The sequence below is a fragment of the Manis javanica genome, chromosome 3, assembly GCF_040802235.1.
Source record: "Manis javanica isolate MJ-LG chromosome 3, MJ_LKY, whole genome shotgun sequence".
Taxonomy (NCBI): domain Eukaryota; kingdom Metazoa; phylum Chordata; class Mammalia; order Pholidota; family Manidae; genus Manis; species Manis javanica.
Window position 1 is genome coordinate 69,752,460 of NC_133158.1, and position 72,089 is coordinate 69,824,548.

The window sequence follows — 72,089 nt, forward strand, 5'->3', positions numbered from 1 at the left end:
AAACTAGAATTCCTTATTGGTAGCCATGCATTCTAAGGGATGCAATTGATTCTTAGGATAAAAGAGCCTCTATCGAATATATTTTAGCATAAGCAGGATATTATGATCCACATTCCTCAGGGCAGATGAAACCCGAGGAGGCACAGATTTAGATGTACAACTCAATGCTGTGTTGATGGTTCCCTGGATTATGCATAGAAAATGAAATGCAAATAAACACAGCATTTAAGACTGCCTCTACAGAGGCAGGTGTGGGAAGACAGCCCAGTTTTTCTTAACTCGAGTTTTCTGCTTTGCTACAGTTAGCCAGCTGAATGTACTTGGATAAGCATCATGGATCTGGTGAGCTTGGATTTAACCACAGAGAACAACTTAACATGTAGACCCTGCAGGCTCTCTGACAGGTCTTTTGCAACAATCTCTGAGACGATGCGGTATCTTTAATTGTGAGCAAGTAAACATTAGTCTGGATTGTGTGATCAATTCAACAGATGAAATGAGACAGAAGTTTTCTCTGCAGGTGGGTTAACAGCTGCTGCCAAATACCTCTCTATCATCACATCTTGAAGCCAGCCTTATAGCAGATAGGTTGAATCATTTTCTCTGTCATGAAGTCTCAAGAGACGAAAGTTCTGTTTCTCATGAAAAATGTGATTTATGCCAAAGGCTATGCCCTTTGATTTTCTAAGAGACAAAGCTTTTGAGCCCTTGAAACAATACCATTTCACTTTACAAGATGTACTTAAGCTATCTCTTATTTTATTTTTTCTGAAGTTGAAATCATTGGAAAGATTAGACCTCTAAATTTAATTGCCTATAATTTTGCTATCAAGACAGCCCATCAAAGTGCTCTACAAACAGAGGAGTGATTGAAAATGAGAGACAAGTGTCTAGCTATCTGCAAAACTAATTTGAGCACTAAATTAGAATCACCCTGTTTTGCTTTGCCTGGATCTTCTTCATTTGCATCTTGTGTATATACCACCCACAAAATGCACATCTTTCTTTCCCACATCTCGCTAACATTATGTTAAATGATAATGCCAGAATGCATCTCCAGGGCTGAGCTGGCAATCAGATTGATTTTCAAGACTCAAATTCCAACTGTAGGAAATGAACAAAATTCAGGGATGTTGTTGATTTAAAGATCTATAAATATGTATTTGAGGGGAAGAGGAAAAAGAATAGTGAAAATAAAGTAACCTACAATTAATATCGGTCATTTAAGAACATTTTTCTGACTTTTCAGAGTCCAATAAAGTGGATAAATTATTCTCCAATTTCTCCTATCTCATCCATAATTAGTTTCACACCACCTTTTAGTATAATCACTTGCTCAATTTTTACCTCATTTTAAAAAGCAATGATCTTCCTGTTTCAATATGTGTAACTTCAAATAATGATGCCAGTTTATAAAGACATTTCAACATAGATGGGATGAGAAGTGACATGTTACGGTGTTGAGGTAGAGCATGGACATGGGACAAACATCATGATTAATTTTTCCTGCCTATGATGAAAAATGCCAATATAAATAATTGGTATTGTAACTACAGGGGGGACTCCATCTTAAGGCTAAGATTCCTTTTAAAAACCAGGGAGTTAGGAAGTAAGATTCCTAATTTATGGTGATTAGCCACAACCAACCCTATCTTAACACAGAACAAGCAATTCTAAATTATAGGTTTCCCTGCTTGAGGGTAACCACTGTCTCGGAGAACAGGATTAATAAATCTCTCTGTTAAATTGATCTTACAGATTAGCTAGAGGACTGACTATGGATAATGACATAATGTCCCTCATAGACATAGACATCATGAGACCACATGTCAAGCCTACACTCCTTTGGCCTTTTACCCCATTCTTGAAATCCTCAAAAAACACAAACCCTAAGCTTTTAAGAGCTCCTCCTCTCTGAGGCTGTTACACTCCCCTTTGTTCAAGCACGTACTTTGCCCTAAATAAAGCCTTCTTGCTGCTCAGCTTATTTCATTTGTCTCCATGCTCTTCCAAGCCTCTAGGGAGGTTAATAAGAGACCTCTCTCCTAGTGGTGATTGTTTTGTTACTTCTCTACTTTCATTCAATTTTCTAGACTTAAGCACTGGTCTGCACTCTCTCTGTTCTACTTCTGACAAGTAGGTCAAGGCTAGTGAGATCTCTGATTTGGGCTTGTCAGTTCCCATCACCAGGGTGACCCAGACAGGACTGCAGCTGTACTATCACATTCCTTAGTAGCCTGCCCAAAAATCTCCTTTCTTTGCTATGGGGAAGTTCTCAGAACATAATCTCAATCTATCCAGTGCTCTGCAGCTCCTCCAAATCTTAGGAAGGTAGAGGCTTAGTTCCCACACTATGCAGATCAAGCAGACACTGGATGCCAGGGGACCCTGGCTTCAGGAGTTGGCAGGGGATTTGCCCCAAGCAGAGCAGGAGTTTAATGAATGTTCCTTTCCTCACTTTGTTCTTCTTTGCTCTCTGCTGTCTGCATGGTTGCTGCCATTCACTACTACTCTCTGTTTAATGAATTCCTTACCTGCACTTGTCTGACCTGTTCATGGATTCTTTCTCAATTAGAGTCAAGAATCCAGGAGGACCTAGCGCACAGGGAGAGGCCTACCCACACACAGCTGCCTGGCAGTAGCATGTTATCCTGTGATCCTCTTCTACTCAGGAGTTTTATGTCTACACTGGCCAAGGTTGGACTAGGACCGCCACACTAGATGTGATGACTTCCTAGTGATGTGTTTTTACTAAAATGAATGATGAGACACAAAATAAAGGTGGACACACTGTAGTAGTTTTCCAAGTAGGGAAATTCTTCAAGGTTATGGTTTTATGAAGTTATTTAGCTTAGCTGATTATGAGTGTGTGTGTCTAGCTGGGCAACTTAATTCAATTTAAATCTTTGCATTGCAGGAGTCTGCTTTTTTTATGAACCACTTGAGAATGAAATCTGATGGGGGAATGATGGTGTTCTATTGGGATGTTACATCAAAAACAGAAGTGTTGCATTCTTTTCCATTTACTCAAATTTCCCTTGAATGTGAAAGTAGTATGGATGATACAAAACAGTAGATGATTCACAGGGATTTTCCTAGGATTTTCCTTGCTGTATAAAATAGAAACATGCACACACACCCAATCTCACATGAAAAGGAAACATTTTAAATGCAGATAAACAACACATGTCTGTATATGTGTATATTACTTCAGTACATAAAAGTAAAAACAATCAACAAAAAAATATAAATAATGTAGGGAGCTGGGGGGTCATTTTCAGCAGAAGATGATGGTGCCCCAAATAGCCATGTCATTTTGTATTCATGCTCTGCTTGCACTGCTTGCCCCTGATTGATCTGAATGCACTTGTAGTTTGGGTTCTCTGAGAAGCAGACTCTAAAATGCAATTCGCATGCAGGATTCTCATTAGGGAGTGCGCTTGGTCTCAAAGTCTGTGGCAGGGAGGTCTGGGCACATGGAGGGATTAGTTTGTGCTTCAGTCCCAGCTCTACAGGAAGTTTTTCAGTTGGAATGGATCTTCAGCATTGTCCTGAGTTAAGAGTGAGAGGTCTAGGCTTTAACATGTTGATCAGTCATCAGCTAGAAGGGGTCATGCCTAGAACAAGGTTTGACATTAGGTGAGACAATTTGTTTTTGGTTTTTGTTTGTGTTTTTAGTTGGAGGATGCCCCAAAAGGGCTGCCAGCCGAGAGCCATCTCTCAGAACTCTCAGCAGTGGGAGAACAAGTCTTACCTTATTCAAGGGGATACCAGGAGAGGGAATGATTCACAGCATTCACCAAGCACTTTGTCCTGTTTTCTATAATATGAATTCCTACAGATTTGCTGTTTCTCATATAAAATATTATCGTATCTATGAAGACTTTCCAGATTTCTCCCATAAAATTGACCATGCCCTTTATGTAACTACTGAATCTTGTACAGACATATGCCATGAGCCTTTGTAATTTTTATTAACATATTCCTTGGAATGCTGATCTTTCCTACTACACTCTAAGCTGTTTGAAGACAGGGCCATGCCTTTTTCATCTTTGTGTTTTTACCACCTAGCATGGGACCAAACACACAGAATGTGCCCAATGTAAGGAAGGATGAATGGACAAACTGCAACAAAGGATTTTGAATCTGCTAATCCTTACTGAAAAACAATTAAGCTGGAACATTATGATACCAGAGAAATAATAAAGATGGAAAATATACCTTTTTAAAAATGGTGTTAATTGAAGACAACCAACAGGCTATGTGAGTGACTTTCTAGTGGCTGTCAGTGTCCTGTAAAGTAAAATAGTAATCCATTTGATTGAATTGAGCAAAGAGTTGATGAATAACTTGTATATGCTATGTAGTACAGTAATCAATGTAGAAGAATAAATATTTTTAAAAGTAGCAATAACAGTGTCTTAAAAATCACAAAAATAAACGGAAAAATTAATGTAAAAGAACATGGGTTTTATAAAACTCTTGTAAAATATAAAGTTTTCTTGGTGGAGGGAGTTCAGGGAGTAAGATGTTATATACAGAAGGGTAAGAGGAGTGCTCGTGAAGGTAGCAGGACATGAGGTCGGCCTTGATTTTTCATAAATGATCATTTTGGAGTACATACTAGTTCAGGTACTATGGGAAGTGATGCCAAGGGGACATAAAATGAGGGAGAGATTTATTGGGCAAAATACCTGTGAAGAACTGACAGAAAGGTAGCAGATGTATGTAGAGGGACCCTTCAGAAAATGGTACAGAGCAGACACCTGGGAAGGGAGAGGGTAGGTTGGAGTGTGGAGTAGGAAGAGGCTCAAATTGCAGAGAGGCCCTGAGGAAGTTTCACTCAGGCGATGGAGCAGCCTCAGAGCAAAGATTGTTCGCTACCAGGACAGACACAGTCATGGGCTGGAGCAGCCCAGGAGAGCATGGCCTCCGTGAGACTATTATGCTAGTTCCCAAAGGGTTGATGACAGGAGGAAACCTCAAGTCCCCTCTTCGAGAGAGCTCTGAGCAGTGCATTCCCAGAGTTGTCACAGGTGGAGACAGAGAGCACTGCAGGGGAAGGAACAACATGGCTCAGGACACATAGCTGCAAGTATCGTCACGGCCTGTGAGGCTCCCTGACCTCTATGCTGAGCAGAAGTGGCAAGCAATTTTCTACATTCCATTGCTGTTTTCTTTCTTTTTTGTGTGTGAATTTGTTTTTACTTTTGGGGTTTTTTCCTCTTGTTTTTGGTTTTTGTTCGTGTTTTTAGCACAGCCATGTGTCCAGCAGCCATCATGACTTTCTAGCCATGGTTGAAGAAAAGACAAGTGAAAGGCCAAGGACTTTTTTGCTCTCACAAGCGGCCCTCAGTGCATAGTCTCTTGTCATTTTCTTATCCCGATAACTCATCACACTGTGCCCTCTCACCAAGAGTGGGACTCTTAGCCCATGTCGCTGCATGCTCTTTTCCAACATGAAGCATTTTTTAGCACTGAAAAGCATAATTCCTGAATAGTTCACACATGGGGATGTTGGTAAAATATTTGTTGCTGCATCTGTGCTCCAGTATTTACCAACTTTCTACAGAAAACCACGTTCCAGTTGGTGGTTTAATGTGTTTAATTGGAAATAGCTGTTTTCCCTGAAAGACAATGAGAAGCACATAGAAGGATATTTTAAATACTCTCTGTAAAAATGTCTTGGCAATGATTTATTTGCACAGGTTTGAAGAAGCACTGGTGATACACAGACTGTAGCCACCTGTCCAAGAGCACACACTGGGCCTCAATTTTATTATTTTTTTGGCTTCTGCTGAGAATGTGCTCTATACTCTTAGAGCTGTGAAAAATCCCTTTAAAATATCCCAGATTCAAAAGGACATATGCGCCCCTATGTTTATCACAGCACTATTTACAATAGCCAAAATATGGAAGTAACCTAAGTGTCCATCAGTAGATGAATGGATAGAGAAGATGTGGTGCATATACACAATGGAATATTATTCAGCCATAAGAAGAAAACAAATCCTACCATTAACAACAACATGGATGGAGCCGGAGGACATTATGCTCAGTGAGATAAGCCAGGCAGAGAAAGACAAGTACCAAATGATTTCCCTCATCTGTGGAGTATAACAATGAAGCAAAACTGAAGGAACAAAACAGCAGCAGACTCACAGACTCCAGGAAGGGACTAACGGTAACCAAAGGGGAGGGGTAGGGAAGGGAGGGAGAAGGGGATTAAAGGGTATTATGATTAGCACACATAATGTAGGGGGTCAAGGGGAAGGCAGTATAACACAGAGAAGACAAGTCGTGACTCTATAGCATCTTACTACGGTGATGGACGGTGACAGCAGTGGGGTTGGTGGGGGACTTGATAATATGGGTGAATGTAGTAACACAGTGTTGTTCATGTGAAACTTTCATAAGACTGTATATCAATGATACCTTAATAAAAAAAGTGCTATGATTACAATTATGTTGATGGAATGGGAGCTTTTGCTCCAATAATAGCCACCTACATTTTAAAAACTAACTTTTGGGTTTCGGACTCCTGAATGATTACCTGCCACGCTAGAAGGACAGACACACATTCCCATAGCATTTTTACTTAATGAATCAGAGATGACTATACTTCACATCTCTGAAACAGAATCAGCAGAAAGCCTGAGCAAAGCCCATCATTCTGATGTTGCATCTTATGTTACCAGGTGATGGGCCAGAGCCTGGGAAAGGGGAAAGGGAAAGACAGGTCATAAATTTCCTCAGAGGAAAAACAAGTTCTGAAAGAGAGAGGTCTGCGTGGCTGTGTGTGATCTGTAACCACCAGGTTTGAGATCTAGGTCCTCACTGAGCATTCCAAAAATGTCTTCTATGCTTTCCCAGGTGGCAAGTCAGGCAGAAGTGGACTTAGGGTAGACTGGAGATGAAAGAGCAAAAAGGTGTGTATGAAAGCCAACCAAGGTGGCTACCTGCATAAAAACATTCTATCCCTACAGGTGTCTCAGAAATACAAAACAGTTCATACGTTAACCAGTGTACAGGGTAGCAGGAGGAAATGAAAGGAGGAGATGGCCCCTTGAACAAAGTCCATAGAGGGTATGTTTTTAATTTGTGCAAAGAAATTTTGTCTCTCCTTACTTTTTTGTTTTGAATTTTGTTTATAGACATTCTTTTTTGTTGTTCTTTATAATTTTTATAATAGTTGTTAAATCCAGTACCATTTACTAAAATTATATTCGATAATGGAAAAAAATAAAAAATATTTAAATATTGCTCCTCACAGTTAGAAACTGTGAATTCTGCTCTTTTCCAGGAACACTTTCCAATATCTGGGAGGAAACAGATTTCCCTCTGCAGGGATTTGAACTAAAAACCTTCACATCCCTAGGCAGATGCTCCTTCACAGGACCTCAAAACAGTGTACTTGGAATAAATGAATCCCTGATTAATCTAATTTATATTAAAAATAGCACAGATGTGTCCTGAATTTCTGGGAGAAGGATAAATCAGCATACATTGTCCATCATAAAGCCTGCATTTTTTAGGCCTTCCAACTCAGAGCAAGACCTTTGCTCACTGGGGATAAAGTCCTGCTAATCACGTGGCATCCTCCTGAATACAGGTCAAAATAAACTGTCTATTTTCCTGAGTTTTTAAAGAGAAATAATGATCTTGTTTTCCATGCTTCTTCATCCTGCCTTGTCCTGACCCACAAAAATAACTTTGACAGAACAAAGAACTAAAACTAAATAAATTAAAGTTTGTGAGAATGCCTATGAAATAGTCATATATTTCTACTTTTTTTAATTTTTCCACTTAAGATTTGTATGTATTATTGTTTTACCTTTCTATTCTAACATCTGCTTTTCTGAGTGGCCTCTGCCTTTAAGAATATCAATATATTGACTCTAAAAAGTAAACTCCTATACCTCAAAAGATTCACCTATGATATATTTTAAATATACAGTGCTTATTAATCACACACTAGTCCATGAATATAGTTACTCTCTCTGTTGACTGACCTATTATCCTGCACTGACATGTCACCATTACCACCACCTCCCAGAAACTAGTATCACCTTCTCCTTTGTATACCTGGTCCTTTATATAATTTTTATCTGAACTCTTGAGGCTCTTGTACCAAGCTGACAAACTCACTTTCATTGAAAATCAAATACGTATTCCTGATTTTTGCAATTCTGTTTCTGGCTTTATATGCACAGCTCTAAAATCAGTTCTAGAATGAAATTTTGAATATCAAAACAATCCTCACAGTCAAATGTTTTTATCTCTGATTCTGCTGTATAACAGGTTAGGTTTCAAGGAAGGGGTAAATTTCTTCTGAAGTAGTGGTCCTTTTTAATGTTGAACGAGAAAGGAAAGTAGAGGAAATAGCAATGGGCTCAGTCAGCAGCTCGAAAGAGGAACCAAGTGCCAGGAGGGCTCACGTGAAGGGGAGGTCCGAAAACCTTCCTGAAGGAGCTGCATTTTGGTTTTGTCATGGATGAATGGGTAGGGCTCAAGTGTAGGATATACAATCGCTCCAAGTTTCTCAAAGCTGCTGCAAGAATGATTTGGAAACAAAAGGGCACAAGAGTGAAAAGAGGGAACCCAGCATGAAGGTGAGCAGTGTTAACTAACAGTCCTACTCAGAATGCATGGACAAATAAATGAATCTTGGTTCCTATCATCTACAGGTGACTTTCTGAGACTGCAGGCAGATGTTGTCTTAATTTAGGCCTAAAATAGAATTAAATGATCTTAGAAACTCCTTTCTTTCTTTTAGGGCTTCTTCCTCTTTCCCTTTTAAAAGGTGTTTTAGAATACCATTCATTATTCTAAATCTTGACAAATATTATAATGTAATGCCATTCATTCATTCATTTGCCATGTATATATTGAGTACCAAATGTGTTTTTGATACATTTCAGTAGAGATATAGTTAAAGAAATAATTGAAAATAAGTTTAAGTAATTTGTACAAATGTACTTCAGACTATTCTTTACAAAATAAAATAATAGTTCTATATTCCTTATTTGACAAAACACATACATATGTTGTCTCTGAAACGTTTCTGTTATAAAGTTGAAAATACTGTCTTTGGTATTTGATAAATCCGGTTCATGTTTCCCCATAAACCTGGAAGAATTCAGATTGTTTCATATTTCTCTTCTTTTTATCAAAGAATATTCCTTTCTTTTCTTTTTTTTTCTACTGGGGAAGGATGAAATAAAAGAAGATGGGATACAATTCAAATAATTAGCAATGAAAAGGAAAAATTAAAAATGTGAATTACATCTCAATAAAGTTAGTATAAAAATATCAGTATATAACATTACAAAAGTATATTAGAACATTAGGAATAAAACTATATTTTTTAGAATAAGAAGAAAATTATAGACACTTTCTAAAACTGGTCAGTGTGACCTTAATTTTTGAGAGAAATTCTTGACTTTTCCTGTATAAAAACACTTGGGGATTTCTTCTCATATAACTATGGAAAGATGGTACTTTGGGATATTAGAAAACAGTGTTTATATCCATCCAAGAAGGAATCAACCATATTCTATTTGTAAAATACATTTTGACAATTGGTTGTGGCACCACATAAATGAAATGAAAGCACTTACATTGTTCCTGTTTTCAGAGCCAACAGCTTGTTTATTCCAGCAAGACTGATCTCAGCAGCCATACCTTAACCTTGTATTAGTTGCAAATCATTGGACTCCTGTGTCTAGTATTTACTACCTGAGATAATTGGAGAAAAAGTACCTATTTCTTAGGATTGTTGTGAAGATATAAAAATTAATATCTCAACAAGATGGTAGATGTAATAAAATTGATTCAGTCTTCACCTATCCAGTCATCACCTGTAACTCAAGGACTCTTACACATTTGGCCAATATGAAAAGGCGTGACTGAACCAAAGGAATAAGTACATTTAAAAATCATGAGGGGTTCTCACTGATCCATCAAAAATCCACCATAAGAGACAAAGAAAAGCTGTGGAAACATTTAGAGCATTAAAGACTAAAGAGACATGACAACTAAATACAATACCAGTCACTAGACCAACTCTCATACTAAAGGAAAAAAAATTACTATAAATGATATCATTGTGAATCAGTCGGCAAAATTGAAAATGAATGATAGATTAGCTTAAAGTAGTGTATTATTAATGTATCAGAGTTGATAACTGTGCTGTTTTTTTTTTTAAGAATGTAACTATTCTTAGGAAATACACATTGAAGTGTTCAGGATTAAATAACCATAGGTATATAACATAATGTATATAATCTCAAATCAGTCAGGAAAAAAATTGTGTCTATGAGTGGGTGTGTATGTGAGTAGCAGAGAGAGAGTAAAGGATAAAGCAAATAAAGAAGGAAAGAATAAATAATAATAGGTAAATCTGGATAAAGGAAAGAAGGATATTTTTACCTTCCTTATTCCTACAACTTTTCTATAATTTTGAAATTTTTACAAATTAAAAAAAATTAAAATAAAAACAAATTAATTTCCAGTAGATATTCACTAAAAAAATACTAAAATAATTATTTCAAAAGAATTATGCTAGATGAAACCACAGAAGAAACTTTTTCTAGATGAAACTACAGAAATGCAGGAAAGAATGAAGGGCAGCAGAGAGTTTAAATGTATGGGTAAATATAAATGACTGTGAATTCTATCAAGCAAAAAATATTGCCCAGATTATTTCAAAGAATATGTGGAATTTAAACATATGAGAATAACAAGACAAAAGGTGGAAAGAACTAAAGGTAAGTAAAGCTTTCTAAGATTCTCTCACTTTGATACATGATGTGGTAAAGTTAATAACATATATAGAAGCTATTATGTCAAGAATCTATGTTGCACTTCATAGTTACCTACAAAAGAAGAGTAAAATAATATATATGTATATACATATATATATGTAACTAACAAGTTAATAGGAGAGGTAAAAAGGAAGATAAAACTACTTGCTTTATCTGAAATAGGTGTCTCCAAATTTCTGCTACTTGTAACAAAAAAGTCACAGTGGATTAGGAACTCATCTAAATCCAATATGAATTCCTCCTAACTTAATTATATCTGCAATGACCCTATTTTCAAATAAAGTCCCATTCTGAGGCACTGAGGGTTAGGACTTTAACATACAAATTTGGTGGGGGCTGCAGAGGGACACAATTTACCCATAACACTACCATTAAAGCTCTAGGATCCTCAAGTCTTATTTGCTTGGGTAGGTCTTTATAGTCTCCAAATAGGTATTTTGCATTTTAGTCAACTTTTCTAATCCTTGGCAGAATGATTGAACTGATACCAGCTAGTCAATAATGTTCATAAATAGATGTCTCAGGCTTAATGTAAAAATCAGTAATTAGTCATATAAATATCGCACCTTCAAGCACTTCTAACTTTTCCTCATTGAAGGTATGCACAGAATCAAGAACATCTGTCCCAATGGCTCATTTGTTTCTATTTTGCTTTATAATTATGCAATACTTTTTGAATCTTACTTACCTGAGTTAGTTTGAGGGCCACATAGGAGGGTTTTGTGATGGTCACAGAGAAAGAAGATGACCAAAATGGCACCCGAGAGGGTCTCCATGTACGGCTCATCCTTCAATCTGTGTGGTTGCAGAAAAAAGTTACATTTTCTAGTTATAAATGAAGTCTAAATATTAAGGCTACAGAGTGAGTGACAGTTGGAAAGCTTTCCAAAATTCACCTGGACAGTGATGTGGCTAAAGATTTTGAAATTATTTACAATTAGCATGATAGTAATAAACACTAAGCAATGTCGAAGTTGAAGCAGATGCAATAAAGAGAACAAAGAATTTCCACCGCACAGCAAAACACTCCACTTTACAATCTAAAACAGCATTGCCAGTGGCTGTCACATATCAGTGACAGAACCACTGGATCCACCTGTTTCCTTATTTTTCATATTTCATTTGTTTGTATCAGCACAATCCTTCTTAATTTGCTGTATTCAAAGGAAATCATCGTAATACTGCTATATTTGAATTCCTCATAACAAATTATTCTCTTCTTGTGTGAATGATCCAGATGTTTGTCAAGAAGGTAGTGCAACTATTATAATATTGGTGCTTGACATATGTTACTTCCTTTCCCATTTTCCTTTTTCTCACTTAGGTAAATTCACTTTTCTTAAGACTCCATATTTACTTGATTTACTGTTGCTTTACACTGAATGAAGCAATATATAAAAGTGTTATGAAGCTAGTTTTTGATCAGATAACACTGGCTTTAAACCTTACTATAACATTTAATGGTGGGTGAAATCATGGGTCAGATTCTCCCCACTCCATTTTTCAATATATAGGAATAATACATACCTCATACTTGTTACAAAGATTAAAGCAGATAATGTAAGCAAAATTCTTGGTAGAGTGCCTCCCACATACTAAATGACCAAATAATGAGAATTATTATTATTAATTGATAGCTATAGCTCAAACCACATTACCTACTACACTACAGGATGAATCCTCTATTCCAGATACACAAACTTGCCAACTATCCAAATACACACACCTACACGCACATATAAACTTATTCACATATATATGTATATGTGTACATAACAATGCATATGTACATTGAACATCAGTAAATTTAATTGAGTTGGGGAAAAATCAAAGGTCATTTGCTTTGGCTAAAATGTTTAAGATTTTTAGACTGTCTAAAACAGAATTGTTAAAGCTTTAGGGATTGTTAATCCCCACAGAAGGAATATGAGAGGAATCAGGGTTAGGAATGTCATGTTAAGAGAATATTGTAGAATAAAGTCTTCAGTTCTACTGACTTTATTGTGTGATTCATTTTTTACAAAAGCATAGATTTTTTTAGTGTTTTATTATTGCTAATATTTGGCATACAATCAATAATGTATTATCTAAAGGTTATTCTTGTTTTACTCAGCATTATTTTAGGAGATTTGCTCAATCCTGAAATATTTACTGCTAGCTTCCTTTATTCCAAAAAAAAAAAATGGATGAGAGTCAGGAATCCTTTAATGCAATGAAATAGAGTGGACTAAGCTTCAACTGATATATCTCCCAGGAACCTGTTTTGAAATGAAAGCCATTCAGTATATAGAAGAATGGATTTAAGTGAGGGCAATGAGTGAGACTGCCTGTGATGGTATCTTGCCTGTACTGATTATTTTACAAAGATATTATTGAAGAACAGTTTTGAGTACAGTTATATACTCATTCATTGCTGACATATTTTAGATTCTTATGGATCTATGATTTAAAATATTGGTTTCAAACACCTTTAATATGGTATTCTCAATTATTTGGAGAGGGAAAAATAAGGCATAGTGCAGCAAATTTATCAGCTAAAGATTTTTCATTGACCAGTGATCAAGCCCAATTTAGCTTCCCAGCTCCCACTCCAGGAAGCCTTTGACTAAGGCTATTAACATTTCTGTTTCAATATTGCCTAATAATAATATTAGTAATTGTAATGACAACTGTTCTAGGGAAAGTTTAAAATGTGTTTAAATGTGCTTCCTAGATTCCTTTAACTATGGATATATCAAAACACATGTACTTTGCTCTTGGGTTGATCAATTTATTCATTTCACTGGTCTCTGTGGCATCCACGATTTCTTTTCCTTCATGTATTAGTGAGCATTAGTGTGATTCTCAAGTGAGACACAAAACGTACCACTTGTATTTTCTCTTTTTTCCTCTCCTAGCACTCATTCTACTTGTAAATTACCTCCCAACATTGAAGTCCTTTTTTATTATTGAAGTTAGTGCCAGAAATCTTCACTAATTATTAACTGGCTTATTATATATTATTCATTATTTATTATAGCTCCTTGACTAGATCTGGTAAACTACCATGTAGAGAGATTTGTTTGGAATTTGATGCATCATCAAAAGCAGGTACTACTTGACAAGACAGCCCATCACTGGTCCTAAAACCTATATTACCTGGGAGTATTGAAGAAAAGGAGCAGGTTCAGCTCAGGCTTGCTGGTGTCAACATGGAGAAAAGAGAAGGAAGTAGTTCCACAACTAGAGCAGGCACAGTGAACATGTTATTAGCAGAATTCAAATAAGATCTATCAATTTTGACCAGAGAAAATAGGTGATCGGCAGTAAAGATCTCCTATGATGTATCAGGTATTTTTTTTCTTTGACTTCCTATTATAGAAGATGGGCATTTAGCTCTCTTACATACTTCTTGCCCTCCACCATTATCTCTTTATGGTTTAAAACAGTAAGCAATGTATATATAGTATAAAACCAAGTAATATTTGGGATTACATTTCTTTACTTGTGTGCCTTCCTATTTTCTCTAAATTAATGATTGCTTAAATTTTAATTTGCTATATCCAAGTTTTTTTACAGTCATATAATTTTCCATACGAACAAACTATATTGAATATATTCATTCTGTTTGTCTTATGGAGACCTCCCACCTGGAGAATTGCCTTTTCATGAACCAACCAATTTCACTCTACCAACAGTTGTTATACTAGGGATTCTCTCCTCTTTTTTGTTGTGTTTAATGTCTTTTACCATAGATCCTATTTCTCTCTCTTTCTTGTTCTACATATTTTCTTTGGCAGAGCCCATTCCCTAGTAGCTCTCTCAGACAGTATGTAAGAGAAAGGAATTTTTTTCTGACCTTTCTTCTCTAAAATGTCATGATTATACTCTCCCATGTGTTGGTGGGGTGACTAGCTATCACATCTCTATTTAGAACACTCTCAAGGTATTGTTTCACTATCCTCTAGTACCTCACACTGTTGTTGAGAAGTCTGATTCCATTATGATTCCTATTTCCTTCCATGTGCTTCTTTATCTCCCTTGATGTTTTTAGGATTTTTGTTTCATCCTGTAGATCCTAAAATTTTACCACAGCATCTATTGCAAATGTTCATTCATTGTGCTCTCATTGAGGTTCTTCATATGGAAACATACATGTTACATTTCTCACTTTCTCATAATGCCTCTGGTTATGTTTCTCCTTACTGTTTTCTCTTCTCTCTCCCTGAAGTGCCTGTCTGTCAGATATTGGACCTACTGGACTGATCTATAATTTTCTTTTATTTTCTTTGTTCATCTCCTTATTTCCTATGATAGTTCTTTAATGGCATAACCCAATCCTTTTACTGACATTTTTTAGTTACCACATTTAATTTCCAGCAGCTTTCACTGTTCCATGATTGTTCCTTTATTTTAATATCATGTTTTCATTTCAAGGTTAAAATAGATTCTTTTGTCTCACTGAGAATATGAGTTATGCTCCCTATGTAGTTTTTTTCTCCCCTACATTGTCTCTGTTACTTTTAGATTTCCATTATAAGCTTATTGGCTTTTCTTTCTAACTTGCTTTTAGAGGTTTTCCATAAATGTCTGGTGATTCTTCGCTGTTTATTCTTAGGAGTGAGGCCATGAAAAGTTGTTTTGAAGGTCTTTTTGAACAGACATAGCTCGTCAACTGCTAGGGTTCACTGTAGAGTGATCTGTCTGGCAGTAAGATATATTTTGTACTTGGGGTGCTTCAAATTTTATTATGTTCTGCTCTGGGACAGTTCAGTTTCTCCAGAAATAAATATATATATATATATATATATATATATATATATATATATATATATATATATATATATATATATATATTACTCTCCTGCCTGAATGATTATAAGCTTGTTCTCTAGCTACTTGGATGATGGGAGGAAGATAAAGAAAAAAGAGTCTAATTATTATGCAGAGCTTTTCAAAATTCCCTGCTTAAGATCAGGTTTGACAACTGCTCATCCCTTTTCTTGCTGTCTCCAAGCCTGAATGTATTCTGGTTCAGCTACTGTCTATGTGAATTACCAGCCAGATAGTCACAGATTGGAATTGAAGAACTGGGGGCATGTAACTGTTTCTTGGGCAGATTTCCAACATACACACCTAATTTTAGTGCACTGTCTTCTCTGACATGGAAGTCTCCTATGACCACGCTTTTCCATGGTGTTACCACAAATGATTAATGTCTTTTTGATCTCTTCTTCATTATACACCTAGAATTTATTCTTTGTGATTTCTGCTAAATCAGGACCCATTCTTTCTTCTTTTTCCTTTCATGTATTGTTTGTTCTTCATGGTTAAGGGACCCTGAAGCTTTATTAAAGCTGGTGTTTGAGGTTTTGTTTGTTATTCTCCATGTATGTTTTGCGTCTGTGTATGTGTCTGCATGTGAGTGTGTGAGAAAGAGAGAGGAAATTGGTTTATGGGAGAGATTGACTTATTCTTTAGTTTGCCAACTTTAAAAGAGAATTTAGAGATAGATTTCTAATTAGCCTGGGGTCAGCCTCTTACTGAAATTCCCCATGAGTAGCAACAGGAAGCACAATGAGTGATGTGGTCTCTCACTGACGACTAAGAAGAGCGAAAAGGAAACCTAATCAGCTCTAATTTTCCTTAGAATCCAATGCTGCTTTGTGTGTTTTTGCGTTCTCTTTCATTTCCACCTATCTCTCTAGACATAACAACAGGATTTTTGCCATAACCATACGTGTCCAACTTCCAAGTAAGAAGCACTATGTTGGGATAGGAATACCTCATATTAGAATTAAACAGCTTGACCTCCCTGGAAGTACAGCAAAAGCATAGATTCAGCTTGAATTACAAGAAGTACATTTTAATCAAATTATGTCAAGTAAGTTTGCTCAGTTAGTGCTTATGAAATGTGACTTTTCTAAAATATGTTGAGATAATCCATCCTTTTGATATGAACTTTATAACATAGTGGCTAAGAGCATGAGTTGTAAAGCTAGATTCCTGGTTTTGCATTCCTGCACATTTACTTAATAACTAAAGCAAGTATTTATCTTCCCTGTGCTCTCAAGTTCATCTATAAAATTGGAATGCACTGAAAACATTTCTATGGAAACATTGTGAAAATATTTGATTCATTTAGACATATAAAACAGGACAATATGTAATAAATATTAAATATTAATCTGTACAGTAGAACCAATATTGTTTCATGTTAGGGCTTTGTCCATAAATTCTGCTACAATTAGTAAGAGCTACTGACTTTGTCTTCCCAGATTTATCTGAGTCAGTTATAATCTTATAAAAAGATCTTAAACTTTCAAATGAATATTTAGCATGATATTGTTATGAATAGCATATCTACCAGTGAAATGATAATTTATGATTTTGGTCAAGTAAGAATCAATGAAACAGTGTGCTCCTAAGATGGATATATGTACCTTGAATTATGGAAGAGGAGAGAGATGAAGGAAGAGAGAGGACAACAAGAGGCCTAGGATGTGAATTTGTTCTCGTCTGCCCTCAACTCAAGAAGGCTGCTTCAGGATGGAGAGGAAAATTTGCCAGCATAGCGGAGCAGGCAATGTTAAATTCATTACTGAGGAAGTGGGTGTATCAGGGTGGGAAAGGAGATGGTAGAGTGTTCACTCTCTTTTAAAAACATAATTTTACATTTAACTTTTTTCACCCTCTAAATTACTGACTTCCATGGCAAAGTCTCATTCCTACATAACTAATTGCTGCTCTGGCCATAGGCATTCTCTGAATTTTTGTATTTAATCAGTTGCCAGTCAATCCAATCATTAGTCTAATCAGATGTTACTCCTCAAAACCCAGGTCAGATGAAAACTTGCTTACATTTTAAACTGCTAAATTGACAAATAGAAAAGTGGTCACATTCCACTGAGGCCAATAGTAAATGTTTCATATGAACACATGGCACCTTGGATCATAACTTTCCTTCTTGGAAGCATTTTATATTTCTTATATAGAGGTAGTTAATGTTATTTTGTTTGAAAATAAAATTATTTTGTAGGTACCAGGATATCAATAAAATGCGTAGGAAGTAGTTATTGTTTCCTCTTTAAATTTTTTTTAACACATATAAATATATGTCAACCAAAACATTTTACTTTATGCTGTTTTTCTAATGAAAAAGATTCCCTAGGTTAAGGGAATAGGCAACATTTATTTTTGGAACAAAATGATGTATCTCCAAATGTAAGATTTTTATGGAAATTTTTTTTTTAACTTGAAAATTTTAGAAAATAAAATTTAGGGCCAATTCTACCGCCACAATGCTCAGACGTTAATTTCCCTATCTGAGAGTTTGAGAGAAAAAAAAAATGGGGCAAATTGTTACTCCCTCTCTAAAGGTAGGCTCTTTTTACTGTTTTAATCAAGAATTGCTAAAGAATACAGGAAAAGATAACAGTAATCAATATTATCAATCATTCATTAAACATAATCTAACATGCATTCCAAAGGCTTTTATCAACAAAAAACTACAAATGTTATTCAGTGAGGGTACAAAAATTATGATTTCCATAATCAATCATGTGCTGGTAAATATTTAAAAACTGGTTATCCTGGGAAGCAGAAACCCTAATTTGTAGTGTTTGACCAATGTCTGTGGTGTAAATACTGCCATCATGGCTCATTTTGAGTTACTAAAGTAATGCTCATTAGTTCACAAGATTCCTAAAAACTTTAACAATTGATTAACTCCATCATATTATACCCACTCTCTAGACTAAGAATGCAGTAAGAATTTCTGCTGTTGACTCCATTTTATGAGTTCTAGTTTCAATGTCTATCAGGAAATATTTGAAGGTACAAAACTTTAATATATAATAAAAGTGTACTTTGACAAGGTCTCTTATCTTTGTCCTCAAGAATTTACATTTTTATTTCCTTCATAATCTATTATAGATGTTCAATGTATGCTTTATTAAAAATTTCACAGTTCATTACCATCCCTTGAACTGAGTCATTATACCAGATGGTATAATTTTGCTAGTACTTCATTTGTTATGAGTGTGCTTCATTTTGGTACTTATTAATTATAAGCAAGACTGTGTATGCATGTGTGCAGAAAGCACTCTGGGTAATTTTGCTTTTCACAGGTGATTACAATAAAGGGTGGGATTAAATATAAGTTATGATTCCATCTATGTTTGCTCTTCCGAAAGTGCTTCAGATATCCATAAAATCACACTTAATTTCACAGCAATTCAAAAACATTCTGGAATTAAGAGCCAATTCAAAAGAAACTTACAATAATATTTAAACACACATTTTATTTAGTAGTTATTGGACTAGCTAACTAGCTACAACACTATATACCTTGGTCAAAAATGAATCAAAATGAGTCAAAAATGACTTAAAAATCACAAAATTACTGTATTTCTATTGCAAGTATATTTTCATTGCAAATATTTTCTTTCTCAAGAGTGTCTTTCTTGTTTAAACCCAAACTCATTTTTTCTCCTTCTTAGTCTATTTTCCTTCTTATTCTATACGGTGGGGCATCTTTCTTATTTATCTTCCAGTTGTCTTTATGTCTGTTAATTCTAATACTCCTCAAGATTATCTATTAAAGTATTCTTCATCATCTCATGCATTTTCCCTTTTAGGAGATCATAAGTCTAACCTTTGCAACAGTAATTTTCTAAAAATCATTATTCTATACACAGAACTACTGAAGTCCAAAATTCCCTTGTAATAGTTTTGAAATAAGGATGTTTTCCATTCCCTACCCATGTCTCAGTAATGTCTTAAATTTTGTATTGTAGTTAACCACTGTTCATTCTAAATACATCAGATGTTCTACGAAACTTCCCAAATCAAACTCTCAGCTTTATCAATCGGTGACAACTTTATTGTGATAGTTAAAGTCAGTTGACTTAAAACTGCACTTGGAGCTTTAGATATATTATCTCAGTCGGTTTTCTTTTATCTGATAAAGTGGGCATGTTATTTATAATTATGAATGAAGAAATTGAGACTTAGGAAAATCCAGAAACAATATAGCTACTAAGTGGAAAAGCTACAATTAAATCAAGTTCTGTCTGAATCAGAGCCTGTTTTCTTTCCAACACCACACTATTTTTCTTTAATTAATAATTTTGTGATTAAAGGTACCAGAATTATGCTGCCTTTGTATAAGAAGCAGTTCTTAAATCGAATATTAAAACCATCAGTAAATATACCCTTCTCTCCAAGACAAATTTTTAGGGGTTACAGAGTAGTAATTTTAAAGTAGAGATATGAGATTTTGATCGACCAATAATTGTACTAAATGGAATTTTTGACAGGTTGGATTTTTGGTTAACCAAGCCAAAGTCCTGCTGCTTCCTAGAGAGGGAAGAGGAATAAAATGGAAAAAGGGGAGCTTTTAAACTGGGTTATGGAAAAGCTGAGAATTACAGGCATGTGATAAGGCCTTGGAAGACACTAAGAAAAAGAAACAGCACAATTTCATCAATATTTAAATACTACTAGTGAGAAGCATGAGAAGACATTTTGATTAACTGCTGCTCATCCAAAGAAAGAAATGCGAGGGATTGTCTCAGACTGGAGACCAGGGGATGGCAAGGGTCAGCCTCCGTGTAGGGTACAGCCTGAAGTAAAATGATGGCTAAGATTGAAATAAATCAGAAAGAAAACAATTGCTTCCTGGTGACAGGGATATAAGGGAGAAAATACCAGGGGATACTTGGGCAGCTAGATTGGGACAAGGGACCCACTTCCAAGATGGCTCAGTTACAAGGCTTGGATGTTGTTGCTGACTGTCAGTTCCTCTCTGTGTGGGGCTTCCCACAGATAGCGCCAACTCCTGCCCAGCAGGTGGTTGAGTACCAAAAGCAAGTGTACCAGGAGACAGAAAGTAGAAGCTGCAAGCTTCTTAAGGGCAGGGCCCGAAAACTGTCAGAGCATCACATTCTCCATATTCTACTAATCAAGAAATCACAAAGCCCAGATTCAAGGGAAGAGCATGACCCACCAAATCAATAGATTTTGGGATCGTATTTTAAAAGCGCCAAAGTCATCCAGTCAATGACTTCCAGGAGTAATTCCAGTGTCCCATGTAAATCATTCACCCTCAATAACTGGTTGCAATCTGTGTTCTTGTGTCCTTGTCACTGCTTCACATTCTCTCTAATTCTACATGACATAGGACAAATTTCACCATGTAGTGGCCTTAAAACCATCTGAAAATAAATATCATGCCTCTGTTCTTATTCTGCCTACAACCCTACCTCTAATCTGAAGCATTCCTGGAGTGTACGCTTAAACGTCACTGGCTCCTGCAATCGTTCTTCACCTCCTTGGTCAAACGGCCCTAAGAACACCTGATGTGTGAATGGCCGCTCCACAGCACAGCTCTAGGAACTGCGTATAGCACTCCAGTTACAGTCTGAACAGCATAGAAATAGAGCAGGGATATCACCGTTCTTTCTTACCTAAACTTTAAATTTCCATAAATACAGATTCACTGTTGTGGCAACTTTGTTACCCTGTAAACTCTTACCATGTATGTTTTTAACTAATATATATAACTATTTTTCATTCACCCTCTTACTCTTGTATATGTCTATACAATATCTTAATTTGAAAACTATACCTTTTTCCCCTGGTAACTGTTTTTCCATTAAAACACCCCCATCATGTTTGCCTAGATCCACTTCTATTATTCTTAAATGATGTTTTATACAGCAAAAGATTATGTGAACAATATCATTTAATTTCAGGCTTTCTTGATTATTAAATAATGCATATAGTACACATTGCAATTTATAATAGCTATTGACTATCTCTTGTATTACTCATTCACTTTTTTTTTAATCTGGCCAGATGTTATAGAATAAGAGTTATATAAATATTCCACATTTGTATGGCCTGTACCTGTAAATAATTGTCAAGAAAACAAGTGTGATATCAGACCACATGTATCTTTAAGGTCCAGAGGCACAAAAAAATAACAGATTTAATAAATACAGAATAAAGTTTTTAACTTTAAATTAATGGATAACATAAGAAACTGGATAATCTCCATTTTTCACTTTTCAAGTTCCTGACATTTTTGTCCATGTTATTACCTCAAATGGGATAGATAAAAATAATCCCACTGGGGATATCTAGGCCAGTGCTTACCCAAATTTTGTGGATATCTGACTCTCCCTGGGTGTCTGTTTAAACAAGCATATCCTCTGAGGTCCTTCTACGCTGGCACTCTGATTCAGTCACAGTAGAGGGAAAGGGATGGAATTGGTATGCATGCTTCCCCCAAGTAAAGCTGATGAAGGTAATTTGTGGGTCATACCTTAGGAAGCACAACTCCAGCCACCGTCACTACCGCCCCAGTGTTTCCAGTCTGATGAGTATCTACACTGCCATCACTGGTGTGTGCAAGCTAAGCAGCGACCTGCCTGTAATGTACACTTTACCAACCTCCCCAATGCTTCTGCACTCTTCAACGTCAGGGTTTTAATTTCTTCCCACGTTCTGCTTTCTCCTTTACGACCAGGTTGTGTTGCTTTATTTTTCTAATAAGAACTCTACTTTCTTCACACCTTGTTCCTTGTTCCCTTCTTATACCTCTGGGAACATTACTTTCCAGCCTCCTCCTCTTCCCTGCTGTATACGTGTGTTTCAGTGATGGCCTTGTATCCTTCCCAGTAAGAAGGCAAAGTTTAGGACAAGACAGTCTGGCCAGAACTACTAGCACATATGACTGGGCTTTCTCCAAGCTAAACCTACATAGACGTGTTTTACTGACCTAATGGTATGATCTGATTCCTTATCAGAAATCTATTTTTTCATGAAAAGATAACAAATATTATCAAATATTTTTTCTGCAGTATTTAGATGGTATAGTTTTTATCTCTAGACGTTTTATGGGCTGAATTACCGTATAATATTTTAACATGTTTTTAATATGAAAAAATATTGTATTCCTAGAATAGGACAAAATTGTATTACTTTTTTATACATTGCTGCATTCAAGTTGTAATATATCTCTTCTCTGAAGGCATTTGTATGATTTTGAACTCTTATATGAATGTTCAATAGAACTTTCTATAAATCCATCAAGGCTTGTTCTTCCATTGTAAGTGTTCAACTACTGTTGACTATATAAAGAAAGATCAAGAAATTTCTCTATATATTTAGTTTTAGTATATTTTTCTAGAAAAATGACAATTCTTGTATTTACAAGATGACTGGCATAATGTTGTTCTTAATTTTTCTTATCTTTGTACTCATTTATGCTTATCCCATTTTTCACTCCTACCATTTATTTGTTCAGCTCTCTCTCTTTCTTTCTTTATTTTTTTTTAGCCTGATAGATTTTGTTAGAGCTTGGTTAATTTTATGATTTTTCAAAAGAACAAATCCTTATTGATCTTTCTAAAGTAGCGTTTGATTTTCTGATTTCATTAACATTAACTTATCTTTATTATTTGCTAACTATAATTTCATTTTTATTTTATTTTTCTGACTAGGTGGCAGACACCCATTTTTAGCCTTTCTTCCTTTCTAATATAAAATATTTAATGATACAGAATTGCCTTGAAGAAGGTAAATTTACACAGCAAATGTGATATAATCTTTTTGTGACCATTAAATATTAGCACTTAAAAACTTCCAACAAGAAATGACATAGCCAGATATGCTCTACCCAAGAAAGACAGAACACCCATGGCTACTCAGCAAATTAATCAGCAAGCTTCTTTTCACTGCATGTCTCTGACAAAGCACAGTGTATCATTGTTTCTAGCACCTTTTGTTTATGAGTCCCTTGTACATACTTCACTTCTGGTTCTCAAAATCACACCATTCGCAGGGGAGGGTATGGTGACCGACAGAGAGACATCATGGAACCCAGGAGTCAGGTATCAGGGCCTTTCTCCAAGGTGCAAGTCATTCTGACTAGGCTAGTCTATCCTACATCTCTCTCTCTTTCACTTCTTGAGTTTTTTACTTCTTTGAGTTTTAAGAATTTAATAAACTATGACTTGGTCTGTAATAAACTATGACTTTGTATTCTTTGACCTCTGGTGTAGTTTGTCTATTAATGTGTTCAGAGACTATCACTGAATTAGGTGAAAATAAAATAATTAGAGCATGTTTGATAATATTCTTTAAATAGTTATTTAAGCCCAATTATTAAGGAATTAAAAAATAAGGAGTGTAACATATGTTAGGATCAGAAATATCCAGCTGTACTTATTGTAACAAATCAATATTTATCTGTGTGACTTCTTTCTAACCTTGACCAGTACTATGTATTTTTAAGGATGAAAGGAAGAGAAAATCCTTCATAAAGCTGTTAATCAATCTCTGGATTATCTTGGGGGGCATTTCTGATACCATCTGGATATGGTCATATGTCCTAGAAAATGGGAACTTGTGGTCCCTATCATTTTAATCTCTATTTATGTAATTACAGATAGTTTGCTTTATATAAATCTGTAATCCCTTTCTAAAATAGTGTTCTGCCCCAAAGGATTCCATGTACTGATAGTATATCAAAAGTTACATTCCAGTGATGCCTGCGGTACTTCCCTAATTGCACTCTTGTCTGACTTGTATCCATGCTCCCATCTATTATATACTACGCTGTCAGATCAGTCTTGCTAAGGAGATGGTGTGAGTCACTTTCATGTTTAAAATGCTTCAGTGAATCCAAGTTTAGATTCAACAAAGTCCGCATTTTTTATTCTGGCATTCAAATATGTTAGAGAATCAGGCTCTACAACTGTTCTTTTTTATTACTGTAAATAAAAGCTATGGTTGCGGGACTTGAAGGCTTGGTCAACTCCCCAAATCCAACAAATCTTAAGGAAGTGTGGGATTTGGAATTGTAAGTGTATGTCTGTGTTCTGTTACAACCTATTCACTACTTAGTGTTTTCAGCAATAGCCTCATCATCTATAAAATGGAAAGATCATAATTGTAAGTATAATCATAGCCATAATTATACTATCTTCACAAAGTTGTTAGATTAAAGTAGATAATCTCTATTTCTTCTGATGTTTCAAAATACTTTTCTGTGGATTAGTCACGTCCACATTTTAAGAAGCCCCCTAAGGTCCTTAAAAATCATAAAGTGCCACTCCCTTCCTCACATCTAAAGAAACAGTAATTCTATATTCTCCTTAAAGTTTTTCCTGGCAACATCTTGACATCTTTTATTGATCTCACTTACTTCGATAGAGAAAAGCTGGGTTGAGTCCCTTTTCACTGTCATAATAGAATATGAACATTTATGGCTGAAATAAATGGTGAAGCAATGTATATAAGGTTGAGAACTAGGATTGTTGTTAATTAAAGAAGCAAAATGTATCCAGGAAGGAAAAAAACAGGTTGAATGGATCTATGTATAAATTAGGTAAAACATATATTTAACCATTTAAAGAATATTATCAAACATGCTCTAAAAAAACAAACAGAATCTTTATAGCCCAAGTTATGAAAACAGACCACAGTGTATAGTATTTCCCAGGTTTTGGATTGACAGAGTAGCACACAAGTGATGTACACCAAAATAGCTTGACAGAGGCTTTGGAACGAAATTACTCTTTGAATCATGTCTACAAAGTTAGAATGGGACATAAATTCTGAGACTAAACAGGTGTACTATCAACTAAAAAATAAAATGTAATTAACACAAAAGGTGCAGAACACAATCCAAAATTACTCATCATACCAAGAACCAGGAACATCTCAACTTCAAGGAGAAAAACAATCAATAGGCATTAACACTGAGATATTATGAATTATGAAATGATCTGGGAAGGAATTTAAAGAAGCTATCATATAATTATTCCAACAAGAAATTACAGACCCTCTTGAAACATATTAAAAAACCATAAAAATAGAAGATACAAATAGGAACCAAATTGAAATGTTCAAATGACCTAATTTGAACAAGGAGAACATAAACTTTTAAAAGTGAACAGAAACTCAAGAATTTTTGGAAAATCATAAAAGAGATAATATTGTATGATTGAATCCCAGAAGAGAAAGAACAGATGGCTGAAAAAAAAAATACTTGAATATATGGAGGCTGAAATCTTCCCAAATTTGAACAAGAAGAAAAATCTACACATTGGCAAGCCAAAATTAGATATTTTGTCTCTAAAAAAATCACAGAGAAAAACATCTTTAAAATAGGTAAACTATGTAATATGTTACCTCTAGGGTAATACCAATTTTAGTGACAGCAGATATACTTCATTAGAAACCATGAGGAACAGAAGGAAGTTAACCAGTATTTTTCAAGTGCCAAAGAAGAACTGACAGCCTCCAAGAAAACATTCTTTGGTAACATAAGGGAAAAAACAATCTCAGACCATAGAAAACTAAGAAATTTGTCACCAATGGACTTGCTATAAGCAAAATGCTAAAGAAAGTTCTATAGAAAGGATATAATAATAGAAGGCTACTTAAAGCATCAAAAATGAAGAAAAATAGCGCAATGAAAAGAGTAAATTTGAGGTCAAACATAAAAGACCACAATTCTCCCCTTGTTTTTTTTTCTTTTGGTTTTAATGTATATGGAGGTAATGTTAAAGACAACTATTTCATAAAAGGTGGAGGGTAGAATGACTTCAAATACACTAACATTTCTATATTCCAGTTATACTAATAAAATGTTGATAAAAACAATGTTAAGTTATATATGTATGTTGCAATTCCTAGGGAAACCACTAAATTAAAAAATATACATAAAAAAGAAAACTCAATAATATAAAGTTTATTTTAAGAAACTTAAGAGCAAATTAAAGTCAAAGCAAACAGAAGGAAGAAAACTTTAAAAAGTAGATATCAATGAAATTTAAAACAAAAACAAATGAAAATACTATAGATAATTTAAAATGAAGGTAACATGCATGAGTGAAGGAAATGGGAATGAAAGAAGTGAAATATAGAAGAATAAAGAGAAAAAAACTAAGTAGCAGATTTAAACCCTAACTTATCAAGAGTTATAATAAGCACAAATGGTCTAAATATACTAATTTAAAGGAGGACACTGGCAGAGTAGATTTTAAAAATTGACCTAATTATTTGAAATCTATAAAAAAAAAATCCTCACTTCAAATACAAGGTTGGTTAAAAGTAAAAGTAATGGAAAAAATATACTATTAAAACAATAATCAAGAGTGCTGAAATGGCTATATTATTTTTCTAACAAAGTAGATTTCAGAGCAAAGAAAATTGCTAAGAGAAAAATAGGGTTATTACATAATGATAAATGGGTCATTCATCAAGAAGAAATGATAATTCTAAGAGAGATTTCTTCAAATAATATGGTTTCTAAAAATATAAAAAGATATCTGACAGAAATGAAAGACTACAGAGACAAAACTACCATTATAGTTGTAGTCTTTAGTACCCTTCTCTCAGTAATTGACAGAAAGACTGGATAAAAAGTCAGCAAAGATAATAAAAAAATAGTGAATTGCAATCAACAATGGGTCTAATTAACACTTATAGAAAACTGCACCCAACACCAGCACTATACACATTCTTTTCTAGCACACAAAGCACAGACTTAAATCAGGGCCATAAAATCTTGAAGTATTTAAGTAATTGAAATCATACAAAGTATATGCTTTATCCATAACACATGGAGACTAGAAATCAACAATAAAATATACCTGGGAAATCTGAAAATACTTGGAAATTAAACAACACACTTCCATCTAATTCATGGGCATGATCAAGAATAAGTCTTAAGAGAAAATATTTTGAACAGAATGAAATGAAAATACAATAACATAAAAGTATGCTATGCAGCCAAAGCACTGCTTATTGGGAAATCTGTAGCATCACATATTTATTTTTTTACAAAGTTAAAATTCAAATCAATAATATAAAGTTTATTTTAAGAAACTTAAGAGCAAATTAAAGTCAAAGCAAACAGAAGGAGAAAACAATAAAAAGTAGATATCAATGAAATTTGAAATAAAAACAAATGACAAATCAATTTAACCAAAAACAAGTTATTTGAAGGAATTGATAAAAATTTTACCCAGACTAGCCAAGAATAAAATAAAGATTAAAAATTCAAATCATCAATACCATGAATGAAAAAGATGTCACTACAGACCTTATGGATGGTAAAAGGATGATAAAAACCCTTAGAACAAATATATGGCCATAAATTCAATCATTTATATAAAAGGGACAAATACTTTAAAGACAAAATGTCTAAGACTCACTCCAGAAGAAATAGATAGCTTGTATTATCATGTATCTATCAAAGAAATTGAAATAGAGCTAATATCCTCCTAACACGGAAAATATCAGGCCTAAGTGGTTTCCCAGGTGAATTCTGCCACATTAGAGAATGAATACCAATTCAATATAATCCGTTCTAGAACATAGAAGAGATAGAGAACACTTTCCAACTGAATATGTAAAGTCAGACTTACTCTGATACTAAAAAAGACAAACTTTATAAGAAACAAAAACTACATACCAATATCTCTCATAAAGATATATTCAATAAGATAAAAGTATATAAAACCCAGGTATGTATAAAAAAGATAATACATCATGAATAATTGGGGTTCATCCTGGTAATTCAAGAACAGTGTAACATTCAAACATCAACCAATGCAATTTAGCATCTTACCAAACTAAAGAAGAAAAACACAAGATCACATCAATAAAGAGAGAAAAATAAAAAGGACACTTCCTTAACAAAATGCAGGACATCTGAACATATCCAACAGATAACATCTTTTAAAGATGAAAGACTGAATATTTCTCCCTGGAATTGGAAAGGGATGTGGGCTCTCACCATTCCTATTCAACTTTGAAATGTAAGTTCTAACCAGGCAATAAGACAAGAGAAAAAAAGGAATATAAATAATTGGAAATCAAAAATTTTTAAGAAGTACCACTTATAACAGCATCAAAAGACAAAACACTCAGATATAAAACTAATAAATACAGTCATGCATATAGCTAAAAACTAAAAAACACAGAGATCTGATTTCAGTTCTGACATGAAAAGAGCTTGGGAGTCATCACTCCATTCTTTAAAATAAGAAAAGAGCTGAAAAAACTGAAAATAAACAACTTTTCTTGAACTCTTCAGAAAACTGAGGTTATAGGGCAAACTTCTAATCTGATATCTGGAGAGACTACGGACATGGAGAAATACAGCTGAGATATGCTTGGGGCAGATGCTACTAGAGCCATAAGTGATAGGAACACTTAAATAATACACATAAATTGCTGGAGACTGTGGAAAAGCTTGAGGGTGAAAACCTCTTGGTACCACAGTCTGAGGGTGATGCAACACTCTTGTGGATTTTATCTCCAGGAAACTCACCAGATTCTCAAAGTACAAAGCAAAATATATTCCATAATGGCTCTGGCAGAAGGAGGGGAAAACTAAACAATTTCCTTTCTTTTTTCCTATTTTTTTAAACCAATTTTTTTTGAGATATGATTGACATTTAAAAAGAGCTATACATATTTAATATATACAACTTGATGAGTTTGGAGACAAGCATACTCCCATGAAACCACCACTGTAATTTATGCCATACACACATCCAACACCTTTAAAAGTTCTTCTCACTCTCATTATTAATTATTATTATTATTATTATAAGACCACTTAAAATAAGATTTACTCTCTTAGAAAAATTTTAAGTATACAATGCAGTATTGGCAACTATAGGCTCTATGCTGTATAATAAATCTCTAGGATTTACTCATCTGCTTACACTGATCATCCATTCTTCCATGCTGTATACTGTTTCCATTAAAGTGCTGCAGTATATTAACAGTAGTTACTTGAAATTCTCTGATGATTCCAAAATCTATCATATCTTAGTTTTGTTTTGATTCTTGCTATGTACATTTAGAATGTATTTTTTCTTGCCTTTTAGCCAAGCTTGCAAGTTTTAGTTAAAAGCCAGATATGATGTATCAGATAATAGGAACTGAGGTACAAGGACTTTGATAGGACAGGAATCGGGCTGTGTTTGGTGCTTGCTGTAATTTTAGGTGCCGGAAATTTCAAATTGCTTTAATATCCTTTTGTTTCCCTCCCCCTTGTCTTCTGGCTACCCTAGGGACTCTTCCTTAAAAAGAGTCTGTGCCTTGCAGTTCTTTCAGCTCTATGAGTATTATAGGTGTATATATATATATATACACCATTGAAATCTCTATGGATATATGAGTTGGAGCATCATTTTCTCAGGGTATAGTAAGCAGGTTTACATTGGTTCTGATGCAGTCCTTTGGTGAACATAGTCAGATTTGATTTATATAGTGCAGAAATATTGAGAATACATTTTTAGAAAACATATATTGTCTTTCACTCACATTTTCTACTAGCCCAATATATACTAAATAAGCAACATTATCAATTGTGACCATTTGATAGGAATTATAAACATACTTACACACCATCTCAGTAAAAATGAATATGTGATACTCATGATTTCTTGAATAACATATAAATGCACTTTTAACCTCAGGGAGAAATGTATGGATTCCATAGGTTACTTTAGAAATAAACTTATATTCATGGACTAACTTTTTTCTCAAAACTGAACTCATCCATTCACAATTTAATCCATTACTCATTCTTTAGTAGGCAATATAAATGTAATAAAGAGAATAGAGTATGTTCATGATAAAATAATGCTCCTTTATTGTTTTACAGAGACAATTTTTGGTAATCAATATGAACTTGGCAGAGAGTTTGGGGGATGTGTTTAGATTTTCTTTAGAAAAAAATGATTCACCACTTGACATTATACAGATAACATCTAGCTGGTATATTTGCCTTTCAATGCTATGGCAACAGTATCCCAGCAGGGTACTAAAGGAGAGTATCCTGTACCTAGTCACAGAGGACGCATGTCTTTGTCGGCTACCGTTCCAAAACTGACATTTCTTTATACCAAAGAGTTTGAGTTCTGACAAGCATCTGTGATGCTTTTCTGCTTCACCTCACTCCTGTCTATACTACTATACTATAGTTTTATCTAGGATAAAAAAATGTTGTTGTCATTTTAAAAATCAGGGTTAATGATATAGAGAATAGAAATTTTCCAGTTTTTGGAAATAATACAAGCTCCTTTACAACCTCAAATTTTATTTACTCAGACAAAATAATATTTGTATGTAAGGTAATATTTATATTAACAAATGTCTCAAAGATTAACTTGAGAAACTATCAATAATATGGATAAAAAAGAAAAAAGAAATCCATTTTATTGTTTGCTTTCTATGACACAATGGAGAATATTGATAAGATAGAAATAAATTTTGGAAATAAAAACAGTTTATGAAAAGAACATTTAGATTACTGATAGGTTCTATTTTCTTTGTAACATATAATCACTTAAAAAGCAATAAAATTTTACATAAGAGATAGAATAGGCAGTTAAGTTAAACAGCAGTGGTTCAAAGCTTGAAAAAGAAGCTAAGAACCTGAAACAAACAATTGATTAAGTACTGGCTCTTGTTACTTAGGAGTCTGCCAAAATGTTTGAATCTTATCCAAAGCAGTCTATTACAGTTTTCGTTCATTTTAAAAAACCTCCAAGCAAGGGAGACATAAAATACACATGCATTGTATAAAAACTGGAAAGAAGCAGTTAATTTGGAACAAATGTCCAACTCATGTGATAAAATCAATGCCCTAAAAGGACCTAGTGACAGCTTTTAGGTGTTCTTTGTTTCCCCCAGGTACAAAATTGTTTTTAAATCTTTTTCTGAGTAAGGTATTCTGACTCAAGAAAATTTTTCCTTTCAAACTTTGAACATTAAATTTACCTATGTTATACTTACTTAATACATATCAAATTAACATCAAGATGATCTATAAGCTCCAAAACAGTAGATTTGACTTTCTCAACAGAATTTCAAAAAATACATTTCAATGTCCAAAGAAAAGGAAAGGAATTACATAAACTTATTATTAATTGATTTGTATAGAGTCAGTGAGATGAATAAGTACTAAACTACTATCCACTAGGGAGGTGCTTTATGTATTTAACTGTAAACCATAAGGCTATGTTTTAGACAACTACATATAATACTGTCATTTTCTATCAATCATATTCTGTCTAGCTGTGCACACTTAATTGGATTTATGTAATGTTTTCTAATAATCTAAAATTGACTTATTAAATGTTTTCTACATTTCAAAATTAAATAGCTTAATCATTATATAAAGCAGATATAAATGGCATCATAATCCAAGTTAAGGTGAAGGTAATGTTACTAATTAAAAGTCATTTTTATTCAACAATAATTATTTATTTTAGGATAAATATAAGATAAAAGAAGAAAATTTAAAATATCCATAATGTCCACCTAGAGATAACCATTTTGAATACACTGATATGTCTTCCCAGAGGCAAATGTGTTCTTGACTTAAATCTATTTATATAATTTCAATATATTGCATCAAGCCATTTCAAATGAAAGAATTATTATTTAGGGCCTGCAATTATTTAGCTGAAATTATTATTTAGGGACTGATTTTTTTTTTCATATTAAGGTAATTTGAGTAAAATAGGTGCAGGGTCTCTGATGATATCACCAACTCTTAGCATAGTGAAAGTGCTTAATAAATTATAGAGGATGTAAATAGAAATACCAAACATGTATCAATATTTAAACGATGGATCACACTTGACTTTGAGATAGAAAGGGGAATGAAAGGAGCATTGGAGATGGCCTTTCAATTAGGGTATTCACATAGGTTTCACTTTAATACAAAAGAAGCCCACATCAAAAATATCAATCAAATGATTAATTTGATTGACTCGTTGAGCACTCACTATATGCCCTCTGCACATGATCAATCCTGACATGAGGTCATTACAACTTTGCTAATGTTATAGGTAAGGAATGAGAAGCACAGAGAGGGGGGAAAACATCCAGGACAAAAGAAGTAAGTGGCAGAGCTAGAAGTCAGTCACACAGCCCCGACACAAGAGCGTCTCTTCTGAATTACAACTCCTGATTACGGCTAAGGATCTAGGTGTTAATTTGGAATATTGAGTCAATCCTATCTCATATACTGAGAAAAATTTTGGACAATCTGGAGTTAACTATATTTAGTATTGGTAAGAAGTAAAACTATTACTCTTACTTAGAAAGCCTCACTGTGGTACAACTTGGGTTATATATGTAGTGGTGCTGTCAAATTTATCAACAGAATCCAGCTGCCAGCCAAACTTTTTGGAATTATAGAACATTAAGAAGACATTAAAGAAATGGTCAAAAATTTAGTTTGCTGTATTAATGTAAATAATATTCTCTTTTTTCTGGGGAAAAGAAATGTAGGAATGGTACAGTTGGTGGGTATAGTTAAAAATGAAATATAATATATTGGGCTTCCTAAAAACAAGCACTAAAAAGTTAGTTATGGTGTTATCAATATTTTTTACTGATTTTGTTGTAGAACTTCCAAATATGCTAAATAAAAAAAAAATACTATATATGCTCAATCAGCTAGAAGCTTATTCTAACAGGTGATTCTAGTGGGCATGAATTTGTGAGAAATTCTACCCCTGAGAAACGATATTAAGGATTCAGATGTCTCACGTCCATTAGTTCCTCTTCCCTGTTTTTCCTACCACACATATGTACCAATATCATAAACTAATGGTTCCTTTTTCCCCCAGCCTTATTGAGATATAATTGACATATAATATTGTATAAATTAAGATGAACAGCATGCTGATTTAATATATTTATATATTGCAAAATGATACCAACATAGTGTTAGCTAACACCTCCTCCATCATGTCACATAATTGCCATTACATTTTTGCTGTGAGAACATTAAAGATTTACTCTCTAATAAACTTTCAAGTATATAATACAGTATTATTAACTGTAACCACCATGCTGTATATTAATCCCCAGAATTTATTCATCTTTTAAGTGGATGTTTGGATTCTTTGACCAACATCTCATTTCCCCTACTCCCATGCCACTGTTAACCACTGTTCTATTCTCTGTTTCTGTAATTTTGGCTTTTTTAGATTCCACATCTAAGTGATGTACAGTATGTGCATTTCTCAGTCTGGCTTATTTCATTAGCCTAATGCCCTCGTGATCATCAGTGTTGTCTCAAATGGTAGGATTTCCTTCATTCTTATGGCTGAGTAATATTTCAATGTGTGTGTGTGTGTGTGTGTGTGTGTGTGTGTGTGTGTGTGTGTGTGTAATATTCTTTATTCATCTACCAATGAACAGAGTTTAATTGAGAAGTTTTTTCCATATCTTGGCTATAGTGCTGCTGCAATGAATACAGGATTGCAGATGTCTCTTTGAATCAGTGATTTCTTTTGGATAAATACCCAGAAGTAGGATTGCTACATTATACAGTAGTTCTATTTTCAGTTTCTTGAGGAACCTTTAGACTGTTTTCCATACTGGCTATACCAATTTACATTCCTAGCAATGGAGCCCAAGGGTTCCCTTTTCCGCACATCTTCACCACCTTATCTCTTACCTTCTTGATCAATGCCATTCTAACAGCTGTGCTATCTCACTGTGGTTTTGATTTGCATTTCTCTGATACTGAATAATGTTGAGCAACTTCTTACGTACATGTTGGCCATTTGTACATCTTCTTTGTACATACATACTGTATGATATCACTTAGATATCACTTTGGAAAAGTGTTTATTCAGTTCCTTTGCTATTCTCTAATCTGTTGTTTTTTTGATATTGAGTTGTATGTGTTCTTTGAATATTGACCCCTTATCAGATATATGATTTGCAAATATTTCCTCCCATTCAACAGGTTGCCTTTTCATTTTCTTGTTCCTTCTGCTATGCAGAAGTTCTAATTTTGTTGATTATTTCTTTTACTGTGCAGAAGCTTTTTAGTTTGACATAGTCCCACTTATTAATTTTTGTTTCTTGTACTTTTGATATCATATCCAAAAATTCATTGCCAGGAAAAATGTGTTTGGGGGTTTTATGGTTTCCAGGGTTATGTTTAAATCTTTAACCCATTAGTTACTTTTTGTCAGTGGTGTTAAGACAGGGGTCCAATTTCATTCTTCATGTGGTTACACAGTTTTCCCAAAATAATTTATTGAAGAGACTATTCTTTCCTCATTGTATAAACTTGGCTTCTTTGTGAAATATTAGTTGACCATAATATACAATAGTTTCTTTCAGGGCTCTCAATTTTGTTCCATTGGTCTGTGTCTATTTTTAGGCCAGTACCATACTATTTCATTACTATAACTTTGTAGTGTAGTGTGGAATCGGAAAGTATGGTGACTCCAGCTTTGTTCTTTTTTCTTAGGAATGCTTTGACTATTCAAGATCTTTTGTGGTTCCATACAAATTTTATGATTATTTTCTCTATTTCTGTGAAAAATTCCATGGGAATATTGATAGGGATTGTATTCAATATATAGATGACTTTGGGTAGTATGGACATTTTGACAATATTAATTCTTCTGATCCATTTGTATATTCTTCAGTTTCTTTCATCAATGTCTTTACAGTTTTCAGCATACAGATCTTTCACCTCCTTGGATAAATTTGTTGCTTAGTATTTTATTCTTTTTGAAGTTATTGTAAATTGGATTGTTCTCTTAATTTCTCTCTCTGATAACTCATTATTCGTATATAGAAGTAAAATTGATCTTTATAAATTGATTTTATATCCTGCAACTTTACCAAATTCATTGATTAGTTCTAAGTTCTTGGTAAAGTCTTTAGGATTTCTCTATATATGATCATATCATCTGCAAAGATAATTTTTTTTCTTTCAATGTTGAAGCTTTTTTATTCCTTTCTCTTGTTTGATCTGGCTAGGACTTCCTCTACTCTGTTGAATTAGAGTGGTGAGAATGGGTACTTTTGTCATCTTTCTGATTTTATAAAAACACTTTCAACCTTTCACCCTTGAGGGTGATATTAGCTGTAGGCTTGTCAAAAATGGCCATTATTATATTGAGGTATGTACTTTTATATCCAATTTGTTGAGCTTTTTTATCATAAAATGTTGTATTTTGTCAGAGGTTCTTTCTGCATCTATTGATATGATCATACAATTTTATGTTTCATTCTATTAATATAGTGTATCACATTTATTGATTAATGTATGTTGAAACATCCTTGCATTCCAACATCCCACTTGATCCTGATGTGTGATCGATCCCTTTAGTGTGCTGCCGGGTTCAGTTTGCTAATACTATGTTAAGAATTTTTACATCCCTATTCATCAGGGATATTGGTCTGTTGTTTACCTTTCTTATAATGTCCTTGTCTGGCTTTGCTATTGAAAGTAATTCTGGTCTCATAAAATCAGTTTGGGAATGTTATTTTCACTTCACATTTTTCAAGGAGTCTGAGAAGGATTGGAGTTAGTTTTTCTTTAAACATTTGGTAGAATTTACCAGCAAAGCCATCTGGTCCGGGATTATCAGGTGTTTGGAGGTTTTTGATTACTGATTTCATCTCTTTACTCAGTATTAGTCTATTCATATTTTCCATTTCTTCTTGATTCAGATGGCTCACTCACATCTTGTTTTTACCAGTATGTAATGCTTCACAATGCTAGTTGGTGCTTTGGTTGTTTATCCACTGGAACATGGCTGTGTGTTTGGTTCCCTCATCTCATCTTTGGTCAGCAGGCCCTAACCCTCAGCAGAAAGCAGGACCTGGTGACTTGCAACACTACAGATGTGAAATGACTACAGAACAACACCCACAGCTGCTACTGCCAGGAATGATGTTTTAATTAAGGCACTCCTCAATGGGGGAAAAGATTTTCCGCTGGGATTCTACCTAAAACATATTGTGCCCCTGTGGCACAAATCTAAAATAACCTTCCAAACACCACAGTACTCAGAGAGTAGTGGTCAAAGCAAAGAGAACATATTGTAGTGGTTCGTTTACTCAGGTCGTAGAGAGGGATTTAGAATGACAGCACCATGCAGCCATCCCACTAGCTTATAAAGCCACCCACTTACAGAGCTTGTAAAAAGAGAGTCAAAGCTTCTATAGAAATTAAATAGAGACTCAAAACTGAAAATCCATCCTTTAAGCAAGTTCAAAACAAACATAACAATATTAAGTCTAGAAAGAGTGCCCTTAAGCTAGAATCTAGTAGCCCTGGAACATATAGGAAGATTTTTTACAAGTCTGAATAAGAAATCCAGAGCAAAGCCATTCTCTTGATCTCATTGAGGATGGGTGATCTCTTCTTTAAGGTTAAATAGAAAGTGACTAGCCTACTGTTCACACATCATAGCTCTTAAAGTATAGTTATATAAAGTTAACTGTACACTTCACTTATTCTCACCAAAAGCCTTTGCTCTTCTTATTACATCCTAGGGAAAAACAGACAAAACTATATAGCTGGTTTTGCTACAACTAGGAACCTGGATAAGGTGCCTCATCTCTGTCTCTTACCTTCATGAGTCTAGTGACCAGAGGAGAAAAAAATAAATCTGGAAAAAGCTCCATTGCATAAAAGTGCTTGTTTCTGTCTGAGATCACCAAATGAAATGCACACACATACACATATATAAAATTTTATTTTATATATAAAAAATATATATTATTTATATACACACATATAAATATAAAGTTTGGTTTTGTAAGTATGATCACTTACATATGTATCATGCTCAATCCACATAAAGTAAAAGAAGTAAAATATAAATAGAAGCATAATCTGGTGACATCTTCTAATCCATACCTGTATCCAGGAAATCCATTATTCAAAATTGTAGAAATACATGAGCACTTATCTTTGAATTCTGAAGGATTCCTAAGTGGAATCAATTTAATTGCTGCAAATGGAGCATTATAGGAATCCAAGGAGCAACTGTTACACAAAAACCCCTGGAGAATGGCTGTTGTGGAGTTTGACACAGTTCTAATTTGGTTTCCTTTCAAAAGAGGCATTCCAATCTTTTCTTCAAATAATTGAGCAAAGCAATTATGCAGTCTCTAGAAAGGCATACATGTACCCACAGAGGACACTATAAAATATTTTCTCATCATTCCATAATTTACCGATTTTAGAAACAATTAATTCCTCCTTAAATGACCCACAGTCCTCGATACATGAAAACTGCCTTAGCCACCACTTAAATACAAATTTAAAGAAAAGGCATGCCCTGCCTAGTCATGTATCAGCGATTTCACCACTTCTTTACTCCGAGACATTATTGTAAACATTGGTTTGAACTCTACTATTTATTTCAATCAGCTCATGTTTTTAATGCATTTAAGATCATTTATAACAAGATTGCTCAATTGCTAATTGATTAATTACAGTAATCCCCATAGATACTCTAGAGGGTGAAAGTTTCATCCTTATCTCAAATGACTGTAAAGTGACGGTGATGAATAAGCTGGGAATGGAAACATCCATCAAGTGAGCAGTGATTATATAGAGTTTGGGAGCTGTATATCCTGAAAACGGAATACAACTAAAAGGTGAGAGGGGCTCAAGAAAAAAAAAAATTCAAAGCCAAAATAAAATGAAGCATTAACATTTGAAAGGTTAAAATATTTTCAGAGTAGGAAGTTTGTCAAATATTGTGAAGAATGGTGTGGGATTTTTTCTCCCTTTCCTCCATAATGACTTTATCATAATCATTCCACCTTTGGTAGCTTTTCCTTCAGTCCTTTTCTATAAACTGTCTTTTTTTCTAACTACTGTTTTTAGAAGTATGTAGACATATGGCAAAGAAGAGAGGAAAAATTCACCATATTCAATTTTTTCAGATTAAATCTCCATAAATATTTTAGCAGATATACCTCCAGTAGTATTCTGCTCCTTTTATATCCCTCTTTACTCTTTGAATACACAAGTCATATACAATAATCATAGAAAAACAGAAGATAGAAATAATGAAAACAAAAGTTAATAAGACATTCTAGAAACCTAAAGTGAAGGTATAACCAGTTAGCATTCTAGTGTATATTTATTTTTCTATAATCAAATGAGTACAGAATCATCATTTGAATCTCAATGACTTATACAAAAAAGATGAACTAACTTTTGTGTTGAATCATTGAGAATGCACAGTTGTTGCCCCATTTATGGAACATATACTGCTGCCACACTCTTGTAGGATTGTGGTTAAGGGCAAAAATCAGGCTGCAACAAGAATAGCCTTTACCTTTCAATGGAATGCACGATTCTATTGTCAGTCATCCTGGGATAATTCTAGTAATGTCCTCCCTCCCCCAAAATGGGGAAAAAGGAGTACTCAGAAGATAGCATTTAGATAAGGGTAACTAAAATTTTCTTCTTCTTTGAAGAAATTGATACATAACAGGTATATCTTGCTTTAAAACTCTCTAACATAAGATTATCAAAAGCATTATGTATTTAAATTTGTGTTTTTAAACTACTTAAAAATATCATATTCAAAATCTATATCTATGAAATATTTCTTAGTATGCTTAGAAGTATTTAATATTTCACTAGCCTATCTTATTTTCTATAATATCAATGCTCAAAGTTGACTCAAAATGTAATAGCTAGGTTAGCAGTATAATTAAAATGTTTTAATGATATTAAAGATGTATTTACCAAATAAAAAAGGATGACTAAGATGCACTTTTATCAATGTTTTCAAAATCTCAGGTAATTGATCATTTAATATTATCACAACATTTCAGAGCATTAAAAATATGGTACACTTCACAATTCATTTTGTGAATCTAGTGAAATGAATCTAAACTTTTGTCTGATAAAAAAATTCTTTTAAGTTTACCAAAAAAAAAAAAGACTGACAAAAGCATGAATGTAAGCACATATAAACACTAGGGATTCAAATTGGGTAACATAACAAAAATTAATCTACACAATCAAGTAAAATATATCCCTATAGTTTGTTGGCTTTATATTAGAAATTATTTTCATGTGCTGTATAACACATTAGTAGTAGAAAACTAGCATCCTAATAAATGTAGAAAGTGTTTTTTCAATGTAATTTGACATCATTCTTAACATGAAAATCAACTAATAATCTAAGAAAAATAAAATAATAATAATGAAATATACTAAGAATGCAGCACAGAACTACTCACTACTTGTAAAACAGCTCCTGGTATACTTATGGGGCCCTAAAAAAACTGAATGTTACAAAAGACAAGATAACAGACAATTAAGGAGATGGTTTTATTCAGATATTGCAAGAGACATTCATTAATCAGAAATTTCTCAAAGAAAAGAGAGGGACCTGGCATTAGATCGACAAGGTAGAATCATGTAAGAGTCCTATGGGAGTTATGAAAAAGGTTCAAAAAGAGATATTCAGGAAAGATGGAGGTGGGTCTTACCTGAGACTTTGAAAAAGTGGGAAGGTCTTTGGTCATTACATATTTCCTGGAACACTAAAGTGTGGGGAGATTTCTTCACCACTGATACTTTCTTGGAGCAAAAGGCTCAGATGAAGTTAACATTGGCAAGTATTTTAACCAGAAACATCAAATAAGTATGCAACTGAAGTTATTCACCATTAGCTTGGCATTATCAGATCCACTGACTCATGTAGTCAGATAGGCACACTAGCCATTCCATAATGTAAATTCTGGTATATTTTGGATTAAGCCCACAGAGCTCCAAAAAGCATGAGGCAATTACACGGGTAACTCAAACCCTCATGTTACCTACTTCTATTGTAGTTATGCTTCTTCCTCAAGGCAAACTATGACCTTTTGAAGAAATTCAAATGATCAATAGGCAAAGAAGAAAAATAAAATCACGATTGGTTTATGTACAGGTGGACTGTTCTTGCTATTATAACTTTCATTACAAACCTACTCAGGGCTTGCCTTAATGATACTCATAAGAGAACAGTGCCCCAGTGGGCAGACTTCATTATTACAGGGAGAAAAGTCTCTAGAAGTAATGGATATGTGTGGACTTCTCAGCTGTGGGGGAACTGCTTTTGCTGACTAATCAAGGCCCTGGAAGGAACCAGATTTGAATATTATAGACAAGAAGCTCTGGAGAAAAGATGTATAGATATATCTATGAGAAAATCCACAGAGCACATAGCTACTAAAAAAGCTATATGTATCACTGAAGAGGTTCTAAGGAACAATCCAGATGGATAGTATGATCTATCAGATGGATATCAACCTGTTTCCATTAGGTTAGTGAGAAGAAGTGGGCAGTAGTAGAGATAGAGGTGGAGAATATATATGGACCCAATACCATTGGCTCCCTATTACTGCCAATCCCTGATGAGCTAATGACTCTGTAGAATGCCCTGCCTGCCACCCAAGAGATTGATGTTCAGGAAATGATACCTCATCATTCCTTAAAAACATGGCTGGCTTTTTTATGGACCATTTCCTTAAGGGAACAATGATCTGTTCTATTTGAATTTGATCCTACCATGTTTCTAGTTGTCTTTTTCATACACAAGGCCACTGAACGCACCACTAACTAAAGGTTACAGAATAACGGATCTGTAACGGTATTCCATACAATACTGCTGCAAAGCATCGCACACATTTTAAAACATATTAGGGGCAATAAGAGATGCACAGTATGGGATACACAAGTCTTAGATAACCCATTACTAATAAGTAGTTGACTAAATTTCACAGGACAATGGTCTGCTGAAAGCTCAGGTAGTAAAACAGATTAGGGATAGCACTCTCTAGACTGGTCTCCCAAGAGACGGTGTGTGCATTGGACTAACAGCTGATATGTGGTGCTTTGCCCTATGTTGATTGAATACATGGATATGGGAACCAAGAGGTAGAAATAGGACTGTCTCTTTTACTTTCATTTCTAGTGAACCAATTACAGAATCTTTCTTTCTGTTTTCATGACCTTGGACTCCAGGTGGTTAGAAGTGTTGGTTTTCAGCAGGATCAATTCAGAAAGGAAACCAGCAAGAGCCCCACTAAAGCTGCAGTTGTAATTACCCCTAGTGTCTCTGGTCTCTTCATGCCACTGCTATTAACTGTACTATCAGGAAGAGACGGTAATTGCTTCTAGTCATTCTCAAGAGCTAGGGCTGCTTCTGTGCATATGGAGGGCTGTGCCTGGAATATAAGGGATTCACCAGGGTTCTGTGCCAAATGATAACAGCAAACAGCCAGTTGTAGCAATCATGGCTCAAGAAGGTGAGACAATTAAGGATTCAAATTCTTGGGGATGGTCTAGTTCACATGAGTGGTCAAACAAGCAATACAGACCAGCTATGGTGCCCTTCTAAGGTGAGCGAAATATAGAATGTGGAGAAGGAATGGAGAAGGAATGATGGAGAAAGAAAATGATGAACATCATTTATAATCTTAAGCCAGCTGCAGCAATGGGGTTTATTCTTTCACTTCACTTCTCTTTCAAGCCATCACTGTGATGGCAACACTGGTATTTTCTCTGCTAGAATGTACTTCTATATTTTCATATGGCCCATTCCCACAATCCATTCAAATATACTTAAATGTTCGCTTTTTAATGCCATCTTCCTGATAACCTAAAATCACATTTTTTCCTTTTCCCCAGTCCTTCTATCCTCTTTTCCTGCTGCACATTGTGCTTAACAATTTTCAGTGAAGTTATTTACATACTTATGAATTATATATTTTTAGCTACTTATTAATATATATTATTGTCTGTCTCTCTTCTTGACTGCAGTGTTCACAGGGGCATGCATTTCTAGTTTTTTTTCACCATTATATCCCCATCACTTAGAAGAGTACATGGCTCATAGCAAATAAGTACTTGCAGAATAATTGAATTAGTTTCCTTTCTTTTTCAGTTGATGGCTCCTGAATCTACATAGTCAGTCTAGACATCCAAATTTATTTTTAGGCTACATACAGGCCATGGATAACCTTGTGTATGAGCAGAGTTGGTAGGATATTATCAATTTAATGGCGATATAAGGCTCTTTCTTCATATGCCAAAGTATAGCTCTCTTAGTTTGATCACTGATATTTCATATTCCTTACAGGAAATAATAATAAGGTTAAAATATAAATAACCTTGGGAGCATTACCTATTTATTCAAAGACACTCATACTGTAGTGAAAGGGCTTATATTAGATAAAATAAAAGGTGGGAAACCTAGGGACTCTTAAGTGGCAGAGGCTGCAATAAAGGGTAAGAAGGAATGTTGAAAAGGGAGGATTGGATATTGAAAACAAATCTAACTCTAAATTTTTTTGGCAGCCTATGTAGCTTTCTTAAGCTATACCACCCTTTCCCTAAAGTTCCACTATTTGACATTTGTACTAAGGAATCTACCTGTAAAATAATTCTTTCATCTGTTTTCCTAGTCTTATTCAATTGAGCTACCATTTTTCTATCCTTCCTAGCTAGACATGTTTTTGAATCCTTTCACTTCTTTGTCCATCATTTACAGGCATTCAGTTTTGTTAATGCTTACTTAAGGGAGTCTTTAACAGGGACATCAACACTCTCCATATGATAGACTCTATCTTCCTTAACATTTCCCATATAGAAACTATGTTTTAAAAACAAAAGGAAGGAGGATCACGGGAAGATGGTGGCATGAGTCGTTCAGTAGAAATCTCCTCCCCAAAACATATATATTTATGAAAATACAATAAATACAACTATTCCTAAAAGAGACACCAGTGGATGCAGTAGAACAGCCAGGATACAACTATATCTGTGAGAACTCAACATCACATGAAGGGGGTAAGATACAAGCCACGGCCAGGCAGGACCCAAATGCACCCCACCCCAGAACCTGGTGGGAAGAAAGGAGTTGGAACGGGGAGGGAGTGAAAGCCCAGGACTGCTAAACAACCAGCTCTAGAAATCCATACCTGGAACTCAGACACAAGGTGCACAGAGTGCTGGATATTAGAGAAACGGAAAAGCAAAACTTGTGGGGAGGTCCCCACAACCGGTGCCTCTGAGACAAAAGAAAAGAGAATGCTTTTTGCAAGTTTTAAAGAGACAGGGATCCCACAGCTGGATTAAGTCGTCCTGGCACACTTAGCCAGCAGCTGGGAATCCCGGGGAACTTCAGGCACCCTAAACCCCTAGGCGGCAGCGCAGCTCTGAAGCCCCTCACAGCACTAAGCAGCCTGCCAGTCATTCCCCCAATTGATGAGGACCCTGACACACCGGCCCAGTAGTGGGAGAGCAGGAACAGCCCGGAAGTGGCCTGCTTGCACCAGCGGCACTGATGCCAGAGGAGCCCAGGAGAGGTCCGGTGGGAGAGGCCCGCATGCACCTCCAGCAGTGACAGAGGGAGCAGCCACGCTCCCAGCAGTCGATCAGAATCCTGGTCTGACACACAGCCACCCAGGCCAGACCCAAAGGCCGCTGCTGGCACACAGCTGCCGGGCAGGTGTGCCGCTATTACGGAGGAGCACACCTGGCATGCCTGCCACTCCCTGCAGGGCTCTGTGCTGCTCTGACAGAGACCCTGCGCACAGCAGCTTAGGGGATTAACCCAGTGGCTGCTTCAGGAGTGCGGGTAACTGACACAGGCAGTGGAGAAGGGCAAGGCATCCAGCAAGCAGGAAAGGACTTTATTCTCCCAGGTGACACACCTGTAACTTGCCTATAGCCACCGCTATCACCATGAAAAGGAAAAATATTTAGTCCAGACCAGGATAGTTCAGACAACCCCTGAGAGAGGATCTGCAGAGACAGACCTAACCAATCTCCCTGAAAAAGAATTCAAAATAAAAATCATAAACATGCTGACAGAGCTGCAGAGAAATATATAAGAGCTAAGGGATGATGTCTGGAGGGAGATTACAGAAATGAAACAATCTCTGGAAGGATTTTTAAGGAGAATGGACAGGATGCAAGAGGGCATTGATGGAATAGAAACTAGAGAACAGGACTGCAGAGAAGCTGATGCAGAGAGAGATAAAAGGATCTCCAGGAATGAAACAATATTAAGACAACTGTGTGACCAATCCAAAAGGAACAATATCCGCATTATAGGGGTACCAGAAGAAGAAGTGAGAGGAAAAGGGATAGAAAGTGTCTTTGAAGAAATAATTGCTGAGAACTTCCCCAAACTGTGGGAGGAAATAGTTGCTCAGACTACGGAAGCACACAGAAATCCCAACAGAAAGGATCCAAAGAGGACAACACCAAGACACATAATAATTAAAACGGCAAAGATCAAGGACAAGGACAGAGTATTAAAGGCAGCCAGAGAGAGAAAAAAGGTAACCTACAAAGGAAAACCCATCAGGCTATCATCAGACTTCTCAACAGAAACCTTACAGGCCAGAAGTGAATGGCATGATATATTTAATGCAATGAAACAGAAGGGCCTTGAAACAAGGAAACTGTATCCAGCACGATTATCATTTAAATATGAAGGAGAGATTAAACAATTGCCAGACAAGCAAAAGTTGAGGGAATTTGCCCCCAAAAACCCCCTCAACAGGGTATTTTAGAGGGACTTCTCTAGATGGGAGCACTCCTAAAAAGAGCAGAGAACAAAACACCCAACATATGAAGAATGGAGGAGGAGGAATAAGAAGGGAGAGAAATAATCATCAGACTGTGTTTATAATAGCTCAATAAGCGAGTTAAGTTCGACAGTAAGGCAGTAAAGAAGCTAACTTTGAACCGTTTGTAACCACAAATCTAAAGCCTGCAATAGCAATAAGTAAATATCTTTCAATAACCACCCTAAATGTAAATGGACTGAATGCATCAATCGAAAGACACAGAGTAATAGAATGGATAAAAAAGCAAGACCCATCTATATGCTGCTTACAAGACACTCACCTCAAACCCAAAGACGTGCACAGACTAAAAGTCAAGGGGTGGAAAAAGATATTTCATGCAAACAAAAGGAGAAAAAGGCAGGTGTTGCAACACTAGTATCAGACAAAATAGACTTCAAAACAAAGAAAGTAACAAGAGGTAAAGAAGGACATTACATAATGATAAAGGGCTCAGTCCAACAAGAGGATATAACCACCATAAACATATGTGCACCCAATACAGGAGCACCAATATATGTGAAACAAATACTAACAGAATTAAAGGAGGAAATAGAATGCCATGCATTCATTTTGGGAGACTTTAACACACCACTCACTCCAAAGGACAGGTCCACCAGACAGAAAATAAGTAAGGACACAGAGGCACTGAACAACACACTAGAACAGATGGACCTAATAGAACTCTACATCCAAAAGAAACACAATACACATTCTCTCAAGTGCACATGGAACATTCTCCAGAAGAGACCACATACTAGACCACAAAAAGAGCCTCAGTGAATTCCAAAAGATTGAAATCCTACCAATCAACTTTTCAGACCACAAAGGCATAAAACCAGAAATAAATTGTACAAAGAAAGCAAAAAGGCTCACAAACACATGGAGGCTTAACAACATGTTCCTAAATAATCAACAGATCAATGACCAAATTAAAATGGAGATCCAGCAATATATGGAAACAAATGACAACAACAACACAAAGCCCAAACTTCTGTGGGACGCAGCAAAAGCAGTCTTAAGAGGGAAGTATATAGCAATCCAAGCATATTTAAAGAAGGAAGAACAATCCCAAATGAATAGTCTAATGTTACAATTATCAAAATTGGAAAAAGAAGAACAAATGAGGCCTAAGGCCAGCAGACGGAGGGACATAATAAAGATGAGGGAAGAAATAAGTAAAATTGAGAAGAATAAAACAATAGAAAAAATCAATGAAACCAAGAGCTGGTTCTTTGAGAAAATAAACAAAAGCCTCTAGCCAGACTTATTAGGAGAAAAAGAGAATCTACACACATCAACAGAATCAGAAACGAGAAAGGAAAAATCACAACGGACCCAACAGAAATACAAAGAATTATTAGAAAATACTATGAAAACCTATATGCTAACAAGCTGGGAAACCTAGGAGAAATGGACAACTTCCTAGAAAAATACAACCTTCCAAGACTGACCCAGAAAGAAACAGAAAATTTAAACAGACCAATTACCAGCAACGAAATTGAAGCAGTAATCAAAAAACTACCCAAGAACAAAACCACCATGCCAGATGGATCTACCTTGAAATTTTATGAGACATACAGAGAAGATATAATACCCATTCTCCTTAAAGTTTTCCAAAAAATAGAAGAGGAGGAAATACTCCCAAACTCATCCTATGAAGCCAACGTCACCCTAAAAGCAAAACCAGGCAAAGACCCCACCAAAAAAGAAAACTGCAGACCAATATCCCTGATGAACGCAGATGCAAAAATACTCAACAAAATATTAGCAAACCGAATTCAAAAATACATCAAGAGGATCATACACCATGACCAAGTGGGATTCATCCTAAGGATGCAAGGATGGTACAACATTTGAAAATCCATCAACATCATCCACCACATGAACAAAAAGAAGGACAAAAACCACATGATCATCTCCATAGATGCTGATAAAGCATTCGACAAAATTCAACATCCATTCATGATAAAAACTCTCAACAAAATGAGCATAGAGGGCAAGTACCTCAACATAATAAAGGCCATATATAATGAACCCACAGCTAAGATCATACTGAACAGCAAGAGGCTGAAAGATTTTCCTCTGAGATTGGGAACAAAACAGGGATGTCCACTCTCCCCACTATCATTCAACATAGTACTAGAGGTCCCAGCCATGGCAATCAGACAAAACAAAGAAATACAAGGAATTCCGATTGGTAAAGAAGAAGTCAAACCTTCACTATTTGCAGATGACATGATATTGTACATAAAAAACCCTACAGACTCCACTCCAAAACTTCTAGAACTAATATCGGAATTCAGAAAAGTTGCAGGATACAAAATTAACACACAGAAATCTGTAGCTTTCCTATACACTAACAATGAACTAATAGAAAGAGAAATCAGGAAAACAATTCCATTCACAATTGCATCAAAAAAAAAAATACCTAGGAATAAACCTAACCAAAGAAGTGAAAGACCTATACCCTGAAAACTACAAGACACTCTTAAGAGAAATTAAAGAGGACACTAACAAATGGAAACTCATCCCACGCTCTTGGCTAGGAAGAATTAATATAATCAAAATGGCCATCCTGCCCAAAGCAATTTACAGATTCGATGCAATCCCTATCAAATTACCAATAGCATTCTTCAATGAACTGGAACAAATAGTTCAAAAATTCATATGGAAACACCAAAGACCCCGAATAGCCAAAGCAATCCTGAGAAGAAAGAATATAGTTGGGGGTATCTCACTCCCCAACTTCAAGCTCTACTACAAAGCCATAGTAATCAAGACAATTTGGTACTGGCACAAGAACAGAGCCACAGACCAATGGAACAGAATAAAGACTCCAAACATTAACCCAAACATATATGGCCAATTAATATACACTAAGGGAGCCATGGACATACAATGGGGAAATGATAGTCTCTTCAACAAATGGTGCTGACAAAACTGGAGCTACATGTAAGAGAATGAAACTGGATTGCTGTCTAACCCCATACACAAAAGTAAATTTGAAATGGATGAAAGACCTGAATGTAAGTCATGAAAACATAAAACTCTTAGAAAAAGACATAGGCAAAAATCTCATGGACATAAACATGAGTGACTTCTTCATGAACATATCTCCCCAGGCAAGAGAAACAAAAGCAAAAATGAACAAGTGGGACTATCTCAAGCTAACTTCTGTACAGCAAAGGACACCATCAATAGAACAAAAAGGTATCTTGCAGTATTGGAGAATATATTCATAAATGACCGATCCGATAAAGGGTTGACATCCAAAACATGTAAAGAGCTCACACACCTCAACAAACTAAAAGCAAAGAATCCAATTAAAAAATGGGCAGAGGAGCTGAATAGACAGTTCTTTAAAGAAGAAACTCAGATGGCCAACAGACACATGAAAAGATGCTCCACATTGCTTGTCATCAGAGAAATGCAAATTAAAACCACAATGAGATACCACCTCACACCAGTAAGGATCGCCATCATCGAAAAGACAAACAACAACAAATGTTGGCGAAGTTGTGGAGAAAGGGGAACCCTCCTACACTGCTAGTGGGAATGTAAATTAGGTCAACCATTGTGGAAAGCAATATGGAGGTTCCTCAAAATGCTCAAAATAGAAATACCATTTGACCCAGGAATTCCACTTCTAGGAATTTACCCTAAGAATGCAGCACTCCAGTTTGAAAAAGACAGATGCACCCCTATGTTTATCACAGCACTATTTACAATAGCCAAGATATGGAAGGAACATAAGTGTCCATCAGTAAATGAATGGATAAAGAAGAAGTGATACATATACACAATGGAATATTACTCTCCCATAAGAAAAAGACAGATCCTACCATTTGCAACAACATGGATGAAGTTAGAGGGTATTATGCTCAGTGAAATAAGCCAGGCAGAGAAAGACAAGTACCAAATGATTTCACTCATATGTGGAGTATAAGAACAAAAGAAAACTGAAGGAACAAAACAGCAGCAGAAGCACAGAACCCAGGAATGGACTAACAGTTACCAAAGGGAAAGGGATTTGGGAGGATGGGTGGGAAGGGAGGGATAAGGGCAGGAAAAAAGAAAGGGGGCATTACGATTAACATGTATAGTGTGTGGGGGGACACAGGGAGGGCTGTGCAACACAGAGAAGACAAGTAGTGATTTTACAGCATCTTACTACACTGATGGACAGTGACTGTGAAGGGGTATGTGGGGGGGAATTGGTGAAGGGGGGTGCCTAGTAAACATAATGTTCTTCATGTAATTGTAGATTAATGATAAATTAATCTACAGATTAATTTGTAGATTTAATCTGTAGATTAAAATAAAAAAAAGATTTACACAGACAAAAAAAGCAAACAACAAAAAAAGGAATTAGTTTAATTCTTATTCATCTTTCCTTACTACTTGTTTCATGTAGCCTCCTCTATAGAATGTGTATAAAATTAATATTTATTGTTAAATATCTATCTCAAATGCCAACATCTCCCATCATGATAAACATCAAAGTGATAACATTTCTTCCTTCCTTAAAACTTCCTCCCTAAAGCTCCTATGTATACCTAATCTCTTGAGTCAGTTTACTTGCACTGTTTGCTGATTTGTGCACAGGCATTTTGCCCATTATATGTTTAACTTCTCAATGACCAGGACTGTAGATCCCCAACAATGCTTAGACCATCTGTTGAACAGAAATGAGTAATGTCATTCCTTGACTTGTAGGGGTAGAATTTAACTTCCACCCATTTCCTGAAAAGCTCTCTGGATCTCATTGACTTCAAATTATTTCTAGTATGAATTTCACACTTCTCATCTCATCCTCAGATTCACTGGCTCCTCTTAATTAGTTCAAGATTAACTTCTACTACCACTAAATTATGCACTATATTCTAATTAGTTCAACATTCAAATAGTTAAGTTTGACACTTAACAGAGAATGTTGTACAGACAGAACTTAGTGACAAGATAAAAATGAAAAATGAAAGCAAGGTTTTTCTCTCCACCCCTCAAGGTCTTCACGATCCCTTTTATCTTTTCTTCTTGTGATTGTCATCCTTTTGTATAGCGCCCAAACCAATTACCCAGCACATACCTATATAATCTTCTAGCTCCAGGATATACCACACATAGACTACAATCTTCATATTTACTGTACATATTCTTCCTTAAAAAAAAAACCTTATTACTCAGACTAGGACAAGACTGTCTTTCCAGGAACTGGAGGCTCTTGGTCCAATCAGCTAGGACTGGGATGAGGAGTTGCTTGTGGGGCTGAGGATGAAAACCCATTCCAAAAACAAGAAACAAGATTGTAGACAGGAAGGCAACACAAAACATTGACTACTTCATTTGTTTCTCTAGCAAACTAACTGTACTAGAAATGTTACAAATATGTAGAACTAGTCAGGTTAAACGTATGGTTTTCATTAGGCTTTGTGAAAATAACAAAATAACTTCATTAAGATTTTAATATCCTTATGTACTCCAACCTTAGAATCATTTCTTTTGATGCTCATTTAGAACTATGTAAGTGCATTTCCTCTGAGAAGCACATACAAGGATGACATTAGTCACACAAGAGATTTATTGGATTAGACACTTGGGAAAAATAAAGAAGGGAGTAGCAAGGGAGGGAGAAGAGCCTTCAGACTCCAGTGCAGGTCTGACTCCTGTGAAAGGAAAGTAGAAGAAAACAGAATTGGGTAAGAAGGGCTTCAGACTACAGTGCAGCTCTGAAAAAGCCTTGATGGTTTTCTCTGGCTGCTGGGGAGCCGTTGAATGAATCACATATTGGGCAGTAGAATGGCCGGAGCAGCCCACTGGCAGCTGTTAGCTGGAAGCAGCTCGAGGAGAGAAGAGCCTTAGTAGGAACACAGCAGTGCAGCCTGTCAGGTAACTGCGCTCCTCTTGGCAAGTTCTCCCATGGAAGAATATCTGAACAGTGCACTGCCGTGACTGCCTCAGCCACTGACTCCTACTGTTCTCTCTGTATCTTCTTCCCAACAAAGTATAAACACCACAGAATCAAGTAATATGTATCTTTGTTATTTTTGGCATGTACCTAACCCAACAGAAGAAAGTATTGTTAAAGGTTAAAAGACTATATACCTGTTAAAGGTTACATTTAAGGGATGACTTGGTGTGGCAGTGGATGTTCTCCTTTTGAAAGTAATTTGTTTATTTTTAAACTTAGACATCAGACTCTCAGATTCACTGAACTATTTAAGACCTACTTTTATTCATATGAGTAATGAAAACATTCAGTATACCATATGTCCTTCTTAACAACCTGATTCCATAGGTTAATTATAATGCATTATTAAAAATTGACTTTTTATAGTAGCTCTTATCATTGACTTCTTTGCAAGCAAATTGTGATATTGAGGAATAGTGTGTCATTTCAGATTTACAGACGAGAAGATTGGGCCAGGTAGAATGAGAGAAGTAGACAAGGACTTCTTCAAAGGCACAAAATATATAAATAGAAAAAATTGAAATTAGGATTCACAGCGGATGAACTTTTTATTTGTTCCTCTCACTGACATACACTGCCTTTGTGTTTCTTGTTTTTTTAAAAAAACTGTGTCTCTATATAGGAAATATTTTAAGTTCAAGAACACTAATGGGTAATGCTCAGTGAATATTCAAGGGCATCAGGTTCTCCTGGTTGGAACAAGTTGGTAAGTAAGGATGCTTTGATAAATGAAGGAGCTCCAGAACTACCCTAATAATAATTATCATTTACTTACTGGCTTCCAAACACTCTGCTAAGCAACTTAAAAATAGCATTGCATTCTTAAAATTACCTTATCCCTACTTGATAGATGAGGAAACTGAGCTAGAGAATGATTAATTAACCAAGGACAGAGAACTACTAAGCATCAGAAATGAGATTAGAACCTGTCTGTGTGACTCTAAAAATGTCTGCTTATTTACCTGCTGTCTTCCTCCTTGGAGATCAGTTTTTTTTTCTGAACAAACTTGGATTTCAAAGGAATTCTTGAAGAGAAAATAAATCTAGTTCGAAGAGACAGAAAATACAATAGAACTAAGATGTTAGTCATTATAGCCATTGTGTCATCTCTAAGGGAGGGAATGAAAGGAAAAGAAAATCTCATGTATTAGGTGTTTAATTTGTGCCAGGCTCAGATATACACACACATATTTATTTATAATTTCCACAATAACCTTGTTGACATAATTGGCATCTACTTCTTCCTGTGCTCATCACTTCTCTTATTTGACCAGAATCTACCTCTTATTTGAGGACCACTTCTCTCTTCATTGTAGCCATGACACTCTAGTGGTTACCTTCAATCATGCTATTCCAATTACCTGGATTTGTATGTAGGCTAGTTTAATCAAAGCTCTTCAATGGGATATTTCTAGTTAGATATGAGAGACACAAATCCATGCTTTCTAGTGGGAAAATACATGAAAAGAAAGATGATCTAAGAGAAAAGATGTAAAGGTAAGTGAAGAGAGAAATCCTGGTGGCATTAGTCTCTGGTCCTAGGCATCCCTGAGCTTCATCCTTGACTTTGATTCAGTTTGATTATATCTGCCAGCACATTATCCTAATTGTCTAAGATAGTTTTTGTTGTTTTTCAGTCACTTGCAACCAAAAAACTCCTGACTATTTGATAAAGCAAACAGGAATTCAGGTTCTCAGTCCAACATCACACTGACCAGCCAGTGACAAAACTGACTGAAATCCAGGCCTATCTACTTCTTCATTTAGATTCTTTTGTTTTAATTATTTATTCCTATTCCATTTACACAATGGAGCATAAATGTGTTTGAGTCATTGCCATGTAACTACTAAGAATGGTTACATTCTTCTTTTCATTCAGCTAAACTTGTGAGAAGAAAGTAGATGCTAGTCACGGTGTCTTTATACACCATGTCTACATTGCCTTTACCCTTTGGGGGGTGAATATTACCTTAGTGGCTGCAGGGAGTTAATCTAATTCACCCAAACTTCTTTTGGAGAGATAAGACTTTAATTTGGTTTCTAACTGAATAAAACAGTCACCATCAGATGAAATCCTAAATATAGTTGACCTAACTCACATTCCAACTTCAGAAATACTGCTTTCACACATTTCCCCCCAAAATTCTTGGCATACCTATTTTTTCACACATATCTGAGCAACTATTTTCTTGATGTGCTACCTGATTCAGAAACATAGCTGTAAAAAGTTCCCCAGAGAATGCTATAAATGCAACTTCAAATATAAGATCAGTGGAGTCAGTGTAAGGAATAAAAGTGGAAATACTGGCAGAAAGACACCTGCTAATGTACTGAATTTTCCCACAAATTCAATCTTCTTTTCTCCTCAATATTAAGGACCCTAAATCAGACCAAAAGTGTGAGACAGCAATATAAAGACATTATTAGCTAATTGAGTTTGACTGGACTGAATTAATTTCAATGGAGAGAAGACAAATATTAAGGATTAGATAGAGAACCTAAGTTCTTGGAAGGGTTCCTCTCTCCTTTTTTCTTTCTTTCTTTCTGGTTCTACCTACTTTTAAAATATGAAAAGATACTTGGAATATTATTCATCTTCAAATGACCATTATACAGTATTTCTGACTATCCCTGTTCACACAATTATATGAATAATGGAAACTGACAGGTTTTTTTGATATATGTTCATTTAGGTATTATATGGAATTATCTATTCATTTTTTTAATCACAGTTTTATATAATAGATCTTAGAGGACAATTTCTTAAAGTTAAAAAATAACATGTACCCCCTCCTTTTCCTGATGTTGTTATTGTACTTCTTGTATTTATGGATTGAAAAATACCTAATGTGAGATGCTACTTTAACTTTAAAATATATATATATAAATTATAAATAAATTTTAATATTATTTCCACAAAAACATTTATATATGTTATTATATATATTCCCAGTGTGACAATAAATTATGTGGTCACTCTCCTTATCACAGTATTAATAAAATTCATCATAATTTTTTGTCTGTCTTTGTTAATCTTTAAATTCTATGAAGACCTTTTTTATTAAAACTAAATTTATTTTAATTTTTTATTGTTTATATATATAAAAGTATGTAACACTTGTGCATTATATTAATGTATATTTGTAGAATGAATAAATAAATCTTCCAGTGAAAAACACATTCTGAAAACTTACGAATTATTTAATACTTGAAACCCCAGAGGTTATCCAACACTTAGAGAGTATATATCCTACTTGTCAGGGAAATCAATTGGTTTGAATGTTGCAAATATTAGTAGGCACTATTTTATGCCACACTCCATGTCAAATAGTATATACTATATACTATATACTATATACTATATACTATATACTATATACTATTTACTACTACTATATACTATATACTATATACTATATACTATATACTATATACTATTTGACATTCACAATGAGTAAATGAATGGGATAAGCATTAATATCCCAGAGGAATTACATATTCATCCATGCTCACAAAGCTATAATTTGCCAAGAAGCCAGAGTCTACCTTTTTGAATATCCTTTCAGAGTCTATATGCCTCCCTGAATGAGGAAAATGGGAAAGAGCCAGACATAAGGCTTAAAGAACAATGAAATGTCACTCAAATTTTAATGGAGATTGAAGAATGCTAAAATGAAAGCTTAGGTTTCAATAAATTAGTAGTTGGCATAATTCCTTCAAATAACAGACTAGTGAATATACTTGTGAAGAAGCTGAGTTTTTTATTTGCTTTGTAGAGTTTTTAAGATAATTTAACTTTTTATAACCATTAAAGTTAGGATTATAGTTTAATGATACAATAGTTGATGGTTGTATAAGAATTTGTGAAAGATACATAATCATGAAAATCATTTAATTCCTTTAGTCCTAGAATCTTAGATTTAGAATGTACATTAACTCAAATGCTGACCTCTGCTTGAAAGTTTTGGAGGGGCTGGAGACAAAGAAGCTAGAGAGTTTTACTACTTCAAAAGGTCACTTATTCAAATATTGAACAATTGAAATTGTTTAGATTTTAATTGAATTATATAGAAATACACTTGCCTAAATCTTTCCTCATCAAACTTAGTCCTATTTATCCAAAGTAACCCAAGATACATGCACATATTCACATATACAGACACATACATAGCTTGAATATGATAGCTCTTCTGAAATTTTAAGAAAGCCTTTTAAGCCAGCATTTCACTACAAACTTTTGCACAGACACGAGATCTTCTCCATTATTTCTCCAATTCTTGTATCTTTATACTCCTTATCATTTAAGTTTCTACAAATTTTATCTCAGCTGTTCCTTCCCTGTCTCTGTTTGTCAGATTCGTAAAATTAAACTAACCAGAGATATGATCAGAACAACAAAGAAACTGCAGCACAGTGGCCCCTTTTCCCTCAAGAGAAGAAAACACATTAAGTTTCTAACATAAAAGAAATCCTCTCTTGGAGAAGAGGGGAAGGTCCCTAGATGCTTGCAACCCATTGGGATACAAATAAATGGCTCTAGGGAAAATGGTCTGTAAATTCTCTGGAGGTCTAAAACTTCTAAGGCATGTTTACCAGCCAAACACCCTCTCTACTCCTGGCTGCCAGTAATTTTTGCTTAGAAAGCCCTAGTTGTGCAGAAATATGAAAATAGTAGTTGTTGCTCAACAATAGATAAATGGCAGTCCTTTTTTTTATGTTTACTATACTTATGCCCTTTCTGAATCCCCTCGAGTTCTTTTTACATATACAGCAAAACTGTTCAAAAGTCAATCTCTATAGAGCCTCTACGTTTCTATGTTTCTTCAAGTTTATAGAACTTATTCAGAGTATTAACATTAATACTGTACTAGTTTACAAGATGCAGTTAAATTCTGTACCATGTTAGATAACCCAACTCTCTCATCATGGCTCTACTCTACTCTAGCAAAATATAGATAATTTTTCCTTCAACTTTCTTTAGAAATCTCTGCAGATAAGAACTTAATCAGAATATGGGTGAAAGTAGTGACCACAATGTTACTTATGTGAAATCTTCATAAGATTGTATATCAATGATACCATAATAAAAATTAATTAATTAATTAATTTTAAAAAAGAACTTAATTGGGCATGGAACTATCTTTTCTCAATGTGTTTATCAACAATGTACCTTTAAAAGACAGCATCAGATAAAGAGTTAATCTCCAAAATACATAAAGGATTTGCACAACTTAATGAAAAAACAATCCAACTAAAAAATGGGCAGAGGACTGGGATAAACATTTTTCTAAAGAGGACATAAAATGAAAGGGTGCTCATATCACTAATCATCAAGGAAATATACATCAAAACCATGACAAGAGATCATTTCACACCAGAGTAGATATATCATTGAAAAGACAAAAAAAAAAAATAACAAGTGTTGGTGAGGTTGTAGAGAAAATGCAGCCCTTGTGTACTATTGGTGGGAGTGTAAATTGGTGTAGCCACAGTGGAAAACAATATGGAGGGTTCTCAAAAAATTAAAAAATAGAAATACCATATGATCTAGTAATTTCACTTCAGCAAATTAATCTGAAGAAAATGAAAATACTAATTTGAAGAGATGTATGCATCCCTATGCTCAGTCCAATATTTTTTACAATAGCCAACATATGTAAGCAAACTAAGTCTCCATCAATAGATGAATGGATAAAGATGTGGTATACATACACAATGGAATATTACTCAGCTATAAAAAATAATGAACTCTTGCCATTTGCAATAGCATGGACAGATCTAAAGGGTGTTACACTAAGTGAAATAAGTCAAAGACAAATATCGTATGATCTCAGTCATATGTGGAATCTAAAAAAACAGATGAAAAAACAAACCAGAAACAGATACAGAGATATAGGAAACAAACTGCTGGTTATTGGGGTAATGGGGGAGAAGTGAGGGGAGGTGAGTTAAATTGGTAAGGGAGATTAAGAGGTACAAACTTTCAGTTATAAAATAAATAAGTAATGAGGATATAATGGACACCTTAGGGAATATAGTAAAAGTTTTTGTAATAAAGTTGTATGGTTACAGATGGTAATTAGATTTATTGTGGAGGTCATTTTGTAATGTAAAAAAATAATTACTTTGATGAACACCTGAAACTGATAGGATGCACTTTAGTTATACTTCCATTAAAAAAAGGCATCATCTGCTTAAAGGTGTTTAAGCCGAAATACATAACAAAAATTTCCTCAAACTACTGTCCTCCATCACCATCATATTTCCCCAATAGTTTTTAAGTGACTTTTACCAAAAAGTAAAGATGGTTAACAGAAAGGAAAACATTCAAATTTACTTGTAACAAATTGAAATTAAATCCTCAAGGAGAGCCTATGTTTTACTCATGAAATTATACAGTTTGTCTTTGTTTCTTTCTATAAATGACTATAGTCTATACTAGTAATGTTGCTATATAAGAGGTGTTCTCACATATATTGTTGATATACTATCGAAAATAATGGTGAAAAAATTTCCCTTTTACGGAATTGTTTGCCTTTTTAATTTGAACTTGGTTTTTATGAATACAATTTTTAATTTTCTTGAAGTCAGTATGTACTCTTTTTCTGATTTCCTCAATTATTTTATTTAGCAATTATTTTCTCATTGCACAAATAGCTGCTATGAGATATAAAACTGAACTATAAAAATAGCTTACAATAACGTATATGGTATGTCCCGATCATAATTCTTTTTCAGAATTTGCTAGACTTATCTTGGTATTTAGATATGTTTGTCAAGCTGCTTAAGTAGAAAATATCTTAAAAACAACCCATGATCTTCCACAAAAGAATGGATGAATAAAGCAAGATATATTCATGTAGTAAAATATTATGCCGCAATCAAAATCAACCAGTTACTATGACAAGTGAACAAAAGGAATCCCAAACTATTACAAACAGTATGATAAGATTTGTATAAAGTTAAAAACAGCAATAACTCTAAAATACATATTTTAGGAGAGAAAGTACATAAAATATTATATGCAAGCAAAATTAATGGAATTATGAGCAAAGTATTCAGACTATTGCACTTGGGATGAGGGAGACAAGGAAAGGACATGGAGAGATGGTTACATTTAATTATTTTCAGTGTTGTAGCTCTTCTTTGGATGAGGGGTTTATAGAAAGGTATTTCCTAAAATGTATTACCAAATAACTAAACAAACAAAAGTAGACCACGCATGTACCAATGGTGAGTATATGCTTTCGATCAAGGATTATTATTAATCTATAATTCAATTCTGGATACTGAAGGTAATATATATATATATAGGCATTAAGTTTTGTTTAGTTACTTAAATTGGCATTAAATGACTGTGCCTACATCCCAGAATTATAGCCAAAAATGAGGAGAGCAGAAAGAGTACATGCTCACTCCAAGCATATCCATCTAAAAATCTAAAATAAAAAAGTCATATATCATATGTTTTGTCAAGCTGCTTAAATAGAAAATACCTTATAAATAACTCATTATCAAAAATAATCTACTCGATTATTACTTTTATGAAATAAAAGGGCATTGGAGATACTTTGACTAATCAAATGAAGATATGTTTCCTGTAAAATTTCCTAGTCCACCAATCCATGGTGTAGGCTCTACTCTTTCAAATCAGATTCCAAAACCTGATTTAATCACTCACTCACTGTGAGAGCCTGGATATGCCTCAGATATGCCCCACCCCCTACCCCCTTCAGATGTTTATACTTTCCTCTAGAGTCAGTTCAAACTCCAGTGCATTAGGCCTCCAATTAAATATGGTAAGGAATTTTATCAATTTACAACATTTTCTTAAAATGCATCATCCTATAACATAGTAACTACAAAGCTTAGTTTTCGCTCTAATACATACTTTCAAATTAGTGACTGTCTTCAGGGGAACTTAGTTATTCTCATCATTTTCTACCAAAAATATCTACTAGAAATGAATTCATTGCAGCTGGTCTCTTATTATGGAACACTATCAAAATTCACCTTGCAGAATGGATAAAGATGTGGTACATATACACACTGGAATATTATTCAGCCATAAGAAGAAAACAAATCCTACCTTTTGCAACAACATGGATGGAGCTAGAGGGTATTATGCTCAGTGAAATAAGCCAGATGGAGAAAGACAAGTATCAAATAATTTCACTCATCTGTGGAGTATAAGAACAAAGAAAAAAAACTGAAGAAACGAAACAGCAGCAGACTCACAGAACCCAAGAATGGACTAACATTTACCAATGGAAAAGAGACTGGGGAAGATGGGCAAGAAGGGAGGGATAAGGGGGAAAATGGGGCATTACGATTAGCACACATAATGTAGAGGGGTGGGAACATGGGGAAGGCAGTATATACTAAAAAGACAAGTAATGATTCTATAGCATTTTACTACACTGCTGGACAGTGACTGTAATGGGGTATCTGAGGGGGACTGATAATAGGGGGAGTCTAGCAACCATAATGTTCAAGTAATTGTACATTAATGATATCAAAATAAAAAAAATCACCTTGCAGCACAAGCCTTATTATAATTCACATTTCTAAAAAATTACCTAATTTTTAAAGTATCATAGCCATAATTTTTATCACAGCCACCAAATGTGTTATAACATGTAAAACTGCTCTACTCAAACTTGATGTCTTAATTTTCACTAATTCTCCTTCTTAATTAAGAAATGACACTTCTTAGATGTTATTTTTAATGTGTGTAATTCTGTAGAAATTTGGAAAAAGAAACTTGGTATGGAGAATGGATACCTTAAACAAGTTAAAATATTAATGAATTAAATCTCATCTTCAAAACAGTATTTGATATAATTTTAGCTACTACATGAGAATGCTGAAACAAATGTGTTTCTTTTCTCCTCATATGAAAACTAAATAAAGATTGTCAAATTACTAAATACAAATGGTCTTTAATATAAGTTGAATATTTGGGGGTGGTCCTACCAGCAAAGTTAATATGGTTTTCTTAGAAGTATTTTTTTTAACTCACTGCACATTTTACTTGATGATTTTGGAAAACATCTATACACGTGGATAATGATTAAAAAATAGCTTGTAGTTTACTAGTTCCTATTGTGTTAGACAGAACTATACACAACATTACTGAACTGAGAAGACTGAGTTCAGTGACTAAGTATCATGCCCTGGTTCTACCTCTATGCTAAGTGTGAACTTCTTTTCATGGGCCATCATAAAGCTATTTACCAGTTATTGAACACTTACTTTTTGAGACATTGTGGTAAGCGTTTTACAATATTTATCTCTCTTAAGCCTTAGAATACCTCTGTGAGGTTGGTATCATTACTAAATTTATCAAAGAAGAAATGAATACTTAGCAAGTTTAAGTAACTTGCCCAAACTCATGCAGATTACGAATCATCACAAAGAATCAGAATGAAGTCAGTTTCACTGCAGAGCCTAAACTCTTAGCCATATACTCTATGGTTTATTTTTTTTGAAAGCAGCACTTTCATAGCTAAGCCATTGTGCTGTTAAACCGAAAAGCCTAAAAATATATATCTCTAAAGGACATGAAACCTATTTCTCAACATTTTGGGGCAGATTAACCTGGCCTAAATTATTTTATGACTCTATTTTCGTAACTGTGGATTAGTCTCACTGCTTTTTCATTACATGCCTCACTGACGACCTATTGCAGCTGCACTGTGATATTCTGATCCTCTTAGAGTTCACTGTCCGTATTGTAATATATGCCAGTCTAGATATGTATGGCCTCTCTCTGGGTGGCTACTGGATCTACTCCAAATGGAAAACTATTGAAGAGTATGTGTTGGTTCAGTTTAAACTTGTCATCCCAAATAAACATGTCCATGGACATGGCAAGCCCTCATTATGCAAAAGCTTGAACGGAGCACAACAGGTTTTTTCTATAAAAATATTCCTTACTCAGAGTCATATAATATTGCTGACTACTCTAATCATCACTTTGAATACTCTGTGAGTTCTGGAGCAAATCATTTCGACTTTCTGTGAATCACCACCAAAATAAAGAGGACAAAAATGAGAAAAATTCACTTATATTAATTACAAATCTACAATACTAACTTACCTTAAAGTAACCTTATTACAATATGTAATATTGGTCTTTTTTACAAATGGACACTCAAATATGTGTCTTTTGTACCAGTTAAATCAAAGTTGCTGTTGTTTTATTTCTTTGAATAAGCTAATCCCATTGTTAATAAAAAATATGGACAGTTAACCTTAACGGGCAATGAATGCTAGAAATAAAACTACTTGACTTATTTAAACTGGTTTTAGAATATTAATTTGGACTTCACTTTGGAGAATGTTTCCATCTTTGCAAATATTATAACTGATTAAGTGTGATTTTCTAATATGGTGATCATGCCTTAATGTTCACCAACAATTACAATATTGAAAGACCATTTCATTCTAGATCTTAATATGCAACTGTTCCAGACTGTGGAAATATAATAAGATAACTTCTATGGGGACGTCACTCATAGTCCAAACACATTCTATATATATACATATTTACATGGATCTAAAAAAAACCCTATGGTTTGTGTTGAAAATAGTTATCCAGAACTTTAATGAAAGTACTAAAGACATGTAAAAGTAATGACTTTGGAGTTGATGAGAACCTGTCCATTTTCCAGTCATGATTCTTACTACTTGCAGCAGCTTCAGTATGTCTGCTATCACCATTGAAAAGGATACTCAGTACAATATAACCCAGTGATATTAGGATGCTTTTAAATTCAAAATCATAAATAATTCCAAGATTTAATTACATTAGTAACTCAGAAATGGGCCCATAATTTAATTTTACTCTGTTAACACTGTTTTCCTCTACCATTGTTTTTTCCCTGAGTTTCTTCAGTGAAATAAATACTATACTATTTAAAATGAGTCTTTACCTCATGGCTGTGATCTCTTAAAATTTCAAAGCTTATTTTCATATGTAGGGGCAACTATGGACCTAACAGTATAAGTTGTACTAAAAGAATGCCATGGCATGATAGTAAATTTAAATTACTATTCTGGCAGCTTTTTGCTTTGTCTTCCTGAGTTAGGAGTCTCAGCCAAATCTTAATGGTGCTCAATTCATAAGGTCTGGCAACTGACTGATAAATGTTTGGGTCATAGTGATGTAACTTAATTCATTAACACCAATCAATTTCTTGATATTAGATAATCCTGACATTTATGCCGTTTCAAGGCTATTTTTGGAGGCAATGATGTAAATTACCTTTAACCGGTTAAAAAATTTTAACTAAATCATTGTTGGAACTTCAATGTGTTTTATGAACACACATTTGCAGGGCCATGATTTCTTTGCCAATTCTAGTTTCCATAACTGGATCCTACTTTTGTTATACAATTTACTATTACTGTACTACAACTTGTGGGTAATGAACCACTCAGGGTTTTGACAGAAAAAGGGATCAGAACAGAGGATTCGCTTACACTTACAGAAATGTTTCTCAAGCATGAAACCATGTAAATATTTGCCAGTTTTAATCTAGAAATTACAAACTGTGCTTGATTTCATTTACCATAAAATGCGGATCATCCAGTGCATATTAATTAACCTTCATGGAAATATTGTGTGAGACATTAAAGAGAATGCAAAGAAATACAAATTATGAATTTTATATTCAGAGTAGAAACAGGAACAGCAAAGCAGAGTGAGCAAAATGGTAAAGAAAACTTCAGCACCAGACAGTATATAATTTCTCATTATGTGATGTCAAGAATAAGGACTATCCAAATTGATAGGAAATAAAGTTCACCAAGTAAGTTTGATCAGAGTGTTCTTGGATGACCTGAGATGTGAGTCAGGTCCTACATGCTAACTAGGAGAGAGGGGTTTTAGACGAAATAAATGTAAAAAAAGGTGATGGCATGAAAAAATACAAAGTAATGAAAAGGTCGAAAGTTTTCATAGAGCTGTGGATTCACATAAAGGAATAGTGGGGACTCTGAGAGCCATTGCGCACATCAGCCTATCCCAGATCACCCAAAGTTTCAAGACTGAGTTTTCTTATTATTATACAGAGAAATGTTCTTTCAAATTGTACCTAAGAATACTGGGTTCAATTTAAGTAAATGTGTAAATGTAACAAAAGTAAGTGAATGCAAAAAATAACCTACATTGTTCAATGGCATGGTTTGAATATCAGTTCTAAAACAGATGTTGATGAAGCCATCAAAATCTAATAGGGTGAATGTTCCCTTGTATAAAAAGAGGACAAGCCTCACTGGCAAAGAGATAAAATATAAGAGACATTACATATATATATATCATAATGGTCTGTCCTGTGTGGACAAGGAATCTGAAGCATCCAACCTTGGTGAGATTTCTTCATCTTTTCTTGCTGCCAGGATGGACATCACATGTAACACATTTTAGTATTCACGTCAAGTGATGCCTTCCAGTGACTTTCACATGTGTATAGTCATTCATGATGAATGGCAAAGCTACTTGAATTAATCTGCATGATCTTATAAATTATCCTTTTTGATGTGGGATCATACCAAGACAGAAAGAAAGATGGTATAGAAGTTGAGGTGTTGAAGACAAAAAAACAAAAATCTGCTTACAAAACCTGATCAACAATTTCTCTAGTGATAATTTTAAGAAAATAATTATTGATACAGTGAAATTAAGTATGTCTATGAGCCATGACTATTTGGACCAACATAGAAGAAGGGTAAATTATCTTGGGTCAAAAATATTTGTTAATTAAAATATGAGAGAAGTATTCTAGAAGCTAAAACTAAGCTTTCATGCCAGCTAAACCACTGTTTTGATATTTAACTTTATGGGACCTCCAACATCCTTAGTCATTATATAAATATATAATGCATAGTGATGCCAGCATAGTGATATGAACAAAGGCTTTTACTATAGTAAGTGCCCTGTTTTTCTATTTTTCTGTTTTATATACACATAGGCATATGTGTGCATGTGCATAAAATAAAAAACAAAAAACCGGAATATTTTCTATACATATACATACTCTATGTACTCTACACAGATATATATATATATATATATATACTAATGCACTACATGTGTATATATGTGTGTATACAGAACATAATATCCCATCTTTCAGGAAAAAATATTCCATAAATTTACTGAAATTAAGTAGTTGGGAAAGCAAGCTACCTAATACATAGGGATTGGGCTATGTTACACTTTATACAGCTTAACCATTTTGTGTAAGCATTTTTTATATACAGTTATTATATTTCAGGATATGTCTTAATTTCTACAATAGGTATTCCTTCTAAAGTCCCCCAAAATGCACAATTACTTTCATTCCACTGTTCCAAAATAAAACCTGCAATACAGGAAAATATTTGTTGGTTCAAGAATAATCTCCCTTCCATTTCATGGTAATGATTTTTAAAAGTTACTAAAAGTAACAATATTCAGAAAGCCCATCTAGAATGCCTTTAACCCAATTTACCAAGTATCTATTAGGTTATTATTTTATTCTTAGCATAAGGTTTTAAGCTTCTCTTCATTACACCCATTGAACTATCTTAACTGCACAAACAGACTTGATGACAATAAGCTCCTTATATCAGCAGGCTTTTTATGATTTACCCTTAATTAGTGTGTCTAAGCATAACTAGATAGAACTATTTTGGTACATGTGATAAGTAAAGTGTTTTTTTTAATAAAGAACAAATTTACATATTTTTAATAATATAAACAAAGTCTTATTGAGGGATGGTCTATTTACTGTCAGCTTTAAAAACAGAAGTTGTCAACCATGGGTACAGATGAGAATTCTCTGTGGAGCATAAAGCAATAGTGAAACTCATGACACCTTCCAGACATACTGAATCAAAATCTTCAGATTAAAGGATGGTTATTTTAGAACTTTACAGTTTATTTTGGAATGCATTCAAGGTTAGGAAACTATACCACAGACTTTAATAAGATTTTTTATTTGCCTAGTATCCCCAAGAGAGTTGGATACTATTAGTTATAATTAGAAATACCTTTATTCATTTAACAAATGTTGATAAAATGTTTTGTGCTAAACATGAAAAGGACTGACTATAAATATATGAAAGACTTCCCTTTAGAACATTAAAGGGCACATTTGCTGTTATCAAAGAAGGTTTAACTGTTGTAGAGATTTAGAGAAGAAAGTAATCTATATGCAGCTGAAGAAGTTATCATCATGGAGGTGAAATTGAAGTGGGTATTTGGGTTTTGAAGGGTAATTAAGGTTAGAATATATCAAGGTTTCTTAGCGACCAGTGCACAGATAAGTTTAAGGGGAGGACATGGTTTTAATCAAAATTTTACTAAGGTCCATGATGGAGAAAGACTAAGGGATCACTGGAATAGGTGGAAAAGTTATTTCAATTGGGTAATGGGGAAGTGATAAGCAAAGGCTTCAGATTTATCATGAACATGTCCATGTTCAGTGATCCATGTGGAGAAATTTAGGATGTGCATTCTAGAAATTTAGGGTAGGTATATATGGTAGGAATTGATAACGGTGACCCTGAATGCCAGATTGAAGAATTTGAAATTATCCTGAAGAAGAAAGAAGAAGAGGGTATATAAGGTAGGTAAAGGTGGGGTTGGAGTAAAGTAGAAGCTTTGAGAAGAAGAAGCATAATTTTGTGTTGGGGAAACATTAATCTGATATAAGAACACTGTGCAAGGAGAATTACAGGTTAGGTTCCAGGGCAGAGAGCCAAAATTAGTAAAATCTTATAATAATCCATATGTTTTATGCCATATGTTGTTTTCTTTCCAGTGCATTGAGGCATAAAGTTAGGATGAAACTATCTGGGTAAAAATCTCTGTAAAAGAAATTTTAACCCATGGAATTATACAATCCCTCTGCTTCCAACTGAGAATTTTTATTTCTCCTCTTAACTCAGCCACCGAAATCTCTTGAATATTTAAATTGTGATCTCTTAAAATTTCTTTAATATATGGTAGTTTACAAAATGCATAGTACATAGCAGGGGCTCAGTATAGCTTGTTTTATTATTCTTAAGTAGTCTGTCATCAAATGGTAGTAAGGATTATCTAGATATCATTGCATGAAATCCTATTATGTGCATAATATGTATTTATATACTTAAAAAATCTTATCGCAAAAATGTAAGTTTCAAGTAAGATAATATATTGAAATTGATTTGTGAATAGTTTTAAGTGCTCTACTTCTGTGAAGTGCTATTAGAAGTTCTAATAGAATTTACATTATACATTATTTTTTCCATAAATTATTGAAATTAAACAGTGTAAATTGGCAAATAATATGTATATGAGGGTCCCATTTTTTAAACAATTAGATTGTCAGGGAGTGCAGAAAAGTAAGACATATTTTCTTACTTTAGAAATAGAGTTAAAGTCTAATTGAGGTGCTAAAGCACCCGTTATTGAACAGATATACATAAAAAAGAGAGGATAAAATTAAGTATGCATACAGATTATACAGTCATATAAAAAGTTCAAAGCTCTTGTAGTGATACCATAGTCATTTCACGGCATTTCTCTTCTGAAAAGTATTCATTTATTTATTGTATAATACATAAGAAGCTCCAGAAGGTCTTTTTTATAATTAGCTGAATCTATGTCTTTTTGTGAATATAGTCAAAATTTTAATGCTGAATCCAAAATAGAATCACAGTTCATTAGCAATAACTAAGTAATACAGTGACCCTTCAAAGTAGCATTAAGATCCTGGCCAATGCAATAAAGCAAGAAAAAGAGAGAAAAGTTAGAAAAATTAAATTATTATTTTTCATAGACAAACTGATTATAATAGAAAATCTGAAAGAATCAATAGACCAACTATTAAAATTAATATGTAAATATAATAAGGTAAGTAGAATCATGGTGAATGTATTCTGTTTAATAACATAACATTGGTATTTTCATAGATCAAAAATAATACTGAATATTTTATGTAGTACAATTTAATGCATAATTTTTTTCCATATTCAATATCAATGTATAGAATATGAAATTTATGAAAAGATACTATTTATGGTTGCATCATCAAACATCAAATGCCTAGGAATAAATCTAATAAATGATGTGTGGTAAATCTAATAAATTTATTAGAATAAACCTAATAAATACATCTAATAGGTGAGCAAAACTGATGTAACATACACATATACACAAACATATATATATAAACATAAAATGATGTTATATAAATTATATAACAGAGGAATATGTTATATAAATGGGTTGGGGGACTTAATATTGCAAATATGGCAACTGTTTCCAAATTTACCTTCAAAATTCATTGTAATCCTAATTGGAAGTTGTGTGTATGGAAGTGTAAGCTGATTTTACATGAAAAGGCAAAGGTCTGGGGTCACAGAGATTCAAGATGTTGGCCTGAATGGTGAGACAGAGAACTCCTTCAAAACCACATATAGTATGAAAATACAGTTAATACAACTAACCTTTGAACAGCAACAGGAGGGAAGGCTGCACCAGACAGCATACAGGCCCCATGAACAGAGCAGACCTCACAAAGCAGGGTAATGTACCAAAGCCCTGATCTGGCAGGATCCAAGCCCTTCCCCAACCCAGGCTCACCAGTGGGAGAAAGAGAAATGGAGTGGGGAGGGGGTGGAAACCTAAGACTGCAGAACACCCACCTTAGAGGTCTGCTTTGGAGCACAAACCTACATTGTGTGTTGTTCTGGAGGTTGGTGGGGTTGGTGAGCTGGGGCAGGCAAGTGCTTGAGACTGAGATTCCACCAGTTTGTGAAGGATGGGGATCCACAACCGGCTGCTCTGGGACAAAGGAAGGGCAGGCAGTCTGAAAGGCTTCCTAGCAGCGAGAGGGCTGCTGAAAGGGCAAAGTTTGCACAGAGCTTGCAGCGCGGGAGAAGGGATAGGTGAACAAGGTTGTCTGGGCATGCTCTGCCCAGCAAGCTGGGGACTCTTAGGAGCTTCAGCTGCTCCATCCCTCTGGCTGGCTACTCAGCTCCTAAGCCCCCCACTGTGACACGCACCCTGCTGCACCTTCCACTTGGCCTGTAGGCACTGGCTTGCAAACTGGTGGTCACAGCGCTGGCATCAGGCCAGCCAGAGGGAGGCCCCACCTTTAACAACTAGAGACACAAAGCACAAAGGCTTACACCTGTGTGCTTGGCCCAAGGCTCAAATACTGAAGACAGGCACTGCAGCAGGGAATCAGGAAACAGACCTTTCCACCCCCCAGGCACAACGCCAATCCCCTCCAACGCCTAAACTCACTATGGGAACAAAGCAGCTCCAGAGCTTCTGGGTACTAGAGGGCACCACACAGAAATATGAAACGTCAAAAGAGCCTGGTACAGACCAAAATCTCACAAACCCCAGAAAAAGGACCAAATGAAACTGAACTCACCAATCTTCCTGAAAGAAAGTTCAAAATAAAAATCATAAACATGCTCATGGAGGTACAGAAAAATATTCAAGAACTCAGGAATGAATTTAAGATGGAGATTCAATCATTAAGAAATTTTATTTCTGAAATGAAATGTACAATGGAGGGATTTAAAGCAGATGGGATGAAGTAGAAGAGATGGTAAAAGGAATATAAATTAGAGAAGAGGAATACAAAGAAGCTGAGGCACAGAGAGGAAAAAGGATTTCTAAGAAGGAAAGAATATTGAGAGAACTGTGTGACCAATCCAAATGGAACAATATTCACATTATTGGGGTACCAGAATAAGAAGGGAGAGAAAATGGGATAGAAAGTTTCATTGAGGAGGTAATTGCAGAAAACTTCACCAATCTGGGGAAGGAGACAGTCTCTCAAGCCATGGAGGTGCACAGATCTCCCAACACAAGGGACCCAAGGAAGACAACATCAAGACATAGAATAATTAAAATGGCAAAGATCAAGGATAAAGACAGACTTCTAAAAGCAGCTAAAGAGAGAAAAAAGATCACTTACAAAGGAAAACCCATCAGGCTATCATCAGATTTCTCAACAAAAACCTTACATGCCAGAAGGGAGTGGCATGATATACTTAATGCAATGAAGCAGAAGGGCCTCGAACCAAGAATACTCTACCTGGCAAGGTTATCATTTAAATTTGAAGGAGGCATTAAACAATTTTCACATAAGCAAAAGCTGAGAGAGTTTACCTTCCACAAATGACCTCTACAGTGCATTTTGGAGGGACTGCTATAGACAGAAGTATTCCTAAGGCTAAAGAGATGTTACCAGGGGAAATAAAACCACAGCAAAGTAGAACATTTAATTACTAAACAGATGAAAAATCAAATCAACTACCCCCAAAGACAATCAAGGAATAGACAGAGTACAGAATACAAAATCTAACATGTAAAGAATGGAGGAGGAAAGAAAAGAACCTTTAGGTTGTGTTTGTAATAGCATATGGAGTGAGTTAAAATAGGCTGTTAGATAGGAAGGGAATTACCCTTGAACCTTTGGTAACCATGAATCTAAACCCTGCAATGGAAATAAGTACATACGCATCGATAATCACCCTAAATGTAAATGGTCTGAATGCACCAATCAAAAGACATGGAGTCACTGAATGGATAAAAAAAACAAGACCCATCTATATGCTGCCTACAAGAGACTCATTTCAAACCCAAAGACATACACAGACTGAAAGTAAAGGTATGGGAAAAGATATTTCATGCAACTAATAGGGATAAAAAAGCAGGAGTTGCAGTACCTGTGTCAGATAAAATAGACTTCAAAACAAAGAAGAACATTACATAATGATGAAGGGGTTAGTCCAACAAGAGGATATAACAATTATAAATATGTGTGCACCACAACACAGGATCACCTACATATGTGAAACAAATACTAACAGAATTAAAGGAGGAAATAGAATGCAATGCATTTATTTTATGAGAGTTCAACACACCACTCACTCCAAAGGACAGATCAACAAGACAGAAAATAAACCAAGGAACAGAGGCATGAGCAACGTATTAGAACAGATGGACCTAACGAACATCTACAGAACACTCCATCCAAAAGCAACAGGGTACACAGTTTTCTCAAATGCACATGGAACATTTTCAAGAATAGACCATATGCCAGGCCACAAAAAGAACCTCAGTAAATTAAAAAAGATTGAACTTGTACCAACCAGCTTCTCAGATCACAAAGGTATGAAACTAGAAATAAATTACACAAAGAAAACAAAAAAAAACACACAAACACATGAAAGCTTAATAATATGCTCCTGAATAGTCAATGGATCAATGACCAAATAAAACAGAGATCAAGCAATATATGGAGACAAATTACAACAACAGTTCAACACCACAAAATTTGTGGGACACAGCGAAGACAGTGCTAAGAGGGAAGAATATTACAATACAGGCCTACCCTGCAGAAAGAAGAACAATCCCAAGTGAACAGTCTAAACTCACAATTAATGAAACTAGAAAAGGAAGAACAAATGAGCCCCAAAGTCAGTAGAAGGAGTGACATAAAAAAACAATAGAGCAGAAATAAATAAAAACAAAAAGAATAAAGCAATAAAGAGAATCATTGAGATCAGAAGCTGTTTCTTTGAGAAAGTAAAAAAAGTAGATAAACCCCTATCCAGACATATCAAGAAAAAAAGAGAGTCTACACACATAAACAGAATCAAAAATGAGAAAGGAAAAATCACTATGGATACTGCAGAAATACAAAAATTATGAGAGAATACTATGAAAAATTATATGGTAACAAACTGGATAACCTAGGAGAAATGGACAACTTTCTAGAAAAATACCAACCTTTCAAGGCTGACCCAGAAAGAAACAGAAAATCTGAACAGACCAATTACCAGCAATGAAATTGACCTGGTAATCAAAAAACAACCTAAGAACAAAACACCTGGACCATATGGCTTCACTGCTGAATTTTATCAAACATTTAGTGAAGACCTAATACCCATCCTCCTTAAAGTTTTCCAAAAAGTAGAAGAGGAGGAGATACTCACAAACTCATTCTATGAGGCCAACATCACTCTAATACCAAAACCAGGCAAAGATACCACCAAAAAAGAAAATTACAGACCAATATCCCTGATGAACATAGATTGAAAAATACTCAACAAAATATTAGCAAACCGAATTCAAAAATACATCAAAAAGATCATCCATTATGATAAGTGGGATTCATCCCAGGGATGCAAGGATGGTACAGCATTCAAAAATCCAGCAGAGTCATCCAACATATCATACCTCAGCATAATAAAGTACCTCAACATAATAAAGGCCATATATAACAAACCCACAGTCAACATTATACTTAAGAGCAAGAAGCTGAAAGCTTTCCTTAAAGATTGGGAACAAGACAAGGATGCCTACTCTCCCCATTTTTATTCAATGTAGTACTGGAGGTCCTAGTCATGCAATCAGACAAAACTAAGAAATAAAAGGCATCCAGATTGGTAAGGAAGAAGGCAAACAGTTCTGATTTGCAGATGATATGATATTGTATATAAAAATCCACTCCCAAACTACTAGATCTAATATGTGAATTCAGCAGAGGTGTGGGATACAGTATAATACACAGAAATCTCTTGCAATCCTATACATTAATGATGAACTAGCAGAAAGAGAAATAAGGAAAACAATTCCATTTACAATTGCATCAAAAAGAATAAAATACCTAGGAATAAATCTAACCAAAGAAGTGAAAGACCTATACTCTGAAAACTACAAGACACTCATAGAAGAAATTAAAGAAGATACCAATAAATGGAAACATATCCCATGCTCATGGATAGGAACAATTAATATTGTCAAAATGGCCATCCTGCCTAAAGCTGTCTACAGATTT